The 72,089-nt window shown below is 33.7% G+C and overlaps 2 protein-coding genes across 3 annotated transcripts; both read left to right on the top strand.

The window, feature by feature from the left end:
- Positions 1-6,814: 6,814 nt before the first annotated feature.
- LOC132617196 (uncharacterized) lies at positions 6,815-14,021 on the top strand. 2 transcript variants are annotated; one of them, XM_060332149.1, is made up of 6 exons: positions 6,815-7,250; positions 9,252-9,330; positions 9,426-10,142; positions 12,040-12,291; positions 13,170-13,332; positions 13,672-14,021. In XM_060332149.1, exons 1-5 carry the CDS (start codon positions 6,881-6,883, stop codon positions 13,327-13,329), a joined length of 1,578 nt encoding a protein of 525 aa, XP_060188132.1. In that variant the 5' UTR covers positions 6,815-6,880; the 3' UTR covers positions 13,330-13,332; positions 13,672-14,021. The 2 variants fall into 2 exon arrangements, with proteins under 2 accessions (XP_060188132.1, XP_060188131.1); XM_060332148.1 differs by lacking the exon at positions 13,672-14,021 and having other exon boundaries at positions 6,817-7,250; positions 13,170-13,609.
- Positions 14,022-23,002: 8,981 nt separating this feature from the next.
- Positions 23,003-27,624, top strand: LOC132618169 (peroxidase 72-like). The gene is made up of 4 exons (XM_060333229.1): positions 23,003-23,236; positions 23,916-24,107; positions 26,175-26,340; positions 27,200-27,624. The coding sequence occupies exons 1-4, from the start codon at positions 23,003-23,005 to the stop codon at positions 27,610-27,612; spliced, it is 1,005 nt and encodes a 334-aa protein (XP_060189212.1). The 3' UTR covers positions 27,613-27,624.
- The last annotated feature ends 44,465 nt before the right edge of the window (positions 27,625-72,089 follow it).

The following is a 72,089-nucleotide window of genomic DNA, read 5'->3' on the forward strand; positions in this document are numbered from 1 at the left end:
ACCAAATCCGTCCATACAAGAAAAAATAATTAAAATATCCTTTACAGTAATTATTGAGCAGCTCTTCATTATCCAACAATTCTTTAACGAAAGCTTAAGGATTTTCAAAATATCCTTTTTCTTACCTAAACACACTCAAAAGCTTTGGGAATCGAGCCATCCATTTCCGCAAGTCATAAACATCAATACGAAGCTAACGGAATCAATAAATTTTGAATCCGGGTCTTATTTCTTCCCATGACCATCGTTTCACCATAAATAGGCAAATTTAATGCTAAAACTGATTTACTTGTCAAAATCCAACCAAACGAACTCTAAAATTAGCTCCGTCAATTACTACAGATCATAAATAATATTTCAAGTCTAACAGAATCTTTAGATAGCCAATCAGAGCATGTTTTCCCAAAATACACAATTTATTCAAATGATTGAATGCCATAATTTCCAAAGTGAACTAAATGACATCCTTTTGACTCCAAATTTTGCAAGCAAGTCAAAATAATTATTATGGGTCTTCTGAAATAGTCGACACACAAAACAAAATATTGATTCTCAAAATGACCGACCAGGCAGTTACAAATACACTGTGTTAAATACAGTCAGATACACTTGTATCCGGATGAAATACATGTCAAACTGCATTCGTATACATTCAGATACTTGTAGGGATCTAGTGGTTCAGTCAGTTGGCTATCTGAACTTTCACCTTATTGGTGAGGGTTCGAATCCCCACATTGTAATCCCTTCCCCCATTTCCCTTTCCCCTACCCCATATGTAATAAAACAAAATTATTAAAAAAAAATGTATACATTCAGATGCTTGTGTATTCAGAAATGTCTAAAGTAATTATAAATTGTGTCAATTAAAATTGAAAACACTGATATATAGATAATCCAACATACATCTGATTTTTCTTAAACAAAATACAACTAAAAGATATGATATAAAAAACAGTCACAGTCTGCAATTCAAATTCAAAATTAACAAAACACTACTAATTAACATTGATTGCTTCAACTTTGTCATAATCTATGGCTGGCCTAACTCGTCTTGGTGGCACCTCGATATTACTCATAGCATCATCATCCATCTTCCGTGCATCGTAATCCCATAAGAGTGCACCTTATCTCGTACGGAGCATCTGTGCATCAACGTGTGCTGGAATATCCTTACCAGCTCAGATGTTCAACAAATGCTGCCACTAGGGGTGTACAAAGAAAACCGACACATCGCACAAAACCGATAAATCGAATCAAACCGAGAAAACAAATCCAACTCGTGGTTTGGTTTGACTTGGTTTGGTGTTGGAAAAAAAAATCGATCATAATTGGTTTGGTTTGGTTTTAACTAAAAAAAAAGTCAAATCGGACCAAACCAACCCGACATTACATGTATATAAATTTCTAAAATATTTTATACGTAAAAGATTTACTGATAATGTAATTTATTTATATTTCTTAAGTTTTTTCATAGTTTTTACTATCTTTTAACATTTTATTTCAAGTTTGGACTTAGAATTTTGAATGTTCCAATAAGATTTATAACCCATAGATGTTAGTAACTCAAATAAAGTCAAAATCAAATCAATATTAATGCTAATAAAATTAATTCAAGCCTAAAACTAGAAATTAGAATAATGTTGGATATCTATTATTTAGTTTTGCATTATTAATTTAAATAATGAAAATACATAACTTAATTTTATTTTTTTCTTTATCATGTAATTAATACTTATTAGCCGTACTTTGTTAGCATGATTTAGTATATTTTTAGATGATGATCATTTTCATTATGCCTTATTAATTAGCAATATTTTTTTTATGCTATTTCATTATCTTTTTGTTGAATATTTTATTACAATGTCATCACTCATTTCGCATTTTTGTTATGTTCTTAAGAAACACCTAGATTATATAGTTGTATCTTATTAGGACTAAATAAATATTTGAGGTAAAATCTATATTTTGTATGAAGATTTCCGGAAAAAAAAAAACCGAAAAACCCGAGAAAACCGAAAAATCCAAAAAAACCTGAATTTTATTGGTTTGGTTTGGTTTATCGATTTAAAAACTCGACACAATTGGTTTGGTTTGGTATTTGAAAAACCTGAACCAACTTGGTCCATATACACCCCTAGCTGCCACATACACACCACAATCCCTTCAAAATATGATAGAAATATATGAATGATTCACATGTATGAAAAAAAAATGTTAAAATACAAGCAAAATACATACATGCTCCTAGGGTCTTGTTGTGGAAAATTGTGAACATAAACTACTTCAAAGTTATCATTCTGTGACATATCTATGTATGCTGGGTGTTTAAACCAATCAATGCCATGTTTGTGTGTGTAAAAGCCACTGATATGTAGGTAATGTGGCAGAAGGGTAGAAAGCATATGTATTTCAACCTTAACAACTGCATTATGGCCTACGGCTCGGTGTAAGTTGTAGATATAAAGACGCTTGTATCTAATTGAAGGATACAAAATAGTTAAATACACACATATTTAACAAACAATATTTTCATACAATTGTATCTAAAAAATCTTATCATAAAATACACAAATATATAAAATACCTATCCATGAATGAAAGTACAACCAAAATCCAATGATTTTCCTCTTTGATGTTGATAGGTATAAGCATATTGTCAACTGAATGCCATGGGACATTTGCAAGAAGCTTGTGCCCCTTCACGTAGTGACAAATGTCATCTTCTTCTTTGGCTACATTGGCTCCAATTTTCGGATTGTTATAGGCAAGATAAATTTCATCAACTTTTTGCTTGAAGAGATAGTCAACAATGGTGTATTTGTAAGTGTTCCTTCGGTCATACTTGTCTTTCTTTCACAAGTAGTAGAAAATGACGTCAATGTGCTGCAAATATTGACATACAAATAGTAAGAATAACAAAAAATACATAATCTAAACCAATAAAATACAATCTATTATATGTATATATAAGTAGGGTATATTGCATCTTGTCATTCCATAGTTGGCCATTCATTGATAACTGTTAGAATCAATTTTTGTCATCGATGATTGTGATGCCAAAATTATACGTTCCTTCATGCTAAAAAACTGTCATCTTCTTTCTGTAATGGTCTTCCTTGTTCTTGTTACAAAAAGGAGAATGCAAAATACAATCACTTAGTAGTTAAATTATACATGTATTACTTTAAGTATAATAAGATGAAAAACATACTTGTTTTCATGCCTGACCAACAGTCCCTTATGAAGCCACACACGAGATTTATCAAAAAGCTCGATATCAGGCGGCCGATAGTGGGATCTTGCTCGAATGGATTACATTTTGTAAAAAATACGCACCTGGATGATTGTCGAACTACCTGCTATATAATAAGTATATTCAAAATTAACAGTTGAATACACAATAAAAGTTAAATATATTAAAATATATTTGAATACATACCTGAAGCTGAGCCAAAATCTGTCATGAAAGGGGAGACCTGATATTTACTAGGACGTTTGGTTCGACCCACTGATGGATGCACAATGATTCGCGCTTCCGAAATTTGGCTCGAAAGCAACTCATCAGCTAAGTAAAACTGAGATAAGGGTTGCACATCCTCTCTGTGTTCGTCCGGCGTCTCTAAGACCGAATAATCGACGTGTTCCCCGCTAGTTTGTTCATGAACTGGTTCCGAAGTCATTGCTGTGCGAGGTATATCAGCTAGGACCTTTGCTATCATTACCTGAAAAAAAAAAGTCTTTCTTAAATACTTGGATATCTCACACACTATAACTTTGAAAAAAAGGCAATTAATGTACTTCAGTATTGTTCGATGGTTCATCTTGTAGTATGGCATCCAAATCCTTTTTTTTTTTCAACATCGGGCACTTTCCTGATACGTCACCAGGAAACTGAGCGACATCCTAATAATGGAATATAAATACATTAGTTATAGGTAACTGTATTTGAAAAATATAATTTTAAGTGATGTATTGTACCTCTGAGTCCTTGTGTTCTCTGAAAAGATCACCTCCTTCTTGAATCTCTTCAGTAGAAGCCTTTAATATATCTCTACTCTCATTGCCATGAGTGATTTCAATATCTGACATCTCACACTGCTTCATACCAACTCCCTTTAAAAATGTGAAATTCAACAAATTAAAAAGTCAAATACATGAATCAGTTACATAAATACACTCAAAACAAAATACACCAAAAACCATTTAACTTATAATAAAAATAAACTCAAATACACCCAATGTTAAAATTAGTTATACACCCCAATACATGAAACCAAAATTTCAAATACAACTAAATACATGAATCAGTAATACAAATCCATTCAAATACACCTAATGTTGACTCAGATATACACCCAAATACATGATACCAAAATGTTAAATACGATCAAATACATGACCTAGTAATAGAAATCCAGTCAAATACACCTAGTGTTAGATTAATTATACATGTAATTCATATGAATAAATCAGTAAATATAACAAATATACCTCTGTTGACTCTACATGACCTGTATCAGTTTGTATCCATATTGAAAACATTAGTATATGTATTCCTTTTGTTTTACCTTTTCTAAACTTTGATTCCCTTTAATAAGTTAAAAAATCTTTGCGAAGTTGTCGTCAATGACTTTGCGAAGATCCTTGAATTCGGCGAGAACCTAAAATTTCAAACAAGAAATTCAAAATAAAATAAAATTGTTATTAAACACTTATTGAGTACATAAAAAAAAAATCATAAAGTAGTAAAATCAGGCTAACATTCTTCTTAAACTCAGTAACTTCCTCCCTCAAAATTTTGATATCATCAGATTTACTGGTAGATGAGAAGTTAATAGGACCGGGGGACGGGGGGGGGGGGGGGGGGGGGGGGGGATTTGGACATGATTGTTCCTTCTCCTTTGTCGAAACAAACTAATTGGTTGCCAAAACAGGACACTTGGTCAATCGTCCACCTCTAGAAAGATTTCCAGAACGTGGAATTGGAGATGTTGTCTTCTTCACTGGCGATGGTACCGTTCGCATCTGTCTCGGCTTTTTGTGAGGTGAAGATTGTGATATACCTTGTTGTTGAGGATGTTTACCGGCAGCCAAATAGGGTGGTGTAGAACTAAAGTCAGCATATTCATCTTCTACCTGTTGTTTGGCAGGAGTAGATTGAGGGGAATAAGAACAGTTAGATGCAATCCAAGAGTCTCAACCTCGTTGATGGTTGGCACAATATTCTCATAAGTAAGACAGTCCTACAAAAGCAACATTTATAAATATGTCAGATAGTATACACAAATATAATGGAGAAATTCATGGTGTATTTGTGAATAGAATAGTACTTGTATTTGTGTATTTGACTTATGAGAGAAAATTACCTATGAGTTGTCACTCTTAAACATGCCACTCATGAATTGTTTAAAAGGTGGTTGATTTTCGATGGTTCTCCAGTTGTGAATTCTGGGAATCCAGGTTCCATTTTTTACTACCAAATTTGGGTAAACATGGAGTAACACTAATATAGCCATACTTGCATAGCAAGCGGAAAACCACGAATACAGTAAACCTTTTTCACCAATTCATCTTCTAGTGAAGACTTTTGATCAATTCATCAAAAGCTTTGTTACCCCATGTATAGTCTTTGTACCGTCTACTCTCTACCAAAGTCAAAATGAAGCCTTGGCACGCTCTTCTCACCGAAAAATATGTATGAATGAATGAAATAGAGCAACGCGATCTTTACTGCATCTTCATCTGCATCATCATCGTCTCCCCAATTCTTATCCTTGATGCATTCAACAACAACCTTTTTCACAACTTTCTTAGAACCCCCAAAATATGTATCCAAAAGTCTGCTTTTTTGACTTCTTATTGACATTAAAACAATTTCTTTACCGTAGCACTTTAACCCAGACATTATTGCAAAATCCCGAAGAGTAAATGTCAATTCGAAACCATTTATGTCAAAAACAAAAGCACCAGGAGTACTTTTCTTCAACTCTCTAACCATAAAACACCTGAAAATCTGTCATTGAATTTCACAGTGTTGCATCTGGAGGAATTTTTCAAATATGGTTTTGGAAAATAGTTCATACTGTCATTCGATATGTGTGTCCTTTAATTCATTAAATATTTCATGGTTTATATATGAAGCGTAGCATGTTGCATGACTAGGAGGATATTCAACAAAGAATTTATCATCCTGAATACAATGCAACAAAAAATCAGCCAGACAAAACACATATATGTATATAAATATTAGTAAAAAAACACCCAAAAATTAAACTAACAAATACTGGGAATCAAAAGGCCAATTACTTTGGCAAACATACAATCATCAATGCAGTAGAAACAGAGGTCAAAATTTGGTATTGTTTGGTAAGCTGAACAAGCATGAATAGTCCTATAATAAAAAAAATTGATACTGTTTTATCCCCTGTTTGATTACTAATCATAGGATAAGTTATACCAGGATTAGAAATAGTACTGGGGCTAGTTATACTTGTCAGATGGTGGAATATTAGTACTGAAATTAGTTATCTATGGATAAAATAATGAAAATGACAAAAATATCCTTGAGGTCCCTCAAACTCCTTTCTACTTAATAAGGTGGAGAATATTTTTATAAACAAACAACTTCTTCTTAAAAATTAAGCGATGAATATCATTTTTAGTACAACAAACCAAACAGTGAATAAGAAATAATACCAAGACAACTAGTCCGAGCAAACGAAACGACCCCTTATGGTGGCATTATTCCGCAATTTCTTGGGCTTGCTATGCTATTTATCCACTGGGCTTAAACAAAATCCATGCAAGCCCGGCCCAAATAATCTTAACAAAAATTCAATTTTCCCCAAATCAAACCAATCATTAAATTTCAATTTCAAAAATGTCTTCAAAAAACCCTAGCAAATGGGGATTTACATGGGAAGCTCAATCTCACATTTCAACACTCCGATTAATACTTTTCAATCCCAAATTCAAACCTTCAATTCAATGCACAAATATAAAAGTCAACTTAATTATAGAGCAATCTTTGCTAACTGTCAATTTTAATGAGACTTCGGTTCGGGTCCCGGTTCCTCGGGTTTTAATTGACCCGGAAGAACCGGTTCATTTTAGAGCATTTGATGATCATATTGAAGTTAAACTTTCACTTCTTCTTCCTGTTAATCATCCGTTAGTTGCGGGTTTGGATTTATCCGACCCGGATGATAAACCCGGTTCAGATACATGCTTTCCCTTCTCAGTGAATAATGGTCAGTCATTTTATAGCATTTTTGGTCCTTCAGTTATCGTAAATTCTAATTTTAGTCCTTCTAATATTTGACTAAACACATTTAACCTTTTGAGATGTGCACTTTTGATCCCTTTGCTTATGAATATTCACTTAAGCATGTGTTATGTAAAAAATTATATTATTATTCCATATTTGGTTTCCTTTCTCGGTTAATTATGGGCAGTTATTTTTTTATTTTATTTTTAGTTTAATGTCGGTTTTTTCTTGAATGAATTTTGTAGCATATTTAAAAGTAAAAAATATATATATGATTATGATATTTTATACTCCCTCTGTCCCAATATATGTAATACGATTCGATTTCGAGAGTCAAAAAGAAAATCTTTGACTGCAATTTATTTGTATGCCCTTTAAATATTTTAAACTTTTAATTATTGTGACTTATAGTACTTTTTATGTAGCTGCCACCAAAATAATAGCTGACAAATGTATATAAAAACTAATATAAAAAAATGTGCACTATTTGTTTAAAGTAGTGTATATTTGGGTAGCGAATGTAATTAATTTTTACCAACTGGTCAAATGTGTAACTTGCCTTTTTATATATGTGAATTTTGATGTTTAGCAGTTCTTGGTGGATAAATTGGGACACAGCTAAAAATTGACCTTTTTTCCTTGACGAAAATTTTACCATATTTAAAAGTCAGAACAACATATGATTATGATATTCTATAATCTTTATAGATTAATATAATTTTTTTATGTTGCCCCAAGGGTGTGGTAGTTTGGTGGTTAGTCATTTTTTTTTTTTTTTTTGTTTAATTTAATTTGGTTTTATATTTGTGAACTTGGATGTTTATTGGTGGTTGGTTGATACATTGGGATGCAGCCATAGGCAGACTCTTTTTTCTTAGAAGAAAATTATACCATATTTAAAAGTAAAGATTTTTTTTTTTTTTTTAAAATGTGGTGCTTATTGGTGCCAGTTTAAAAAAAAAAAATAGTAAAAAAATAGTTACCAGTTTCCAAAAAAAAGAACCAAAAAAAATAAAAATGATTGTGATATTTTGTACTCTTTATAGATTAATAGTATAATATTTTTAATTTATGTTTTATATTTGCGAATTTGGATGTTTATTGGTGCTTGGTTGATACAAGGGGATGGGGCTAAAGGCAGACTCGTTTTTCTTAAATGAAAATTCCACCATATTTGAAAGTAAAATAAAAATAAAAATATGATTATGATATTTTATACTCTCCATAGATAATTATTTAAATATTTTAATGTATTCCAAGCATACTCAGGTACAATAACAACTTATAAGCTTTTAGGTTCTTATGACTGAACTCATTATACATTTGAAATTATGGGTTCGAAATCTATTATTTATTAAATTTTTTGTTAATTTTCACATATATTTCTGTAATCCGCGTAAAAAATGCAGGGTTAATATGAACCTGTTACTTATATCGTCCATCTGCCAGTTGGATTAAGTAGTTCATAACATTTTTAATTATAAATCTTGTCAAGAATTCACTTTTGAATGTTTTCCAGGTATTTCAATAGTTAGCAAGATAAAATTGTCAAGAATTTGATCAACATAATGTGTTACTCTGTTGAATCAGTAGCAAATCCAGCTTCAAAATTCTAAAACATGTGCTAACCACTTGTGAAAAAAAAAATGTTGAGGACTCAATTAACTTGAGATACCCAGACAAAAAAGAAGGGTATAGACAGTGATATTACAATAGTTTTATTATGGTTTATTCAATTACAATAGCTTTATCATGGTTTATGTCAAACCTGTAGTATTTTTATGTATATCGTCATTGAGAGACTGCTGAAGTGTAATGCAAAAACTGCCATATCAATTTGCTCCAATTTTATGTTTTAGGCATATAAATATGATCACTGCTTAACGTACTCTGTGAATCTACCACTATTTGCATTCTGGTACTTATTGAGTTTCTTTTTCATTTATTTGATTTCCCTCTTAATAATTTCGCTTTGTTGGATTAGAAATAAAGAAATTATCTGCTATGGAGGAAGTTCATTTTTACTGCAGAAGTTGCTCGACTAAGTTAACCAAGGGTATCAGGTAGGGCTCTTCTTTTTTTCAGTTAGACAGACAATGCTCATTAGTTATTTCACTTGAATGCCATGGCATGTTTCTAAATATTTATTTTTTATCAGATTATTTAATGAGATGCCATCAGTCGACTGGCAAGATGTTGCAGATAATTGGTTTGGGACATGTTGTTGCTCGTTTGGTGGTATTAGTGAAAAGCTGGTCAGGCAATTTGCAAAGTCATATTCATGTACAACTGGTGTTTGCCTTATAACTGGTGCATCTGTTATTATATGCAAAGAGGACCTCATCGGATGTGAATTTCCTGAGCCGAAAGGGGACCAAACTTATGATTCTGAGGTGAACTCAGCCGAGATGGCAGAAAATATTGGGGTGAAACCAAGCAATGGAGTTGTTGAAAAGGTGATATATGGTGATAGCTCAACATGCATACCTTTAACGTTAAAGGATGAAGACAAAATGAAGTCATTGGCGGGAGTTTCTTCCGAGGCAAACGGTCACCTTAGTAACCACAGTAATGGCTGTTGTACTAATAATCATAGTGAAAGATTTTCAAAGGAGAAAGAACATGAAATGAATAATGAACTCTTAGATAAGCAGAAAATATTTCTTAAAGGCTGCCTTGGGGATGCTTTTATGTTGAGACATTCTAATCTTTCCAAAGATGTCAAGTGGATTGAATTTCCCTGTCCTAAATGTTCATCTCTTATTGGATCATATCCTTCCTCCACTGATAATGCACCATTGGATGATGGAGTTCGGCTATACAAATATAAGATATCTACCTGTTTGCCTGTCCAGGGATTGAATGATACATTTAGGTAAACCATCTATCATTTTCCTGCTATATTTAATTTATCTTGTAGGGCATTCTCTTATATCTTTCTTCTTAAACTCAAACTTCCTTCCAACTTGTAGTTCCTGAAACCATATGGAGCCTGTAATTAGGAAATTTAGTTATATAGATGTGTCCTTTATGTTATACGTTTCTTGACATTTTTTCCTATTAACGTCTCATGCTTAACATCTCAGGGAGTTTATGTCTTTCTTTCTTTCTTTCTTTGGAAAGCTGAAAATTAGATGGGAACAGTAACTTTTTCAATGGCGCAGTAAATGCTAAATAGTTTTCTAGTGCAATAAATTAGATGTTGGCCTGTCCGAGAGTTGAACAAGTCATTCCCTGATAGAGAGAAGTGCTTAGGATAGAGTCTATTTCCTCTATCTTTCATTTATTTCCACTACTGATGTGCTATGCATAAGGAAGATACCTACCAAAGTAAAAGATGAGCTATAGAGAGGTCATGGGGCCAGCAATGTTATGCAGGATTAAATATTGGGCCTTTAAAGCCCAAAATATCCTCAAGAATAGAAATGTTGATGTTATAGGTAAATGCATGTAGTTTACAAGATAAAAACTGATCACAATCAACGTAGGTGCAAGTAGCACATAAAAGATTGAGATTGTTTGGCCATCTTCTGCATAGACCTCCAAGTAGGGGTGGGCGTTCGGTTGTACGGTTCGGTTTTTTCAAAGTTCGGTTCGGTATTTCGGTTTCGGTTTTTTTTAAGTGGAAACCGAACACCGCACCGAATTAGTTCGGTTCGGTTCGGTTTCGGTTTTCTAATTCGGTTTTTTGGCATTGGTTAAGCAATAGTCACCCGTTACCAAATGATTCATGATCAACATATCAAGAATGTCTTTAGTACCAGCACTAGCTAGCAACAGCAGCAGCAGGCAGCAGCAGCCAGCACCAGCCACCAGCAGCAGCAGCCAGCAACTGCCGCAGCTGAAACTTGGAGGAAGAAATTGATAGACAAGGAAGTTCTTTCTCTCAGACAAATCAGAATCTTAAATTTCAGACAGTATTATTCATCTCAGTGCCTTGGGATACTTTTAAATTGATATTGATATATATTATATATTGATATAAAAAAATATTATATTAAATATTCGGTTAAACCGAAATTCCGAAACCGAACACCGAACCGAACACCGAACCGAACACCGAATTTGCTATTTAAAAAAATCGGAACCGAACCGAAACACCGAAAACCGAAAAACCGAATTCATTCGGTTCGGTTTTTCGGTTTTCGGTATTTATGCCCACCCCTACCTCCAAGTGCACCACTCTGGAGGTGTGACACTTGATTATTAAGGTGCTAAAGGGGACCAGTCAGACCCGCAAGGGTGGCTCAGTTGGTTGAGCATGGGGCTTTCATAATGGAGGTCTCAGGTTCGAAACCCCCTGCCTACAACAGCAGAGGCTTTGCCTTCTGGGTCGAGCTCGTCGCACGGGGCTTGCCTAGTGCGGATTATATCTCCTGTGTGGTTTGTGAGCTATTGCATAGGAGCTGGATTTATCTTGTGCGCACCCGAAGGGTAGCCGCTGTGGGTTCCCATGTCATCTAAAAAAAAAAAAAAATTGGGGGGGGGGGGGGGCAGTCAGATTTATGATTACACGGGTGGATACAATTTCGGAGAAGCAATGCGGACTTAACTATAGACAGAATACAATTGAGGCAAATTATCCATATTGGTGATACAATTAGTTGGGATCAAGACTTAGTTGTTTCATATTATGTCTGATGTATATCATGAGTTTTTGTTTAGTTAGAGACTTTACATTGGTGTTTTGGAACTAATTTGAAATTGAGAGACAATTGATTATTGATTGATTTTGATTTGTGATGTCTTCATAACCCTACTCTGGGGGACAGGGAATATACTTTGGAAAGGATGTTTTCACGTCAATTGCTTGAAGCTGCACAAGATGAAGTATCATTTCGGACTGTTGTCAGAGATATACACACCAAAAGTGCACTTTCACAAATTGTTCTCCTAAACCCAAACGCATGGTGCTATAGTGGATGTTGCAGGCATGACATGGAACCAGTGGCCAAGATTAATATGTACCCCATTGTCAAGTTATTGTTCTCTGCAACCATCAAGGGCATGGAACTTGAACACAGGTGATTGCTTTCTCTACTCTAGCTGGCCCTTTTCTTCTTTCTTTTGATGTCGTCTGTATGCATTTATTGGTATCTTCCCTCTATCTCTGCCTTTATGTTGGGTGGGGGAACAAAAGAGGAAGCTGGGGGGGGGGGGGGGGGGAGGAGTTAGGTGTTCAAACTTTTGGAGGACCTTACAAGATTCATATTGTCATGTGTGTCAATAGGAAAGTTGGCATGAAATACTAAGTAGGCGTTTGGCCACAGATTCCAAATATCTCAGTTTATTTGGAATTTATGTAGATGGAGTTGTGTTTGGTTATACTTTTTGTAAAGGAGATAATAGAGCACTTTATATGGAACTTATGACAATGGAGTTGTAAAACAGGTTTGGAACACTTTTCCAAATTTGGAATCCAACTCCAAGTTGAATTTGGAAATTTTTTAACCATACACTGGTTTTGAAATAAAGTGAAAAGTTATTTAGGGAAAATGTGAATAATTCTCATGGCCAAACGGGTTAAGACATACTGTTCTCGGACTCTTTAGAGATCAGAGGGTGTTGCGACTGATTTGAAAAGAAATCGTTTTTGAACACTCTCCAAGATGTTGCCCTGTTACACATAAAAGCCCAAGTGGGGCCTTAAGAAGCCGGGCTCTGCATTTTACATTAGAAATCCAACTAAAGGTTATGAAGATAAATCTTGTAGGACTTGCTGAGAATAAGACAATCATCCATAAGACTTGTTATTACTTTATCTGTTTCAACATTATCAGATGCCACATGTTCCTGTGGCCACTCTCTTCTTTTCTCTCAATTCATGCGCTTCTTACCAATTACTCCTTTTCCTATCCATTTTAAAAGTTCCTTGGCTGAGATTAAACTTTATGTTTTGCAGGAAAGTAGAAGAATGGGTGACCAAAAATCAAGCAGATGAAGTGTACATGTTGCCATCTCAAGTGACGGAACTAATTACAAATTTGGAGATGGTAAATAATATGTTGCCACCATCACATATGCTGTTGCAGGGTTTCTATATGTCATCCTTGAAGAGATAAAGGGTAAGGCGTGGCAATCTCACTCAAATGATCCTTGTGTTCATTTACTCGAAATTATCTAGAAGGAGCAACACTCTTCGTATGTACAGTTCTAATGTGGTTACAAGCATTGGCTTAAAATGCTGATATCACTAGTTGAGCATGTTAACATCTTAGCCTTACAAGTTAGCTGTAATTTTTGACAATCACACCAAATTTTACCAATTTGTGTATTGTGGTTAAAGAATTAATAGAAACCTTTTGGTTTATATGAAGTAATAATTTGCATTTTTTAAAACTATATATTTCACGCTGTTTAGACATATTTCATGATAACTTTGTATGTTTTTGTTTTGTTGGAAGCCGTATACTGAAATGCTTAGCTAAGGACAAGAGGTCTATCTTTCTTTCATGGTTCGATGTCTTCTCATAAATTTCCCAAATCAGCTTCCACAGAAGAGTTAGGATAAGGTGACATTGTTTGAGTTTAAAGCTAGTTCGTTCGTTGATATATGGTGGAGAAATAGGCAAATAGCCTATTAGTCACCAGCTCAAAAGTAATCAGCATTTAGCCACTTTGCTCTTAAACTAAACATGAAGTACCTACTTTTCTTCTTCCGCTTCGTTTCTCTGCGTACGTGTATATACACAATGCTGCCACTTCTTCTTTGACTATGTAGAAATATACTTCCTGCTGAAATTGTAACATAAGTTCAATTCCAATGATGCTGAATGTAATGATTAAATTATAATGGTAGAAGTAGCTTATGTCAAATTAAAGAGTTAGCACCATTCTAATTACAATGAGAACTATATGCTCTGATTACTCTTGATTCTCTCAAGAGGTGATGTAGATCGAATTTGAACAGTTTGGAAGCAAATACACAGAAGCAAGTACTTCTCACTCATCTAGCTTGTGGATGTTTGATTCCAAGAATTTTTCGTGGAGTTTTGAATGGTCATAGTTCAAACCCCATGAAAGAAGTACTTGATTTTAAATTGTTGTAGTTCAAAACTTCGTGAATAATTCTTGGAATTCGAATTCTAGCAAATTTTCACATTTAGATTGTGAAAGTTTGAACTCCATAAGTCGTTCATGGAGTTTGCAACTCCAGCCGATTTTCACACTTCAATTTTGAAAATTTTAACTCCATGAATCTATACTGGAGTTTGAACTCCATGAATCATTTCGTTCGTGGAGTTTGAAACTGATTTCGACGAGCTACATCAATCATTGGTTGACAGTTGACACCATATGCATCAGAAATATTTTTATTATGCAACTACTTTCAAACTTCTAAAAGTTGCAAACAGAAACTCCAGTAACCCCATTAAGTGCTAATGGCATCTTCAACACAAAAGGAAAGTCATGAAACCAACAGTTTGGAAAGACACAATTCAATTCTTCAATTCGAGTACTGGAGGGATGGTTGATCTCTTCACTCTTGAGATATAGTCGAAGCCTTTCTTTCAAGGAAATTAAACCATCTCTTGGGACCTGAGAGTTTCTTGCAGCAGAAAGCTATATAAGGTTAACATAATTGAGATGTGAATATATATATTTAACTATGGTTAAGTCTTAACAATACCTGTAATGACACATGTCATGAATTCATTTAATTTGTGTCATGAATTCGTTTGAAGGGGAGCCTTGGCGTAACTGATAAAGTTGCTGCCATGGGTTCGAGCCGTGGAAACAGCCTCTTGCAGAAATGCAAGGTAAGACTGCGTACAATAGACCTTTGTGGTCCGGCCCTTCCCCGGACCGCGTGCATAGCGAGATTTTAGTGCACCGGCTTGCCCTTTCAAACGCTGCTAGTAGTGTTTTTTTCAGTTGTGTAGCAATGGCGACAGCTTGCTATTATTTGATTCTTTCAGCAAAGTTTTTGTTCCAGAAATAAGGCACCGCCTTTTTTTCACGAAGTCAAATATATCTGCCGCAGATTTTATTCTGTCTTTTTTATGAGAGGCCAACGCCGAAAGTTATGGTTTTTGGAAGTGGGAATATCACAAGCATTTGCTATCATTAAGCTCCAAAGGTTGGCCCAAAAATTAGTAAGCTATGTATCACAAGAACAAGAATGAGCAAGTTATGTTTTTTTCATTTGGAATTTGATTATTCCGAGGGAAACCTTCACTTTAAGCACCGAAAGAAAACAAAGTAAAATATAGGGTGTGTTTGGTATGAAAAGAAATTATAGATGGGAGAATAAATAAAGACTAAGTGGAAAACAAAACTACAATTTACTTAGATTTATTGAATTCATAATGGATTCAATCAAGTTAAGTGAGATAAGCAAACTTGATTTCTTTCTTCGTTTTAGTAGAGTTCCCTAAACGACATTCCCGTAGCAATTGGGGTTATGGATTTTCAGTTTATGGAGGTAGTATGGGATCTGTAATCGGAGAGAAAATCACCCGCTTGATTGAACACGTTGCGAATCTTCTTGGAAAATAAGTGTTTTATTTATTTATTTATTGTTTAAGACGGCAATGATGCCCCAAGAATGGAGGTCGAGTATAATGATCCCTCTATACAAGAACAAGGGCGATATCCAGAGTTGCAACAACTATAGAGGTATCAAGCTGCTAAGCCATACTATGAAAGTGTGGAAAGGGTGGTGGAGATGAGGGTGAGGAGAGGAGTACCTATTTCAGAGAACCAGTTTGGATTCATGTCGGGACGCTCAACTTCAAAAGCCAGCCATCTTGTAACGAGACTGGTGGAGCAGTATAGGGAGAGGAAGAGGGACTTAGACATGATATTCATCGACCTAGAAAAGGCTTACGACAAAGTTCTAAGGGAGATCCTATGGAGATGCTTGGAGCCTAAAGGTGTACCTGTGGCGTACATTAGGGTGATCAAGGACATGTATGAGGGAGCCAAGACCAGGGTAAGGACAGTAGGAGGAGACTTAGAGCACTTCCCAGTTGTGATAGGGTTACATCAAGGATCAACTCTTAGTCCGTTTTTATTTGCCTTGGTGATGGATGGATTGATGCGACAATTCAAGGTGAGGTGCCATGGTGTATGCTTTTCGCAGATGGCATAGTCTTGATCGACGAGACTCGTAGCTGAGTTAACGCTAAGCTGGAGGGTTGGAGACAGACTCTGGAGTCTAAAGGGTTCAAGCTGAGTAGGACCAAGATAGAATACTTGGAGTGCAAGTTCAGTGGAGCACCTCAGGAGGCTGGCGTGGAAGTAAGGCTTGGTACCCAGGTCATCCAGAAGAAAAGTAGTTTCAAGTATCTTGGGTCTATTATACAAGGCAGCGAGGAGATTGACGATGATGTCACACATTGTATTGGGGCAGGGTGGATGAAATGGAGGCTCGCTTCCGGAGTGCTATGTGATAAGAAGGTGCCACCACAACTTAAGGGCAAGTTCTACAAAGTGGTGGTTAGACCAACTATGTTATATGGTGCGGAGTGTTAGCCAGTTAAGATCTCTCACGTTCAAAAAATGAAAGTTGCCGAGATGAGAATGTTGAGATGGATGTGTGGTCACACCAGGAGTGATAGGATTAGGAATGAGGCTATTCGGGACAAGGTGGGAGTGGCCTCGGTGGGAGACAATATGCGGGAAGCGAGACTGAGATGGTTTGGGCATGTGAAGAGGAGAGACACAGATACCCCAGTGCGGAGGTGTGAGAGGATGGCCATGGATGGTTTCAGAAGAGGTAGGGGCAGGCCGAAGAAGTATTGGGAAGAGGTGATTAGACAGGACATGGCGCAGTTACAGCTTACCGAGGACATGACCTTAGATAAGAAGGTATGGAGGATTCAGATTAAGGTAGAAGGCTAGTAGATAGTATCTATCCTTTCATATTAGTAGTCGCATTATCGCGATATAAGTTCTTGTGCTTTGATTTCTGCTACTATCTGTTATTTCCTGTACTTTGATTATCTTATTTTATCTGTGATAGCTACTGCCCTTTGCAAACTGCTTCATCATGGCTTAGTCGCTTTCGTTATTTTCATTTTCATATCGCTTTGAATTTCTTGGTCTTATCAGACCTATTTTTATGCTTTCTATTGAGCCGAGGGTCTGTCGGAAACAGCCGTCCTACCTTGGTAGGAGTAAGGTCTGCGTACACTCTACCCTCCCAGACCCCACGTTGTGGGATTTCATTGGGTTGTTGTTGTTGTTGTTGTTAGTATTTGGTAAGTACGTAGAGAATATTATCAAAGAACGTTTATATATAATCTAGACGAACGTTATGGGTTGGGGTGGGGGCAAGGGTGAGGACAGATTCAGGATTTGAATTCTACGGGTTCAATCTTTAATATTCTTTGAATTTTTTTTGGATTAAGATCTACTATTTGTTATACTTTTAATAACTTTTTACACATAAATTTATGTCCTGTGTCGAGAGTACTGGGTTTAGATGAACTCGGTTTATGAGCGCTGCATCTGCCACTAGGGGTGGAGTGAGGTGCAGTGGCGAAGCCAGGATCTCCGCCGAGGGGGTTTAAAATATAAAAAAGTAAACATACGAAGAAGCCTAAGGGGGTTCAACATCTACTATATATACACAAAAAATAATTTTAATCTTGTAAAAACAGTATTTTTTTCCGCCGAGGGGGTTCGAACCCTCTCGGCTCTATGTGGCTCCGCCACTGGTGAGGTGTTGTAGTGGAAAGGAGATAACTACCATGATATGTCACTTTTGAAATTTGTTTTTCCTATTCGTATCAATGAAGTGATTTCTTGATTTTAAGAAGCTTTATTTTCATAGAGAAAATATTTTCCAAAATATTTTGACCAACCAAATATGGAACAATTAAAACACAAACACACCAATAAAAATGATAATAAACGCAACTTAAATCCTGCTAAAAACTAGTACGATCAGGGAAGGATGGTTATTGATGCCAATTTGAAGATTGAGAATGCATGCCGTCTTTGATTTGTTCTTGGTCGAATTCCTCTAAGAAAGGTTGCACTACTCGGTTGAATTAATAGTAAAAATTCCCATATCTTTCACTCATTGAACGATGTGTGCCCTCTCCTCTTTTGAATATTGTTAATTGCAACCGCATGTAAATACTTATTCTCCTATAAACGAGATATGACACGTAGGGACTACATGTCTTTTGACGACAAGTTCATCTTAACCTATAACTTTCGATAAGAAGCATAGTATATATGTATTGGATATATGACAGTTACCGGTCTAATTTTCTTAAGGAAGTATCAGAGAATTTTTACTGTTTCTTTTTGGCCTTTGACTCCATGGAAATATTATAGTAAAAAAGGATCGACATATTATAGAGTTGTTCTGGTCCACGTTGAAATTCTGTCTCCTTGAAGTATCATAAAACACAAAAGGCTGTGCTTCATGTTCTCAAGATACTAGGAACATATTCCCTTTCTAGCAATAATAGCATAATGTCAATACATGCATGCATGCAGGCGATCAAGAGATATAATTAAATTATTATTTTTTTAACATGAGGAAAAATGAGAGTTAAAAGTAGAATAAAAAAATCAGACTTGTACTCTCCCTTGGGCTATAAATAGTAGCTTGGAAATAGAGCTCCATAGCTCATTAAATTGAGCAAATAGCATGAAGAAATGAGAAGAGAGGTCTTACATGAAGATTAAGAGCCCCTTTGATAGCCAAGGATGACTTGCCTGCTTCATTCTTGAGGCTAATTGCATTGTCATATATATGCCAATCAGCATTCTTGTTTGATCACCAGGCAGTCTCCTTGGCTACTCTAATTGGTTCCTCTCTTTCATGCTAGACTCTTCTCTTCTTTTTAGCTGCTATATAAGTAGGGGTGGATTCAAGATTCAAGTTTTGATTGGTTTAATTTTTATATGTTTTGTTATTGTATTTGTACCCATTACTTTTTTAAATTATGTGTTTGATTTTCTACATATATATCTAATCTTTGTGCAAAAAAATTATTGAGTTATAAACTCATGCCTTCTTAATTAGATCTGCCACTTGTTAGAAGTGGTGCTTTATTTTTATTTCCTATGTGATACGATGGACGGGGGGTCGCCAGAGAAAATGCAATAAGATAAAGGAGTTTGTTCCGCTACATAAGATTTTTGAATCAACCACGACTATCATCTGTTGTGTGTAGGTGGTGGGGGGTTGCAAATTCAAGATTTTAAATTGATAGGGGGCATAATATCTTCACTACACGATTATTCATTCGTGACCATAGGTATCTTGAACTTTATTCACTATTAAAGTTTAGTCACAAAATTTCTCATAAAATGCAAACGATGAAGATGTATTAAATTTTTTGCGTTGGTTATGATCATGTCAGCGCTTAGTCACTCAATAAGTTGTGTTAGAAAATGTAACTTGAATGTGTAAAATAATTTGACGACTCAAGTTTTAAACGAAAGACAACTAAATAATAATTAAATGAAAAATAAATAATTTAATCTACAACAAGAACGACTTGTATAATGTACTTACTTTTTCTGTTTGATCTTTTTTCTACTAACACAACTAAAAAATCTCTATTTTCCCACTGATTTTTCACTGAAAAATGTTTAGTGGCAATTCGGTGGGAAAAATCTAAATAGTAGTGTTTTCACTCAGAAAATTTAGAAAATTTCCCAGCAATTCAATGGGAACCTGTTTCCTACCATGGGTTTTCCCAGTGAGCTGGTTCAGTGAGAATGAGGTGGAAAAATCATATTTTGTAGCACAAATTTCCTATCGAATGTCGGTGGGAAAAACCTTTATTTCTAGTAGTGTAAGTTATCATGATGAATGCTAAATGTGGTGTTGAATCTTAACTGCAAAATTCTCTTATATTGCAAAAATATTTCTACCTAAGGAAAAAAAAAGAATAGGTTAGCACATTATGAAACATGTTGACTTATGAAAATAAATAATATATTTACTCGTATAAATAGTTTAAACTTTTAGATAAGACGGTTCGCATAATTCAATACATAAGGGCACAGAGTATTCAAGCTCTTTTCTCATTGTATGCAGGGAAACTCTAATGTTATCAAGTGAACAAAGCTTCAGAAGGCCAGCTTTATCAACCATATTCCATTATTCCACTCCGTTGAAGTTTTAATTGGTCTTCTGTTGGAGTCCCACTTCGGTGGATTTAAAGGGTCCTAGGTCTCCTTATATGGTCTTGCGCAATACTCCCCTCGTGAGCTAACTTTTGGAGTTGAGCTAGACCCAAAATCCATTCTTTACATGGTATAAGAGCCAGGCACACCCAATTCATTGTTTTCTATGTTGGCCCCCCGTCTTATATTATCCACGCTCCAGGTGTCCAATCCCGAGCGTGCGTGGGAGGGTATTCAGGGTCCCACATCGGTGGGTTTAAGGGTCCTTGGTCTCCTTATTTATTAGACCAAGATCCATTTCACATCTTCAGACTTTTATTACAAAATTATCATATCATTGCAATATCTCAAGGTCCAATAAGATTCAATTTTGTATTGAATGAAGTTGTTACTAATCTGTTCCTCATAGCAGCTATATTGGACATCCATTTTGGTATGATAGGAAGGTGTTGTATGATTATATTTGGAAAATACATAAAGTTGCCTAAAGTACTATTTTTTTTTTTTTTTTTTTTTTGAAAAAAATACTTAAATTTTCCGAGGATCCTAGTACTTTCTTGAATAACTTTGAATTGGTATTACCCATTTCTCTCTCGGCCAACTCCAGAATGAGTTCTAAACTTTGAAACAGATTAATTGAAACCGAGAACCTAACATCAGAATGAAGATTATTCCTCCCACAAACTTCAATAATACATTCACTTTGTCTTGAGAAGCAAATTAAATTTATTCTTGCACTTGTAACTGGTAAGTCTAATTAAATTACTAAAGGTTACCTATAAATGTTAGAATTAGATTACACACATATAAGGAAGATGTCGAGTTATATAGTTCTTAAATAAGATTTGTACTAGATGCTTAGATTATTTTTCTAGAATTGCTTCAAGTACTTGTGTTTCTTTGTAGCAACTACTCCATATTGTAACACAAGGAGTTTGGTAATAATCAAAAGAGTTGAAGGCCAAATATTGTCCTGTAATAGGTTGTCCTTGTTCTAGCAAAGAACAGTTTTAGAATAAATAAATTAAAGCTCAAGGATTATTGTTTTTGTTGCCTAAACCTTCTGCTTGTATTCTACTAGTATTATATTATTCACTAAACCTATCAGATTCACCTAATATTTCCTTTTTGGTTGTCCATTTTGCCACATTTTCTTCATTTTTGCCTCTTTTTCTGTCTTTTTGGGAGGAAAAATCCCTCTACCGCGTAGCTTTTAACTTGATAATTTTCTTACTTTAGCTTTTCTAGCCATGTGTATATTTCTAACTTTATTATGTCTAAAAGCTATAAAAGCTATATATCTTGTCTTAGTTGAACTAATATTTGCTTTTCATAATCCTAGATTATAAACTAAGTCACTTTGAATGAGCACCACATTACATTAAAAGATTTAGGTTATATACACTAACATAGTAACATTATTAAGAATAATTTTTACACAATCAAATTAAATTAATCAAATATAACGTTTCATTATTTTGTTTTTCATGTTATCAGATCAAATTTGCTATGAATATTTAACTGTTGTTGCAAATCAACTTAACACGACGATATAAAAAAAATATGTACACTGTCAAATTGCACAGAAATTGAAGTCTTAGATAAATCAGAAATGGCTAGTTTGAGAGCTTTTTGGTTTTCCTTTCTTTTATATGAATGAGTTGAACAACATCAACTCTTTTTACCCAAGAAGAGGAAAAATGAAAAAGTAAAACATAAAAAGAACAAGTTTCATGAAGGGTTCCACGCTAATATGTTTGATGCTTGTCTCTGCCCTCTTTCAACCAAAAGCAAAATGGTATGGTTGACCAAATCAACTTATATTCTCATGCTTTGTTTAATTAATGCTTTTGACTAAAAGTTGAGTTTAACTTTTATACATTGTTCAGTAGATCAGTAAAAGATAGTTACAAGATCGCAATCTGCCTAATTAGAAGTGAAGAAAGAAGCAATCTGCTTATGATAAGTTTTTATGCAACCACACAAATATTATGCCATGCGTAAGGTCAGAAGAGTCAAAAGATTTATAACCACACAAATTCTATTACTCCATTCGTCTCAATTTATGTGATACTATTTGACAAGGCATGAAGTTTAAGAATAAAAGAAAGACTTGAAATTTGTGGTCCAAGACAAGTTTTGAATAGTTGTGTGGTTGTAAATCATCTCATTAAAGGCAAAAAGAAATTATAAAGTGAAGTTGTTTCTAAATATAGAAAGGTGACCTTTTCTTTTTGAGACAAACTAAAATAAAAAGTGTGCCACATAAATTGAGATAGAGGGAGTATATGTTTTAGACCACTGATTTTAGATATCTTTATTTTTTTTCTTATACTCTGTGTTGATGCAAACTATATCACATAAACTAAAACAAAAAGTAATATAATTTGAAATTAAAATCACATAGCTGAATAAAGGGACCGGATCAATTCATCATTACTTGTAAAGCAGAACTTTTCTGCTTCACTAGGTAAAAAGTGGGTACTTACTCCTATTTATAATCCTAACTAGAAAGGTACCAACTCCATCCATTTGTCATTGAACAGTACTATATAAACTCATGAATAAGCCAAACTCTTACATATTAGAGTTTCTTCTTCTATAACAAGTCCTTATTATAGAACTTGACTCATCATGGCTAAAATATTATTGAGCTTCTTCATAGTCATATCTCTCCATGCTTTTGCACCAATATTATGTTTATCTAGCAAGACCAATTATTATGGTTACTTATATCCACAATTTTATGATTGGTCGTGCCCAAATGCAAAAGAAATAGTAAAGTCTGTTGTTGCTAAGGCCGTAGCTAGAGAAGCTCGAATGGCTGCCTCTTTGCTAAGGCTCCATTTCCACGATTGCTTTGTCAAGGTACATCATATCTCTGAGATTAATTAAAGATTAGTGTCTCTTAGAGTCTCGGTGGTACGACCGCAAATATTTTTCAGAAAATGTTGTTCAGAAAATATGTTTCACGAAAACAATTTCCATAAAAAAGGGAAAATGACTCTCTCATTTTTGGTTGGAAGTCAATTTGCTTCACAATTATCTCAACTCTTTACTTGTCATTGCATTAATTGACACTTGGACACTGTTATTAATACTTAATACTTTGACTAAACAAAATGTGATTTGCTAACATTATTATCAATATTTAATACCGACTTTTTGTTTCAATTTTTTTTTTTCCGCTCTCTAATCAAACACCCCCAAATTTCTTTATAGAAAATGTATTTGGCTAAGGTTATAACTGGTGCTTATAAGCACTTTTTCCCAATAGCTACGTGTTTGGTAAACTTCCGAAGTGCTTATAAGCTAAGTGCTTTTAAGCCAAAATCAACAAAAAATTATACGTTGGTCATCCTTAACTTATAAAACTTTTCACCTTATAACACTTTTGATTTGATCAATCTTTCAAATCTTTTTATCAACTATTTACAATAAGCTAATCCCAATGGGCTATAAGTCATTTTTCGGAAAAAGGCTTTCTCCATATATATAGTTCATATACAAAATGATGGTCACTAATTTTTTTACTATGATCATGTAGGGTTGTGATGCATCATTGCTTCTGGACAGCAGTGGAACCTTAGTAAGTGAGAAAATATCAAATCCAAACAGAAATTCAGTTCGTGGATTTGAAGTAATTGATGAGATTAAATCTGCACTTGAACAAGAATGCCCTCAATCTGTCTCTTGTGCTGATATCTTGGCACTTGCTGCAAGGGATTCTACTGTTTTAGTAAGTATAATTAACCAAAAGCCTACTAGGAAAATTGGTACATTGAGCTCATCTTACATAGTTTAGATTAAATTAAAGTTATATAAGCCGATAATGGAAAAAGAAAAACCTACTTTCAGTTTTGTAATTTGACCATTTATAGTGCGTAGGATAATTATTATTGGGAAAAGGGCCTGATTTGCCCCTCTACTTTGGTAAAAGGTTCATATTTACCCCCCGTTATACTATCAGGTCATTTATACCCCTACCGTTAGAATAGTTACAATATTTACCCCTATATTTAACCCTTATCCACTGTGGCCAATGTCGTGGGCCAGACCTGTCCACTGTGGCCAATTACATTGCCACGTAAGAGGCCATGTCAGCAACCCAATTAAATTAGTCCTAAAATTAAAAGATCAAATAATGCCTTCTTCTTCTTCACCATTAAAGTGTTGTCTTCAACATGTTCAAGAATTGATTATTAGCCCAGAATATAATCATCATAGCCCTTTTTTATTCACGTCATTTAGGTTCCCAACTCTTAAAGATGGGTCATTGGCACAAACGTCCCTATTTAGGGTTGCTCTTTAATTTTTGACCCTCAAATTCTCGCAAAAATTTCCTTAAAAAGTGGGTATTTGCGAAAAACAGCTCTAGTAGTAGCAGCAGAAGCAGAAATATACTTGCAATCTATGGCCAAACGCATATATGGTTTCCTGCAGAAACATAGAAGCAAATTTCGGGTTAAAAATGAGGTAATCGGAGAAAAAAGTTTTTTTTTTTTTGGTTTTTGTTTTTGGTTGAAGTTCATTAGCAATTTTTAGCTAAAAGTTGAGGTAATTGGAGGAAAAAAGGGATATTTAAGTTTTTGTTGAAGTACTTAAGCTCAAATATGAGTTAATAGGAGATAAAAGGGATTTTTTTTTTTTTAGTTTTTGTTGAAGTTCTTTATCAATTTTTAGCTCATAAATGAGGTAATCGGAGAAAAAAAGGGATTTTTTCAGTTTTTGTTGATGGATTTTAGCTTAAAAAAGAGGTATTTGGAGAAAAAAAAGAGGATTTTGCAGTTTTTGTTCAAGTTCTTTATCAAATTCTAGCTTAAAAATGAGGAAAAAGTGTTTTATTGATCTTGATTGATCTGAAAAATGGGCTGTGATGATGATTTGCTTTTATCTGGTGCTATAATCTGCTGCACTGCTTGAAGAAATTGCACGAATTGGACTGGTCTTTAATTTTTGCTCTTCATTTTTTTTTTTTTTTGTGCGGATTGCCCTTTAAATGCATTGGTCTTTAATTTTTTTGAAGAAACGCATATATGTTTCTGCAGGAATCAAGCAGGCATTTTAATGGCATATATGTTTCTGCAGGAATCAAGCAGGCATTTTAATGGCATTTTAATGGTGAAGAAGAAGGCATTATTTGATCTTTTAATTTTAGGATTAATTTAATTGGGTTGCTGACATGGCCTCTTACGTGGCAATGTAATTGGCCACAGTGGACAGGCCTGGCCCACGACATTGGCCACAGTGGATAAGGGTTAAATATAGGGGTAAATATTGCAACTATTCTAACAGTAGGGGTATAAATGGCCTGATAGTATAACGGGGGGTAAATATGAACCTTTTAACAAAGTAGAGGGGCAAATCAGGCCCTTTTCCCATTATTATTTTATAATTAGGATGATAAAGTACTTAGGGGTGTTCGATTGCCGGTTAGGAAGTGATATTCATGTATTAAAATCAGTATAGCTAGTTCTAAGTTTGGTAGTATTTTAGTTGCAATATATAAAATTCAATATCCCAAGTACGACGTCTGGCTACTAGCTTAAAATCCCACATAAGAATCTATGTATTATCTTATGCAGGGTGTATAGAAGATGGAACTTTATACATATTAATAACTAAATCTGCATATCTAAACCTTGCATAACTAATTAATCATTGCATAACTCTAACCAATAACCAACAGACTCCTAATGTTTATCGTGAAGATTTACCTATAATTACCTTGTTAGTGATTTGATTGTGTGTATATTATTCTTTTATATTGTCAGTACATAAAATCTAAACATGTATGTTTATACAGGCTGGCGGGCCAAGTTGGGAGGTTCCATTGGGAAGAAGAGACTCAAGAGATGCCAGTTTAAGTGGCTCCAACTATAACATTCCTGCTCCAAACAACACATTTAATACCATTCTCACAAAATTCAAGTTAAAAGGGCTTGATCTTGTTGACTTTGTAGTTTTATCTGGTAAATTTAAACCCCTACTTCCTATAATTATAATATGCTCGTTTCTTTTTAGTCTGTTCCAAAACGAATGATGCATTTTTATATAGCCACACATATGAAATATTTCTAATTTATTTTAGATCACAAGTTTCAATTTTTTTCCTATACTTAATTAAATAATATCACATAAAATGGGATGAGGGAGTCCTATTCTTTAACCACTCTTGAATCCCTTATTTTGTCACCATTCCTCACTTCTAAGATTTTTCCTAGACAATTTTTCAATTGAGTTTAACTTCTATGCACTGAAAATTTTACACTATTATATTATCCAAAAAATAAGATGTTATTTTTGCTATATCATCGAAGAGATAACTATAGTTTTTTTCAATTATATATGTAAAATGTGCATATGTACAAAATCATGAATTGGTAGTCCCAAAACATGTGCCTATTAAGGTGGAGCATACTCAACCTTTTCAAGATTATAGGACTTCTTGTTAAGCTCCCAAAGAAAAAGGCAGGATTGGGTTCTGTGAAAGAACCTAGGGGACATCAAAATGATAAATCTTAAGAAGTTGTCGATCATAAGTGAATGTATTTTAGCTTATTGTAACACATCACCTATCTCATTCTTTTTAAATTACGTATTTAACTTTCTATGGACTCTTAACTCCAAGTCTCCAATTATCTTGTAGGTTACTAGATCGCGTAAAAAGAATTCTATACTAGTAGTGCCTAGAAGTTAAATTCGGTTAAAATATATTGTTTATGAAAGAAAAAAATTATTACATTGTCAGTGGATATAAGTTAAATCCTAGTTGACTTTTATGCAAATTAGTTAAGACTCTTGTTAATACTAGAAGAATATTCTCTGCAGGGAGCCACACAATTGGAAATGCAAGATGTACCAGCTTCAGACAGAGACTCTACAATCAATCAGGGAACAGTTTACCAGATTATACACTGGACCAATCATATGCTGCACAATTACGCACTATGTGCCCAAAATCTGGTGGTGACCAAAACTTATTTTTCTTGGATTTTGTCTCTCCAACAAAATTTGATAACAACTACTTCAAGAACTTGTTGGCTTCGAGGAGCTTGTTGAATTCAGACCAAGTTCTTGTGACAAAGAATCAAGCATCATTAGAATTGGTGAAATTATATGCTGAAAACAATGAGATTTTCTTCGAGCAGTTCGCGAAGTCTATGGTTAAGATGGGAAATATCTCACCTTTAACTGGATACAGAGGCGAGATTAGAAAGAACTGCAGGAACATGAACTTTTAAAGATATGACAACTTTCAATAGCAACAAAAGAAATTTATTATTGTGCCTCTATTTGATGTATTTATTCCTTTTAGTGGTCAGTTTGTATTCATTCTCACCTATCAAGTTCATCTTGGGTTGCCCTCGTCATAGTGTGCTAAATTTTAATGATGATTTCATGATTTACACCATGCTGTTTTCTCATGTCCATAATTATATCCTTTGGTGCGTATATTATTTTTGGATCAATGTACTTATTCATTATAATAATACCAAAAACCTTGATAGTTGCTTGACGTAGGAAATCATTCCTATCTTTCGATGAGCATGCGTGTTCATCATAGAAATCCTACTCTCGAACAAACGCGACTCATTGAGATTTGAAGACTTGAAGTGTATACACTTTATATACAAATTTTTACTTATTACATACATGTACTTTGTTAGAAACATAACATGAACTTTATACAGAACTTATACAGATTTTATACAAACAGTTTATATATAGATTTTATACACGGTTTATCATAATTTTATTTAGAATTTATTTAGAATTGATGTGAAACGAGAAAATAAGAACAAGATAAAAATTGAAAGATAGAAATTAAAGAAAGGTCGACGTAATTTCTAGACCCAATTAAATTCAAACAATTAAAAGATGTAATGATGAACTAACCAAAACAACACTTAATAAGGAAATTAAGAGCACATGATCTATTAGAATCCTCAAGAAGGTTGTAACCTTACTTGCTAATCTTAGGACAAAATCTTGAAATTCAACAAACGGGTTTCAAGCTCTCACAAGAGGCATAATTCATCACATGTCGAAAACTAGTTATGAAACTCTAATATTCTACTAAGGGCTAAAAGTAGTAAACAAGACTCAATTGACCTTCATTAAAGTAAGACTCAATTGACCTTCATTAAAGTTACAAGCAAATTAAAATAGTAGAACACTTAAATATATTAAATATATTCAAGTCTTCCATGTTGGAGCCTTCCAAAGGTTCCATCTTCATCCACGAATTTATTGGATTGGTTTATTAATACTGTTCGTTCTTTTTTACTCTGTGCTTCCATAAAGCTTCCAATGCTTGAAGGTCCTTAGCTTGGCTCCTTGTGAAAGGCTTCCTTGAACTAGTATCACTTTGATCTACATCAAGATTTATATATAACTTATCAGAATCACAATATATACACAATTTAAATATAGATTTTATACATGTTTTTTTTAAAACTGAGAAGGACTATATACAATTTTTTTACATTATTCATATATAAAATTATGCAGAATTTGTTATACCCTATTTTAACCTGAGTCAAAATAGTTTATAACATTCCGGGTAATTCCGGGGTTAATTAAAGTGAGGGAGTCGCCACCTAATTATTTATGGTGAATTAGGGCACCTAAGGTTAATTAAAGTAATTATCTAAAGTTGATTTTATTTTAAAGTCTACGAAACCAAAAAGATTCTAGGTACGGGTTCAACTAATCTAGAGGGAAGATATTAGGCATCCTCTAAATTCCATTAATAATGGTTAACTGACCGGACTCAAATTTAATTAGGCTAAGTGTAAGTATAATATTATAGAAAAGAAAATAGCTTTGTAAGTATTGCTAAAGTTATAGATAGATATATAAGAATGCTATTTAAAATAGGACTTGTAGGAAATATCAATATACACAAAAGAGTTTAGTTATAATAAACTAAAAGAAACGGGATGTATAACGTTTATATGTATTTGGAGAAAATAAATTATGCCGATTAATAAATTAGAACAGTCGTTTGTAAGATTAATATTAATAAACTTTTTAAAGGGTTTTATAGAAAAAGTATTAGTTCAATATAAACTATGTTATAGAAAAAGTACTAGTTCAATATAAACTATGTAAAGGTTGTTTCAACAAATACGTGATTCAAATGTTGGAAAGGAATTAAAGTGGAACAGTTATCCATGGGAACTAGTTTGCCTTTTATTTCTCAAAAATAAGTTAACGTTAGTGTAAAATTAGTAACGTTTTAAATTTCTAAGATAGTAAGAGTGAATCTTGATTCTCAAAATATGTGTCATGCTATTTTAAAATATCCATTATTCTAAAAAAATAAATTGTATAGATACTATAAATAATTTAACATAAAAGGGAATGAAACCTATAAATTAATTGTTAGTTTCTCTTTTAAATTAACTACCCATTACACTAAACTAAACCCACTAATTCATTAAAGTTCATCTAAGCTAAGAAAGACAGCGTAAAATAAATGTTAGGTAAGCAAACAGTTGTACAAAGATAGAGTAATGGAAATATATGGGTTTGGCCCATTCAATATGCTGCCCTATATTCTGCCATTTGGGCCTCGGCCCATAGCATTTCCTTTACTGCAGGCTGCGGATTGGGATGACTCGAGAAGAATTTCATTGGGCTTTTAGCCCAACACCGAATGCGGGGATGACGAGTCCCTCGGACTCGTATGCGATGGTCATGCATAAAAAAATGAAGAAAAGGATTAGTACATGATCAATGAATAAAACTAAACATACATAAGGTAAACTCAAAAGAAGGACCGATTAATAATTCATATACGTACTATGTATATCTAGTATATTCCATATTCATAGGGAACATAGAAGCAATCTGTTAACTACTTAATAACCTTTAATTAATCAGTGAACTGCTTATAGTTAATATATTAACGATTTCCAAGCTAATAGTAAGAAAAGAGATTAAACAAGTGCAGCAGTCTTGGATTTATTTAAGAAGATAGAGCCTTGTAAACAAAGCATGCAAGCAGGTTTGGCAGTATGTGAATGCGTTGGATTCAAATCATAGTAAAGGAACAGTGTCGTATGCATTTACTCCATTTACCCAAGTCTACAGAACACACCAAGAGACAGAGAATGATGCAAAGAGAGAAGAAAGAAAGGCCTATAGGATTTTGACGCAAACGAAAAAGGCAGTCTTATAGAATGATGCATAATTTTTCTTGACAGGTCACACATGTCATGAAGGTGTGACAAACATAGCATCCAAGAAAACAAAGCACGGAGCAACAAGATTAGAATTAACAGGAAATGGTTCGAACAATATGAAGCAAGAAGAGATAAGTCGTGACCTAAGGGAACCAGATTTCAGATCTGGGGGCAGTGTAATGCAAGCAGTGCGAGATCAACATTTTGGGTCATGATAAACATTTCATTCACAACTATAAAGAAGGCATAAATGGACAATAATTCACAAGCATATTTTAGGCTAAGGTGACATTTGGACATGGGAATGCGAAGGCAAGCATGAGGCAGTGACAAACATGGTAAGTGGAGATGTCTGATATCCTTTTCAGCAAACAGAAACAGTATCCAGGGAGTACTAACTTATTTAAACAGATAAGTGATCTCAGAAGACATTAAAAACTAAATTAACAGTAGGTCGCACAAGACTGTAAGCTCACGGGAACACTAACAACAACCTGACCACATTCATAAGTATAGCCTAATAGTCCCCCCGACACAGGATGCTAAAACAAAAACCATAGTAGGATCGTGCGATCAAATCAATTAATCTAAATGAGCCCTATACTACTCAACATATAAAGACCAAAACACAGACAAGAGGAAGCACTAGAATGACCAGCAGGAGTCAAATTTTACAAGACCAGACCATCATTTATGCCTTTTAAAAGCTGTTTGAGTCAACTAGAACCTTTATCGTCATGAAGAACACAATACTCTGAGCAACAAAGGCAGAGAAGTACAACGATAGACTAACACAAGACTACACTGTTCAGAACTCAGATCAAAACAAAATTAACAGCCCAGCAACATCAATCAACCCTTAGACTTAAGACATACTGATCGAAACAAACAAGACAAAGCACTTATAATAGCTCATACAGGTTAAGCTATCCGACTCAAATCCGCGCCCTAACGTAATAAAAACTACTGATTACTCTAAGCACCGAATGAAACGGACTAAAACAAATTAAACAAGAAAAGCTAACAAACAGACTAATCCATAAATCAAACAAGAAAACTAATAAAAGCAATAAAATGATAAGGAAATACCTTTCCTAGGTGCAGTGAACAGGGGCGTCGGGTCTCGAATCTACTCTATCGTATTGACAGATCCGAACTTTGAGCCCAGTCAATTCGACTGAAAATGTTGAGGGCTTTTATGAACTAAAGTCTGTATTTTTTCTTTAGACGAATCGGGTAAAACACTGGAAAAAAAAATGAGAACCCAGATTTTTTTCTCTTTTCTTTTTTTCTTTTTCTGGCTGAGGGCTTAAAGCCCCCATTTTATAGTAGACGAAAATTAGGGTTCCTTCACTCGTTTTTGGGCGGGGTTTGAACTTGAATTCCATTTGAAAATCACAAATCGAATCCTTAAAGCTGCTCTTTTTTCAAAAATTTCAGAAGTTGTTTTGGCCATTTGCGTTTGATCAGATCATTGAAGACAAGAAGGGAAAGTGTTTGCACAAAAATGGGGTGTCAAAATCTGTGATGTTGAAAGAGAGACTGAACTTTGCTAAAATGGAAGGGAGGAAGAAGAAGACAAGGGGTGCGTCTGGAGGGCCACTCAAAAATGGAAAAACGACAGCTCCATTTCGGGTCAAGGTGTTGGCAATTTCATGAAAAAGGAAATGGGGAAGGCAGATGAGGAAGAGAGATTAAGGGGTTGCGGCGTGTGTTAGGGATTAGGTTTAGTGTTGAATCAAAAATGAAGAAGACGGGTCGAGTCGGACGAAACGGGTCGGTTGTGGTTGGGTAATGTGTTGGGCTGGTCTGAAATGGGGAGTTAATTGGGCTCAGTTGGTCCGAAAATTTAGGGGTAATGGGCTGATTATTTGGGCCATTTATTTGGCTGAAATTCTTCCTCCATATAAATTCCATTGGGCTTCTAACTTAATGACTAGTACAATGCACTATGTAAAGGCAATTAGTAATTGATATGTGGAAAGTTAGGATTTAATAAAGTATAATTAATTTAACGAGTACAAAATCCAAAAAATGAAACGATGACGAACTATTAAAATTTGCGATAAAGTAATACTAGTAATGTTGATAGTAGAATAGTGAAAATGAAAGTAATGATATTAATAGTAGTAAAATGAAAATAGTAGTGAAAATAAAATATTTAGATTGTTAATAAATTCAGAAATCCAAGGAAATAAATTGGAATTAAAGAGGGACAAAATTAGGTGTCTACAGAATTTATACATGAACCTTTTCAAGAATATATACAAAAACATTTCATACTGTTTATATACAATTTTATTGAATCTATACAAACATACATTAATCAACATATATTGCAAATCATCACCTGGTTGCACTAGACTTGCTACCCTAAATTGCAACTGTTTCAAAACTGCATAGTGCTTCATAGCATCAAGTATTTTAATTTCTTATCCTTGTAAACCTGCCCTTCCGCAACAAATTGGTACTTAGGATCGCTTATTATTCCACTTCCTTCACATTCAAATACCTGAATATCTTCACTTGGAGCCATGTCAATTAGTTGAATTATATTTTTGGTGTGGTGAACTTTGTATATCTCGGCTCCCCTGAACTTCAAGCAATCTGACTTCGTCGTTGTGATTGAATTAGATTGCATCCATCACTTTCTCTTTCAATTTGATACTTATTGGATATACTTTCTGATTTGCTTGTGCTCCTTCTTTTAGATGTAAATACGCACACACATGTTGTTATGAATAATCATTGGTGAATCTCCATTCAAATACCTCATTCTTAGTTTGTTTGCTAAAAGCTCGAATCCGTGTGTACTTTTTAAATATGTATTTTGTTTTTGTTAGTTGAAGAAGATTTTGTATCGAATCAATGAGAATTTCAGTGGTGTATGTGAAACAAAACGATAAATTTGATAGTGTATCAAAATTGTTGGAGATGCAACTTCAATGAGATAGTGATCGGGGAACAAACTGGAGAAAATTGGTTAAGATGATTGCCTATGTTGGATATTAAGACCACACGATATACGTTATAAGCGTGATTCCCACTCGTATAATTATTGTACAATCTCGACTGAAATTTTTCCTAACCGCGGTTGTATAATTTGTGACAAGTGTGTGTATATATATATATATGCGTTGTGCATGGGCCTAACATATTAGGAAATGTTATGCATCTTGAAGCATATTATAGGAACCGCATAATTTATCAAATATTATGCAACTTGAAGCACATTACGCCCAGTCCATAATTCAACATTTAGTCCCCAGGTTGGAAATGAGCCTTTCCATTCCAGAAATAGCATAGCAGGAAAAGTCATGCAGTACAACACACAGCAGCTAAACCATTTAATATGGTTCAGAATAACCCCCCTCCCCACACCCCTAATCCCCCCTCCCCCCTAAAAAAAAAAGAGAGAGAATATAGTAGTAATTCTTTTTTTTTTTTTTTTTCTGGATAGCGATCTGAAATCTAAAGAGACCATCCAAACCTTGTATCATATTCTAATCTAAGTTTCAAACATCTTGACCTAAAGAAACACATGATAAGAAATACTCATTCTTCTCCAACAACTTATCATTTTGTAGTCATTTGATTCTTTCTCCAGCGGAGAAACAGAACAACCAAGTTTCTTGTCTGCAAAGAAAGTATATGATTTGTCACACACACCAAAGAGTAAGACTTAGTACATCAAAATTGTAGAACTGGAAATTAAGAATATACAGTTGTCATCAGTTTAAGTAGAACAAACATCATTTAAACAGTGCTTGATCTTCCGATTGAAGCTTTGTTTACCTAATGGACAAAGGAGCCGTACATCTCACATTTTTAGAACTTCAATAGGTATGTTTTCCTGTAAGAGAACGTGATTCAGGTGTATACCATTTGTAGTAAAGAGGGAATGTCTATGGGAGAGCAAGCCAAAACAGAATTCTGGCAGTTTATCAAATACATTATGCTTTTAATGAAAGCTATAACACAGTACACTTCACCATATATAGAAAATATATCTTCAAAAATGAAAGTGATGAACAACCTAGTGAAGATTAGTCATTATCTCAGTTTGCTCTGCTTGTGTTTACTCCCACTTACTATTAGCTATTCAAATTATGTATTAGTTATTACAGAGGAAGAAGCAACTATGAAAACTTTGAAAAGTCAGGAAAATGGATCAAAAGGAACATAAAAAGAAAATCATTGAAATTGGAACAACTTTAAGTACCGTCGACGTATTTGGTCATTAATTAAACTCACACTAATTCATCTTCTTCTTATTAATGCAGTAATCGCTATTAGCCTATGACTCTGAAAAAGCCTCTCAAAGTTCCAGGTAATTGTTACGATCCAAATCTGACACTTAGGCCGCAACAGCGCACCTGACGAACTTCTACTCATGAGGCGAACCCTCTAAGCTAAGCATGCGAATAATGAAAAGATAAAGAAGAATAATTCTCAAGGTCTACTAATATAGTGAAGTGCGGAAGCGAAATACAAATACTAAGTCTGCCCATAAACCCCATAATCTGTCAAAGTCATGCAACTACTAGTCTGAATACAAAAGTACAAGACGAAGCTCGGAATACTACTAAGTCAGTTAAAGAAGAAGAGGCCGGCATGATCTAATGGTAGCTCACCACGATTGGACTGGACTGAAGAAAGCTGAAATAATTAGGTATCGGCTATCTGGTCACCGTTAACCACACCTGCACACATACAAACATCAACAAACATGAGTCCAAAAGACCCAGTAAGATCATCGACACACTCGCAGCTTACCCTGGGGCAAGTCTTGAAAATCCCCGGTAATGCATAAAAGCAATTAAACAGTACAGGTATATTAAATATATACAAACACTGAAGCTGAAATCATGAAGCATAAACAAGCAACACATGAAATACACTTAATCTAAATCTATGCTCAAGGGAATGGTACATATTTGTCCATGGCTTACCCCGTCTTTCGGAGTGGGGATTATTTATACACAATCTTACCCGGGTCACTTTTAATTTTTGCATCTACCTCCTATCGAACCCAATGGGGCCTGTCAGAGTATGCTCCTCCAAAGATATGATATAAGTGGAACAAACATCTAATCAATACCAATTCAAAACTTTACATGTATAACAAGTATCTATTTAAGCGCAATTACGCTAAAGGACTCATACAGTCATTTCTTTAGACACTTGAAAATAATCTAATTTAGATCATGCTTGTCCATTCACACGAACTAAATGGTTTAAATGCATACATACAACACAAACCATGTACTTTTTATGAAAAATAAGTAAAATAAGAGTTTAAGCCTCACTTGCCTTATAAGCAGTACGGAAACCTCTCTCGAAACGCCAATATCTCTTCAAACTATATTCGATAGCCTCAATCTATTCAAAACATAAATAACGGATCCAAATTAGTCAAGAGAAACTAATCCCATAATTTTAGGACACCTCAGATTCAAAGTCTAATGATTGTCATGCTATTAGTCGACGAATCCCTTTAATCACTCACATATTCAAAAACGCACTGCTTTAAAAATGCTTTCTCGGCACACTACGGTGGAGATTCTGACTCGTTAATCTTCATGTACCAACCCATGAGTTATAATTTATAAAACTAGTCCAACCAAATTTGCAGAAGCCCCAAACGAATTCTGTGTGCAAATCAAAATAGAACTGTAATCTTGAAAAGTTGTCCATTATAAAAATAATATTGCTATTCCCAATTCCTATTAAACACAATCACTTAACCCATAATCATTATGTCCCCCAAAAGATAAATTCTTTGCATTATGACATAAACAGTTAACTGTACTCTTATCCTAATTCAATGATGAAACATAGCTATAGAATAAATTTAGTATAATACGTGAACATGGTAGTTGGAAATTCTACTCCTCCTCACTCTCAGTTAACGTTGCCAAATCCCCTCCTGATGTTACAATGTCTCCTGCTCAATATCAGAAATTTTCTAATCCCTAATAACCTCTTGAGACGTGGCCTGCAATTTGGGGGGACTCGGCCCACTCCTTCCCTTTAAAAATAATATTGCGCAATTTGCAAGACTGTCCTTCACCGGGGGTAGGGGGGGGGGGGGGGTTTAATGTTTTTCCTTCAAATTGCTGGTCTTTAATTTTTAGCTTTTGCCTAAAATATTTGAGGTTTTGGGTTCGAATTTTGGCTTAATCATAAAAATAAAAAAAAATTGCAAGACAAAGCTTTGCAAAAACTCTGCCTTATGTAACAGACTTTGCCTTAAGGCATAACTATATAAGACAAACTTTTAGTTATGCTTTTTGCAGAAAGTCTGCCGCATACAAAGCCTTGCTTTGCGTTTTTTTTTTTTATTGATCTTTAAGCGAAAGAAAAAATTAAAGACCAGTAATTTGAGGGAAAAAAATTAAAGACCACCCCAAAAGAAGGACAATCCACGCAAAAAAATGAATAATATTTAAGTCCTTAATTATTCAAGGGAAATTTGCAGGATTGCCGTTCGCTGGGGGTGGTCTTTAAATTTTTCCCCTCAAATTGGTGGTCTTTAATTTTTGCCCTCTGCTTTTGCAAATTCTGCCTTGCATGGATAGATTTGCAAAATTCTGCCTTAAGGCAAAATTTGCAAAAGCAGAGGACAAAAATTAAAGACCACCAATTTGAGGGGCAAAACTTAAAGACCATCAATTTGAAGGACCAAAATTAAAGACCACCCCAAATGAACAGCAATCAGGGCAAAAAAAAAAAAAATTATTCAATCCATGTAATGTTATATTGGCCAATTATCCACTAATTAACTGACTATCTCAAAGTACTAGACGGCCTATGCTCGTGCTGCGCATGGGCCCAACACTTTAGATTATAGTATATTTATGTGTATGTAGTTGTTTTTGAATAGTGATAATATATATATATATATATATATATATATATATATATATTATGTTCAAAACACGATTAGTATAACATTGTAGTTTGTGCTCCGTATCTAAAATTTTATTATATTAATGTTTGCTATGAACACAAAATCGGCAAATTTATTAATATTTTTTAAAAGAGAAGACTTGTTTAAAAGGAAACTATTTTCTTCTCTTTGAGATAAAACAATAGCAATATTTAAGCATCAGTTGATACTTTCAATTTTAATTCGATTAATTTAAAGGTATAAAATACTTATTATTTTTTATCAAATTTTGATTTGGACAATTCTAATTCAAATTATTAAATTAATTTTACATGTTTAAAACGAAACAAAGTAGAAATTGATTTTTTATTTAAACGAAGAAATACTATTTTTTAATTTTTAGTAAATATTCTCGGTTTAGCTCATTTTACTTATCATGTTGTCTTTTGCATGGTTTTTTAAGAAAACGTCGATTAGAATTATAATTTGACTAATTTACCTTATTCATTATTTGATCTGCATTTGATATATATTTTTTTACGACATTAATTTCTTTTCACATTTATTAGAGTAAGAATAAAAATAAAAAAGTAATTAAATTCTATCGTATTTTAAAATATAAATATTTTAAGTATATTTATTTTAGTAAACATAACAAATAAATGACATGGCGGAATAGCAAATACAACAGTTTAATATCTAGATTAGATCTCAGGCTAATATAAAAAAAAAATTGTATGGTTTGACTACTTAACCTTTTGAAGAAAAGCAATTTAATGGATTGACACGCACGTGGTAATGAATTCATCATTATTGACTTAATGAGATACATTGGAAATTACATGAATATTGTTTGATTTTTTAATAGGGGGTGCACTTTTTTTTTTTTTGGACATTATTAATTTGCACTATTTTTATGCATTACTACTATATAGAAAGGTGGGTTTGGGCACTTTTTGGTACTATGTTCAAAACACGATTAATATAACATTGTAGTTTGTACTCCGTATCTAAAACTTTATTATATTAGTGTTTACTACGAATACAAAGTCTGCACTTTTTTTTTGACATTATTTTTTTTTAATATGGGGTTCACTTTTTTTTTTTTATATTACTTGATTTTGTTAATATGGGGTCCACTTTTCCCATAAGTTTGGAGACGGTGAGTTCCATTTTTTTTATTGCTCGGTGTTATTTAGTATGGGGCTCACCCCCCCCCCCCCCCCCATTTTTTTTTAAGGGACAACGAACGACGAAGCATGGGTCTAAACCCATGCTTTATATAGTTTTTTTTTATATTGCTTGGTGTTATTTAGTATGGGGCCCACCATTTTGGACATTATTAGTTTGCACTATCTATATATATATATACTATGTTCAAAACACGATTAATATAATATTATAGTTCGTGCTCCGTATCTAAAACTTTATTATATTAGTGTTTGCTATGATACAAAGTCTGCACTTTTTTTTTTGACATTGTTTGTTTTTTTAATATGGATTCACTTTTTTTTTTATATTGCTTGATTTTGTCAATATGGGATACTATGTTCAAAACACGATTAATATAACATTTTAGTTTGTGCTCCGTATCTAAAACTTTATTATATTAGTGTTTGCTACGAATATAAAGTCTGCACTCTTTTTTTTTACATTGTTTGTTTTTTTAATATGGGATTCACTTTTTTTTTATATTGCTTGATTTTGTTAATATGGAGTCCACCTTTTTTTTTCCCGTGAGTTTGGAGATGATGGGTTCCACTTTATTTACTTTTTTTTTAAAATATTGATTGGCGTTTTTTTTTTTTAATATTGGTTGGTGTTTAATATGGGGACCACACTTTTTTTTTAAATGCTTAATTGGTTGGTGTTTTTTTGAATTTTTTAATATTGGTTGGTGTTTAATATGGGGACCACACTTTTTTTTAAAGTATTTTAAGTATGTTGCTGTACAATAATTTCATTTGCTCCCACTAATGGGTTGATACGCATGTGACAATAAATCCATCATTATTGATTTAATTGTTTGATTTTCTAAGCACTTTTGTATTTTAAATATGTTGTTGTATAATAATTCCATTTGCTCCCTCTAATGGGTTGATACGCATGTGACAATGAATCCATCAGGCTATATGGGCCCACAATTGTTTTTTTTTTTCAAAAATTAGAAAATGGATATATATATAAGTATTTTAAGTATGTTGCCGTACAATAATTTCATTTGCTGTCACTAATGAGTTGATACGCATGTGGCAATGTATCCATCAGGCTATATGGGCCCACAATTGTTTTTTTTTCAAAAATTGGAAAATGGATATATATATATATATAAGTATTTTAAGTATGTTGCCGTACAATAATTTCATTTGCTGCCACTAATGGGTTGATACGCATGTGGCAATAAATTCATCATTATTGATTTAATTGTTTAATTTTCTAAGCATTTTTGTATTTTAAGTATGTTGTCGTACAATAATTTCATTTGCTCCCTCTAATGGGTTGATACGCATGTGGCAATGAATCCATCATTATTGATTTAATTGTTTGATTTTCTAAACACTTTTTTTTTAACATTGTTTGTTTTTTTAATATGGGATTTACTTTTTTTTTTAATATTGCTTGATTTTGTTAATATGGGATCCACTTTTTTTTTCCCGTGAGTTTGGATGTGGTGGGTTCCACTTTTTTTTTTTTTTTACTGGTTGGTGTTTAATATGGAGCCCACAATTTTTTTTAAAATATTAGTAGTTGTTTAAAATATGTGGGCCACATTTTTTTTTAAAATATTAGTAGTTGTTTAAAATATGTGGGCCCATAATTTTTTTAAAAAATATTATTAGTTGTTTAAAATATGTGGGCTCACAATTTTTTTTTTTGGGCTCACAAACGGACGACGAAAAACGGACTGACCAAAAAGTGCCTAAACCCACCTTTCTATATAGTACTAGATGGCGTATGCCCGTGCTGCGCACGGTCCCAACACTTTAGATTATAGTGTATCTATGTGTATGTAGTTGTGTTTAGGTAGTGATAATATATGTATATTTTATATTGCTAATAAACATACATAGGTTTGCGATGTTTTTATGCACATATACTATGTTCAAAATACGATTAATATAACATTGTAGTTTGTGCTCCGTATCCAAAACTTTATAATATTAGTGTTTGCTACGAATATAAAGTTTGCAAAAATTTATTAATATTTTTTAAAAGAGAAAACTTGTTTAAAAGGAAACTATTTCCCTCTCTTTGGGACAAAACAATAGCAATATTTAAGTATCAGTTGATACTTTGAATTTTAATTCGATTATTTTAAAGGTGTAAAATATTCTATTGTTAGTGTATGTAGATTGGACCTAAACAATATTTATTATTTTTTATCAAATTTTGATTTGGATAATTCTAATTCAAATTATTAAATTAATTTTACATGTTTAAAACGAAACAAAATAGAAATTTGATTTTCTATTTAAATGAAGAACTACTATTTTTTATTTTTTAGTGAATATTCTTGGTTTAGCTCATTTTACTTGTCATGTTGTCTTTTGCACGTTTTTTTAAGAAAACGTTAATTAGAATTATAATTCGACTAATTTACCATATTTATTAGTTGATATCCATTTAATATTATTTTTTCTTTTACGACATTAATATATTTTTACATTTATTAGAGTAAGAATAAAAATGAAAAATTAATTAAATTCTATCTTATTTTAAAATATAAATATTTTAAGTATATTTATTTTCGTAAACATAACAAATAAATGACATGGCGGAATATTAAATACAACAGTTAAATATCTAGATTAGATCTCAAGCTAATATAAGAAAAGAAAGGAAATTGTATGGTTTGACTACTTAACCTTTTGAAGAAAAGCAATAATATGGGGTCTACGTTTTTTGCTGTACAATAATTTCATTTGCTCCCACTAATGAGTTGATATGCATGTGACAATGAATTCATCATTATTGACTTAATTGGGATACTTTGGGAATTACATGAATATTGTTTAATTTTTTAATATGGAGTGCCCTTTTTTTTTTTTACATTGCTTGTTTTTTTAATATGGGGTGGACTTTTATTTTTTATTTTTTTATATTGCTTTATTTTTTTTAATATGGGGTCCACTTGTTTTTTTTATATACATGAGCTTGGAGGTGGTGGGGTTCACTTTTTTTTTTTTTTTTTTTTTTAGACAAAACCACTTTGGATTATATAGTGTATCTATGTATATGTCATTGTATACAATTGTAAAGATTTATATATTGGGTAGTGATAACATATATATTTTATATTGCTAATAAACATACCGAAATTTACACTGTCGATGCATATATATGGATGAACATTAATACATATACACAAATATTATTTGTTTATTAAGTGGAATTATGTGAGCATGATAAAATAGTGAAAAGTAAAAGGAGTGTAAAAGTGACACATGGCAAAAACATAATTAATACCTGCTACTTGAAATGACATCATCTGTTGTGATGCAATTTTTATGAGCAGGGGCAAAATTGAAAAAGTACGAATATATATAATACTAAGCTATAGTGGGATTCTACTTTTAACTAATGAAAATGGCAAGTGCTTTGACCAAATTGCCCTTGGTTGATGATCCACTTCTTCAACTCATGCTTTTATATAGTTTAGTTTTAAAAAGGGGAATTTGTCTATTACAAATTAAAAACTGAAAAAATGGAAGAAATTGCACGAATTGTCCTTCAAATGGGCTGGTATTTAATTTTTGCCTTTAGCAATTAATTTTAGGAATAATTTCAATAATATATAATCCAACATAAAATATTATATCCACGTAGTTATATTTTTAATTTACATCTGTATAACCAACTTCTTTTACAATAGTGTTTATACACACGATATACAACATTATACACTTACTGTACAGAATGTGTCGATCTTATATAAAAGTGTAATAATGTATAAAAGGGTTATTTTGGGTAATATTAAAAATATGAGTCATTTCAGGTAAATATTTTTCCCAAATAGACATAGGCTGTTATTTTTGCTAAACTTAATGCGTAGCTGCCATAAGTTTTTAATGGTGCGGAACATAACTTGTGAAATACTATGATGCAGAAATATAAATTTATACCCACAATTTTTATTTATTTATTTATTTATTTTTAGGGACAAAAATTAAACAACACAAAATAAGGGCATAAGTGACAATGAGCCTAAAAAATAGGGAGAAAGTTTTGATAGGACCCATAACACACATGTGGATTCTCACCTTATTTTTTCTTTTTTACATGAAGGGCTGAACACGAAAAACAGAAAAACCGAACCAAACCGATAACCAAACCAAACCGGAAAAAAAAAACCCGACATTTATTTGGTTTGGTTTTTAAATTTAAAAACCGACTATATTTGGTTTGGTTTTGGTTTCAAGTCTAAAAAAACCAAAAAAATCCGAACCAAACCGACTTTATATATACATATTTTAAAAATTAAATTTGTATATATATGTGTGTGTATTTTAATTTTTTTATGAAAAAATTACAATTTATATTGGGTTTTTATACTCTTGATCTTGGGCCATGCTTTTGAATTAAACTATATTGGGTCAAAATATTTTGATGGACTTCTAATGAAATGAGCCCATCTTGCACGGTTGGACCCAAAGTAAAAGTAAACAAAATGTGGACTTCATATGCAGAGCCACTCACAATTACAAATTTACAATTTACTTATTTCACATTTGTATTCTCCAAAAATCCTAACTCAAGAGTCAAGAGGTGTCCATGGAAGCAGTATCTCCCAGCAATGATCATGTAATTTCATCTCTTAAGCACCTTTGTTATCTTTTCGAGTATATTGTTCTTTGTATTGTTAGTTTCTTTTTTTTCTTCTTCAATGGGTGATTTAGAAATTAATTTTCTGGTGCATGAGAAAAGATTATGCCATTTTCGAAGCTTGGTACAGTGAAGCAGTCCATTTTGGGACGATGAAACACTATGGTTTGCAAAGAGTTTTGATTTTCTATTTTCTTTCAATTTGTTAAAAAGAAGAACCAAACGGGGGAACCAAATAAGAATAATTAACAACAAAATAAATGGAAGGCGGGGGGATGGGAAAAAAAAATAGGGAGCGAAATTTCTAGTTTTTTCTATCATCATTTTTTTTTAAAATTTTTCTTCACCTGTGATTCCATCTTTCGTCTTTTTCGCAGATGGAACCAAAAGCTTCAGAAGCAGAGGCGAAAGATCCTTCAGAAGTAGAGATAATTTCTCGACCAGAAGGTAACAAAAGGCGAGTTGCTGATTCAAGTATTCCCTCTCCTCCAAAAATGCACAAAAGAACAACACTGGCTGAAACTGATCTTGGCATTGAAACGGGAAGGGAAACATCTCAAATTTGGAAATACTTTTCCAAATGTATTGATAAAGATGGTAAGCGAAAGGCCTCGTGCAATTATTGTGCTAAAAAAATTGCTTCTGATAGTAGGACAAATGGGACAACTACATTATGGAATCATTTGAATAATACTTGTAAAAAGTCCCCTTTTAGATTCATTGACAAGAAGCAAGGGAGAATCAGGTCTTACTCTATTGAAGGAGGGGGACAAGGAGGTAATAGTGGTACTGGTAAGATAGAAAAAGTCGTGTTTAATATCAACGAAGTGTGAAAGGCTATTGCTGAATTTGTTATAATTGATGAACAACCATTTAGAGTCGTCGAAGGGGAAGGTTTTAAGAGATTGATGTCACTTATTTTGCCTAATTTTGTTTTGCCCTCTCGTATGACTGTTGCTAGACATTGTTTGAGAATTTATCACGAGGAAAAAGAAAAGCTAAAAAAGCTTATTAAGAACCAACATATATGTCTCACTAGCGATACATGGACATCGCTTCAAAACCTAACCTGTATGGTTATAACTGCCCATTGGATTGATGATAATTGGAACTTGCAAAAGAAAATTCTTAACTTTTTTCAAGTTCCAGATCATAAGGGTGAGACAATTGCAAAGGCGATCGAGGCTTGTTTGATAGATTGGGAGGTTGACACTCCATTCACCGTGACCCTAGATAATGATGCTGCAATTAGACACTTGAAGGTGAGGATTGATGACTGGAAAGGTATCATCTTGAACAATGACTTTCTACATGTAAGATGTAATGCTCACATTCTGAATTTAATTGTAAAGGAAGGGTTAAGTGATCATAATGAGTCCATTTCTCAGGTCAGGAATGTTGTGAAGTATGTTAAGTCCTCTCCTGCCAGATTTGCTTCATTTAAGTTGTTTGTTGAAAGGGTTAAAATAGATAGTCATGGTCTTTTGAGTTTAGATGTCGAAACTAGGTGGAACTCAACATATATGATGTTGAGTGCAGCTATTAAGTTTGAAAAGGCCTTTTCAAGAATGTTTGTTGATGATCACAAGTACCAAAAGCATTGTCTTGAAATGACTGGGAGCAGAGGGCATCCAAGTGGGGATGATTGGAAGAAGGTAAAAGGTTTTACAAAGTTTCTCGACATTTTCTATCAGATTACTTTGAATTTTCGGGAACTTTGTATGTTACTTCAAATTCTTTCTTCCATGAGCTTTTTAATCTTCTTGGTTTTATGAAAAAAAATTCTCATGGTGATGATTTGGTGTTGATTGATATGGCTGATAAGATGCAAGTCAAGTTTGATAAATATTGGGGCGATTTTGATAATATAAATATTTTATTATTTGCCGCTGTTGTATTGGATCCCCGGTACAAGATGAGGTATGTGAAGTTCATTTTTGCCAATGCTTATGGTAGTTTGGTGGGAAATTTGAGATCGGAGAAAGTGATGAATACTTTAACTCGTTTGTATCAACATTACCAAGATTCTTCTTCTAAGACTTCTGATATTAATTTGGGAGGTCAATTTAACATGTTGACTGAAAGTGATAGTGGCGAGATATGTCAATCACAATGGGAAAAATATTTGCAAGAGGAAGATAATGTTGGAAATAAGAATGATCTTGAGAGGTACTTAATAGATGATATGGAGTTAACCAAAGATTTGAATATCATGGCTTGGTGGAAAGATGCAAGCAAAAGGTATCCAATTGTTTCTAGGATTGCGAGAGATGTTCTTGCAATTCCTATTTCTACTGTTGCTTCTGAATCGGCTTTTAGCACCGGAGGACAGATTCTTGATTCATATCGAAGTTCTTTGTCCCCAAAAACTGTAGAAGCTTTAATTTGCACTCAACAATGGCTCAGGTCAACTCCAAAAGAATACAACATTGAAGATATTCTAGAGGAAATTCAAAAACTTGAAATAGTTGAAAAAGGTAATTTTATACCTTTAACTCTTTGTGAATATGTTTAAGTTTCTGAATTCATTTAATGTTAATATTTCAATTCTTTTCTTTCAGAATATCCCGATGATGTTTTGAGCATTGATTAGCTCAAATGATGGAAGCAACTTCTACTATATTCTTGTTGCTTGAAGTTCCGGATGAATTTTGTTTTAATTTGCTATGTGAAAGAGTGTTTTACAGGACCCTATTATGATTTTGTTATTGTAATACAACTCTTTTTAAAGTTGGATGATGAAAATGACATTACTATTTTCTGTTTACGTTGAGCCCTCTATTTAAAGTTGATTCATGCGTTGAGCCATGTTTTATTTTCTGTTTATTCATATGTATGGTGTAAAGACTCATAAACTTTAGTAGATTTTTCGAGCAGCTTCATAATCCTAAGCTTGCCTGAAATTATGAACAAAATGGAAACTGATTGAAAAGAATTCTCTTTCTCCATTTAGCATATCTGAATTGCAGCAAGACCTTCCATCAATATTTCATGAATCTAGCTATTGTTAAGATTTATTATTCTACATAAAAGAAGAACAGAACAAGAGCCATGTTTTTTTTGCTGTATAAGATTTATTATTCTTTTGTTGTATAAGCTTTATAAACTGACTCTTTATAAGCAAAAGAGTATGATTGCTGAAGCCATAAGATACTATGGACTATGGTACTGAACATCTTGCTATATGAGGAATGGCTTTAACAATTTCAACTTTTGTTTTGTGCTAGCTCTACTGTTCTTGGCAATACTACCCATTGCTAAGAATAAGTATGCTCCTGAGTTTAGTTTTAGGAGTGACTATTCTTGGCAGTACTATTTCAAATAAGTTTAAATTCAAATAGTGACTACAATGTGTTTTAAAAACCGACAAAAACGGAAAAAACCGATAAAAACCGACAAAAACCGAATAGTAAAAACCGATATAGTTTGGTTTGGTTTGGTTTGACAATTTTAATAACCGACTCAATTGGTTTGGTTATTTTTTAAATAAAAACCGATCCAAACCGAACCGTGAGCACCCCTAGTAGGAAGTGGATCTCCTAATTTTTCACGTGGATCTCACCTTAATTTTTTTTATTTGTACTATTATAGAAAAGTGGGTCCCAATTTATTTTTTTATATTTTTTTTACTATTATACAAGAGTGGGCCCCACCTTAATTATTTTTAAGATCGTTTATATTTTGTCTTCTTGATGTTATTCCTCATTATTGGTGTGAGACGTATGTGTCTAAACTTATAAGTTTTAAATGTTTTGCTTTTGTGACTTCTTTAGCAGTTTTTGTGTTCAATTTAAATCGCTATTTCTTTTTTCCCGAACTTCTCTTCTTTACATTTTCTTTAAGCGTATCTTTACCATTTTCTGAACTTATTATCATTATTTAAATATCTTATTTTTTCTGTTACAATTGTCTTCAACTTCTTACGTGGACCCCACCTTAATTTTTTCCTAGCAGTTATCTCCTATTTATTCATGTGGATCCCACCTTTTGCAATTATCTTAATTCTCCACGTGAACCCCACCTTAATTTGTTTTTTTTATCTCTACTATTATAAAAGATTGGGACCCACCTTATTTTTTTAAAACATTTTTTCTACTATTAATTTTTTTTTAAAGATTGGGGTCCATCTTCTTTTTTTTTTGTGTGGGGGGAGGACTGACGACCAAAATTTACTACTGTATAGAAACTCATGTTTCTATATAGTAGTAATATATATACACACACTATTAATACTTTCAAGAAAATAAATAAATATAAGCATATGATGTGACAATATTCCATAGTTACCCGCTCTGATATGAAACCCGTTAAAATTAGTAAGTTATAATTGAGGGAATAACTCTACAATCCACTTGAGAATAAAAATATTGGGTCGTCACAGTAATGTTCTGCCTCATTCAATCGGTTAGAGTTAGACCACTTAAAACATTAAAAAAAGGCATTAACAAATTTCAGCACCTTTTTTAGCATATGCAACCAAAGTTTGGCAAGAAACAACCTAGAAAACATTAATTAAAAGAAGAAAAGACATTTAACTTTACCCCTGTTTGGATGGTGGTTTTTCGTGGTTCATTAATGTATGACTTTCTATGAAATCATGTTTGTTTCCATTGTTCTTAATATTATATGGTATGATGTTGTAAACCCGTAGTTCATTCTATGGTTATATAACCATGAAAAGTCCTAATTTTTTAAACCACAAATTTGATGGGTTTTCCATGGCTACGTATTTCCTTTCTCCATTATGCCCCACCCTCCACCATCCACCCCACCCCTACCCTAACATTCACCCTCACCCACCCCCACGCCAACTACCCCACTCCTCTACCACCCACCCCAACCACCACCCACTATCCCTCACCACCGCCCAACCCCACCCCACAACAACCCACCCCCACCTTCATCCCACACCACCCACCCCTCCACCACCCCTGCTCACTGCCCCTCACCACCACCCAACCCCACTCCCACAACCACTCACCCCTACCCTACCACCTACTACCCCCACTCTCATCCCACAACCACCCACCTCACACCACCCACCCTCCACCACCCCCACCCACTAGCTACTTATTTTTTAAAGTCCCTACTTTATTTTTTACATGAGTTTTATTAATATATAGAAATTAATTTCTAATTAAGAGTTAAGGGTATTTTAGTAAACTTACAAGTTATTATACAGTACCATACAGTCAAACCAAACAATACAAATGTTATTAAACCACAACAAACGATACAGTCTATCCAAACATTATGTTCATTAATACAGTACAATACAATATAACATCATACTATACTATACCATACTATACATTAATGAACCACGGGAAACAACCATCCAAACGGAGGGTTAGCAAAATGGGAAATACCCAGTTGAAGAATCGTCCTAATTTTGGCAGGAAACTTAAATTTTTGTACCCACTTTATGAAAATCTTTTGGTGCTCAAACACAGAGTTGTCAGTAAGCAAAATCTTCCACCCAAATTGAAAACACAACAAAGAAACACTCTTCAAATTAAAAGAGAAAATAACAAATACCCCCAAAAAATTACTACTTATTAGAAGCACGAGTTTGGGGCACTTTTGTCGTCCGTTGATGGGCCCCATAAAAAACAATTATGGGATATATATTAAACAACAACAAATGTAAAAATAAATAAATTATGGGTCCCATATATATTAAACAACAACTAATATTAAAAAAATAGTGCAAATTAATAATGTCAAAAAAAGTGCACCTCATATTTAAAAATCAAACAATATTCATGTAATTTTCAAAGTATCTCATTAAGTCAATAATGATGGATTCATTGCCACGTGCGTATTCGTAGCAAACACTAATATAATAAAGTTTTAAATACGGAGCACAAATTACAATGTTATATTAGTAGTAATATATATATAGTGCAAATTAATAATGTCAAAAAAAGTGCACCTCATATTTAAAAATCAAACAATATTCATGTAATTTTCAAAGTATCTCATTAAGTCAATAATGATGGATTCATTGCCACGTGTGTATTCGTAGCAAACACTAATATAATAAAGTTTTAAATACGGAGCACAAACTACAATGTTATATTAGTAGTAATATATATATATATATGCATAAAAATAGTGCAAATTAATAATGTCCAAAAAAAAGTGCACCCCGTATTAAAAAATCAAACAATATTCATGTAATTTCCAAAGTATCTCATTAAGTCAATAATGATGGATTCATTGCCACGTGCGTTTGCTACGTGAATCCCATATTAAAAAAAGTGAATTCCATATTTAAAAAATAAACAATGTCAAAAAAAAAAAAGTGCAAACTTTATATTCATAGCAAACACTAATATAATAAAGTTTTAGATGCGGAGCATAAATTGCAATGTTATATCAATCATGTTTTGAACATAGTATATATTATATGCATAAAAATAGTGCAAAGTAATAATGTCCAAAAGGGTGGGCCCCTTACTAAACAACACCAACCAATATAAAAAAATAAAAAAAAAATTATATAAAGCATGGGTTTAGACCCATGCTTCGTCGTCCGTTGTCCCTTAAAAAAAAGGGTGGGCCCCATACTAAATAACACCGAACAATAAAAAAAAAAGGAAGAAAAAAAAGTGGAACTCACCATCTCCGAACTCATGGAAAAAAAAAGTGCACCCTATATTATCAAAATCAAGCAATATCAAAAAAAAAAAAAAAGTGAACCCCATATTAAAAAAAATATAATGTTAAAAAAAAAAGTGCTGGCTTTGTATTCGTAGCAAACACTAATATAATAAAGTTTTAGATATGGAGCACAAACTACAATGTTATATTAATCGTATTTTGAACATAATATATGTATATATATTATATGCATAAAAATAGTACAAACTAATAATATCCAACAAAAAAAAGGGTGCACCCCATAAAGGGTGGACCACATACTAAACAACATCAAGCAATATAATAAAAAAAAAAATTGAAACCCACCATCTTCAAATTCATTGTAAAAAAAAGTGGACTCATATTAACAAAATCAAGCAATATAAAAAAAAGTATTTCTTCGTTTAAATAGAAAATAAATTTCTACTTTGTTTCATTTTAAACATGTAAAATTAATTTAATAATTTGAATTAGAATTATCCAAATCAAAATTTGGTAAAAAGGAAAATAGTTTCCTTTTAAACAAGTTTTCTCTTTTAAAAAATATTAATAAATTTGCCGATTTTATATTCGTAGCAAACATTAATATAATAAAATTTTAAATACGGAGCACAAACTACAATGTTATATTAATCGTGTTTTAAACATAATATATATATATATATATAATCATTATTCAAAGACAACTACATATATATAGATACACTATAATATGAGGTGTTGGGCCCGTGCGCAGCACGGGCATTGGCCATCTAGTGGCAGTGAGAAGTGAAGAGTTTTATATGTTTGGTCAAACTCTGAGATAGAACTTGAATTGAATTTCGAAACCCTCTAATTTCGAGCCCTAAGCTAAATTCTTAAAATTCCCTATGAAATTGAGGTATGAAGACGTGGCAAGTTTCCTGTAAAAACAACAGGGACAATAAATCTGATGTGGGAGCCACTGAGAATGCACAGCGTGGAGCAGGACGATACCAAGCTGCTCAAGTTAGTGGCTTCTATATAAGAGAAATCCAGCCCGTCTTAATTCAAACCATCAATTTGCCACCCGTAGATGTGATTGGCATCAGACCTAGCTAACCCGCCAAGTGAATCATGATTAGTTTTCTAAATACTATATAACACGTTCAAGTTAAAGAGACAAATAACACTCCCTCCGTGTAACAATAATTGTATTTTTACCTTTTCATTTTAATTTAAGATAAGCGGCGTTTCACGAAATCAAGAAGGCATTAATTTTTTTTCTTCCAATTTTACCCTTATTTAAGTAATTGGAGTTTTACATAACCAAGAAACCATTAGAGAGCTACTTTTTTTTTTTAAAGGCAATTGATTAAGGCTAAGTTAGTAAAAACCATTTCTTACTGGCTAGAAGCGAGTAGCTTTTTTAAGGAGTGTGCCCAAACTAAAAACACCACTTATTATGAAATGAAGGGAGTAATACTGAAAAAGAATACATGTAATTTATTAAGTTGGTTTGAGGATAAATGCATCCCAGAATAATAATATGTCTAAAAACGATTAATTTATATATATTGGTCGTGTAAAGAGTTATTAACTATTAATCATTAAAGATAACCATGACTAACTAGTCTATAACAATTAGAATAAATAATCTGAAGAGCAAGATAGTTTTACTTTCCACAAAAGGTAAAGTACACTAGAGTATATGAGAGGTTAAACTCTTTAAACTAATTTTATTAGCTCGCTTGAGAAGCTCATTAAGGTCTACCTTTAATATGGTTAAAAGACATATTTTCGTTTTAGTTGAACTATTATTTGCTTTTCGTAATCGTAAAGCAAGCCGGTATTGGAGTTCTTTACTTCTTGTGACATAGTGGAAGATGGTTGGAAGGCTCAACCAATTGGGAGCCCTGGGTCTCCAATATACATATGGTTTCCTTATACAAGAAGGACTCTAAAATATCCTCTATCACGCTCCCTCAATCTGTAGGGGTGGATGCACAGACAGACTGCTTTTAAGAAACAAGAATTGAATTGTCGACAATGACTTTGTAAAAATGTCTGCGAGTTGAAGCTGAGTAGGTATATAACAAAAAAACTAGATCACCATGGGAGACACGTTCTCAGACAATGTGATAATCAACCTTGATGTGCTTACTGCGGTCATGGAGAATTGGATTGGCTGCAATATAAGTAGTAGAGATTTTGTCACACAGGACCTTCACAGGTTGATGAATAGTCACACCTTATTCATTTAAAAAATATAGAATCCATAATGTCTCAGTGATCGTGTAAGCAACAACATGATAATCAGCTTCAGTAGAGGATTTTCAGATTGTTGGTTGGTTCTTAGAATGCCAAGAAACCAGAATTTGACCTAGGAAGAATGCAAAATCAGTAGTGGACCGAGAAGTGTCAAGACACCCGGCCCAATCAGCATCTGAATAATCCACCACCATAGAAAGATCCTTCGCTCGCTTCAACACAAGATCATGATCTGCAGTACCCTGTAGACACCCAAAAATACGTTGTACAACAAGAAGGTAAGAAATTCGAGGGGGCATGCATCAATTGAGAGACAAAATTCACTGCATAAGATATATCAGGCCTAGTCATAGTCAAGTACTGCAATGCTCCGATCATACTGCGATATTCATAAGGATCAGATAATAGTTCCCTATCCATTAGTGACAATGAGGTCCTGGATGATAAGGGTGTGCAGACATGTTTAAATTTAAGGATATTAAGTTTTGTGAACAAGTCCTGAACATATCTAGTCTGAGAAAGAAACATAGACTTTGAAGACCGCACAACCTGTACCCCTAGAAAATAATGAAGGCCACCAAGATCCTTCATTGAAAACTGATGGGAAAGAAGAGAAATAACGTGGTGGAGTAAAGAAGAAAAGCTCCTAGTGAAAATATCATCCACATAAAGGAGTAAAATAAGAATATCAGTAGAAGAACGATAAATGAACATCAAAAAATCAGTCCGACTACAAATAAAGCCCAAAGATAATAAAAAACAACTAAATTTCTTAAACCAAGCCCGAAGAGCCTGTTTCAACCCATATAAAGATTTATCTAATTTATACACGTGATTATGATAGACGGGATGAATAAAACCTGGAGGTTGAGTCATATAAACATCTCAGCTAAATTACCATGCAAAACTGCCTAATGACCTAATCATTTGTAATGGAAAGAGACAAAATAATATGAATAGTATAAGGCTTTATTGCGAGGCTAAAGGTAACATGAAAATCCAGTCGTGCCAGTTGCCCAAAACCCCGTCAACCAATCGAGCTTTATTATGATCAACTAAACTATTAGAATGATATTTTACTCAATAAACCCACTTACAAGAGAGAAAATTCATGTGAGGTTGATAAGGTACTAAATGCCAAGTCTTATTTTGAACAAGCGCATTAAATTCCTCTGCTATGAAAATTTTCCAACATTTAAATTTAATAGCTTGTGCATATGTCGTTGGTTCATAACTTGAATTTATTGTAGTATGCAAGGACAAAATAACAAGAGGACAAAATAACAAGAGGCTTAAACACTCCATATTTCAACCTAGTTTGCATGGTATGGCTGATAATTGGACGTCGGACTTGGACATGAGACTCAGATGAGATGGAGGTGAATCAGGAATGTGTAGTGAACTAGACATAGAAGAATCACAATTAAGTACTGGCAAAGAAGCTGATGGTGGCATGGACTTATTTAGACTCAGGAGATCAGACGACTCAGTGAGTGAAGGTGGGGTAGACACTTCTTCCAAAGGCACAAAGGAAGGGCTAGGGTGAAGCTTAGGAGTGCATGGTGAGCTGGTAGAAGAGGATACTGGTGTGGAACTGGATGAAGGCATGGGAGGATCTAAAGAGATGGATGAAGTGACTACTAATTGGAAGGGAAAATGTTGTGATGAAGATGAGGAATATGAAACCGAGGAGGGATAAGTAAAAATGTCCTCATGAAAAAGAATGTGCCTACTAACATATACCAGACCACTAACAGGATCAAGACACCAATATCCTTTATAATTTGGAGCATAACCAATAAAAATACACCGTTTTGAACAAGGTTCAAGTTTGTGGGATTGAGTTAGAAGAGCTAAAAAACATTCACACCCAAAAACTTTTAAAAATGAATAATCAGGAGATTAATATCTCGAACAGGGTTTTATTGTTCAAAAGAGGAGTGGGGAAACAATTTATTATATAAGTAGCAGCATAAGAGGCATCTACCCAAAATTGTCCTGGCATATTTGATTCCAAAAGAAAAGTGCGTGCCATTTCAATTACATGACGATGTTTTCTTTTAGCAACCCTGTTTTGTTATGGAGTATGGGGGCATGATTTTTGAAAATAAATCCCACTTTTAAGGAAGTGATCCTTCAAAGATGCATTATTAAATTCTTTTCCACCATCACTTTGAATTTTTTTAATTTTCCTCTCAAAAAGATTTCAACCAACTTTTGAAAAGCACAGAAACTATTTGACACATCAGATTTGTACTTCGTAGGATAAATCCATGTATACCTAGTGCAATCATCCACAAAACAAACGTAATAACGATAGTACAAATTTGAAACAATAGTAGATTGCCAAACATCCAAGTGTATTAAATATAATGGTGTAGTTAAACAATACTCCGCATCATTAAAAGAAAGTCGATGAGCTTTACCCAACTTACTAGAGGTACATTTATTTGAAAACTTTGATGTAGTACTAATTAACTGACCTTCACGCAAAGATTCTAAAATCCTAGACCCACAATGTCATGATGCCAAATATCACCAGAAGCTTGAAATGAGGCAATAGCAACATGATTGTTTGGTGGAGGAATGGTGTAAACGTCCAAATCACTGGATCCCAGAAGTAGTATCTTGCCCATGTCCTTATCCTTTGTATGCACATAAGAATCATCAAAATCAACAGTGCCATTATTATCAGTACACGGTCATTTAACTGATAATAAATTATATTGCAATTTTGAAATATGTAAGAGATTTTAAGAACCAACGGATTAGCAGAGGTTTTTAATTGTGCTTGTCCAACTTGAGAAATAGGCAATTTACTACCATCACCAACAATCGCACTAGTTGCACCTTTGTAAGGAAGCTTATTGATTAACATAACTTCAGATGGGGCCATGTGGTAGGATGCTGCAGAATTGGGATACCATATAGCTTCATTATCCTCGCCGGACTGAATGGAAGCAAGTGCAGTAGGAGCAGAGGGCTGTGAAGCTGAGTTGGCCAAGGCAGGAAAATAACTAGTACAAAAAGAAGATGAATGCCCTGGGTTAAAGCATAATTGGAAAACAACTATAGGTGGAAAGGACATGTTAGCATTGATATTTGGGAAAATATTGGGATTTATAGCAGCATGAGTAGAAAAACCAATACAAGAATTATAACTAGGGGGTATACCTAATGATGTTGATGCTTGTCCTTGATAAGATGCTTGCGATGAGCCGTGAAAATTTTGAACCGTATGATGATTACAATTTCTACGGCCAGCATTCTATCCACTCCCTCGTCCACCGTAGTTAACATGACCACGCCCCCGCTACCTTTCCAATTGCCACGACCAACACACCAGTCGCCAGAATTGTTGGTGGCACTATTATTTCTATTTTTGTCGCTAGAGCCTCCGGGATTGGATTTTGTGGAGGAGTTATAATTTATGGTGGTAGCTAATGTTTGATGCGTAATAGAGGCATATGAATCAGTGCGAGCAAGGAGTTGCTCATACATAATTTACTTTGTTCGAAAAAATCATCAAAGTTAATTGAACCTCTAAAATATGTAGCAGCTGTAACAAATTTATCAATTTATCATCCAAGCCTTCAAACACATATTCAATCACTTGTTGTTCCGTTAGTGGAGAATTAGTCATAATTAAGTACATGTTTAATTATGCTTAAATTTTATAAATCGTTTACCATGTGATTAATTGTGGCTGCAATTGAAATAATCAATTGTTAGTTAATTACGACCATGATTGAAATAGCCAATTTCATGGTTTAAATCAATCAAGGCCATTTGTGAAAAAATAAGCTGCAAATTGGTTAATGATACTAAGTATGACTCTAATTGAAATAGCCATTTCGTGGTCTAAGTTTAATTAAGGCCATAATTGCAAATCTGTGACTTATTGCATAACTAGCCACGCCTTTATTTGAGTTGATTGACTAATTAATCAATTACGACTAAAGAGTTGATTAACTGGTTTTAAATTACTATTATTTACTTAAGTTTTCATGCGTGTATATACAACATATACCCAGATATACATGAGTATACATGTATACCGTGTGTATGTAGGTATATTGGCCCCTTTTCCTTTTTAGTGTTCAACCGAGTCCAGTCCAATAAGGCCAGACCTGGACTAACCCTTCTCATATATAACAACAGCAACAAAAACAGACCTTAAAGGTCTCATTTGTTTCAAACGCTGAAGAGGAGGGGCAAACCCTAGCCGCCACCACTCTCTGTTCTCTCTCTTCGATGTCATATGATAGAAATGGCAAAATTGCGATCCCTCAACGCATGGTGTTGACTTGACATGGCTGAGAATGACAAGAGCATTTATTGCTCTGCCATTTCTTAACCAAATCCGCCATATTCAAACCCAAACAAGGTATTAACCTCTTTTTTCTCTTACCTTTCTGCTTTACAACGGTCTCAAACACTGAAAATCTTTAATTGTTTTGTTTGCATGCGATTTGAATATCGAGTTCTCATTGGTTCATGAGGAACCAGAAGGATTGACTCGATTCTGGGTTAATTCTGACCCTTGATATGTTTGTGCGAGTAAATCGTGACCTTTGAATGTTGGAACAAAGGCTTAGTCTCAAAGTTTTGTGAAAGTTCCACATCGAGTTGGGTTAGGGTTTCTCAAAATTTTGGGCTCTATATAAAGAACCCCCAATACACTTTGGATAGACCTGAACGCCGAATATTGATAAGTTGGTATTTTACCAACTTATTTCTTCTTTAATCTTAGATTGTTGCTATGTTTTGATTGAAAAAATAGTGCATTTAATGTCGTTTACTTCCATTTTATAGGTTTATGTGATTTAGAAGTGATCGGAAGAAACCAAGTCAAAAAGAGGCCAAATTGGACAAAAACTGCACAGTTTTGCAAAACTGTCAAAAGTGGACAGTTTTGCAAAAACGGGACAGAACTGCAAAAAACGGGCAGAACTGCAAAAACTGAAATTTGGGGCATATTTTGTCATTTTTGGAACTTGAAAAAATGAGGTAATTACAAAAGAAAGAGAAGGGAGCAATTTTATTCATCTTTTGCCATTTTGCAAGCTTGGAGGCTAGGGTTCATCTACACCACACTTTGGGGTTGAAGATTTGAAGATTTGGTTGAGCATTTCTTAAACCTTTAATTCATTTCTTCAATCTCTTGTTTTGTATTGTATATCTAAGTGTGTAGTATTTCATTTCAATACTTGAATCTTGTTTATGAAAATATTCTTGATTAAAGTTTGGATTGAATCTCTTGTTATGCTTATGTATTGAATGATTTTTATTTCTAATGAAGTGGGTTTATTGTTTTTCTATTAACTCTTCATGCTTAAATATCTCCTAATGGTTGCAAACATTATTTGTGCCTAAGCACTTTTACTTTGCTTGAGAAAGAAAGTGAAAGTTAGGAAAAGAGTTTGATAGCAAGGATTTGGGTCATTAAACCCATCTAATAACTTGAGCTAGAGATAGGATAGTTAACTTGAGGTTGAATTGATTGTGTTTAACATCACACTCTAAGGCTTGAGAAAGCTTAGAGTGAAATTCATTGATTTGGTTGAGAAACTTTCAATGAGATTTTAGAAATCATTATCTATTAACATAGACCCGCTCTTAGTTGTAATATCATAAAATATATTGGATCGTTACTTGAGTGTAATTTCCTTTGTATCCATGCTTGTGGCCATTGATCAATTTACTTGCTTTCTAGGTTAGTTTATATATTTTCGCATTAGTCATAAATTTCTCAAAAACCCAAAATATCATTTATCGTTTGGCAGAGCTTAGTTAGTAAAAATTCCTTACTTTCTTAATCGCCTAGCACATTGTTCCCTGTGGGATCGACCCCGACTCATAGTTGGGTAAATATATTGCATACGACCGTGTACACTTTCTCTTTGAGGAGTGTATTTGGACGCTATCAAAAATGGCGCCGCTGCCGGGGAACAATTTGGCGTATTTGAGTTAGTTTGGGATTTAAGCTAACTTGCTTTGGTTCAAACTTTCATTGCTTTAAAAAAAAAAAAAAAAAAAACTGACCAGTTTTGCAGAATTGCAAAACTGTCCAGTTCTGAAAAACTGTCCAGTTTTTGCTTCTGCAGAAACTGTCCAGTTCTGAAAAACTGACCAGTTTTGCAGAATTGCAAAACTGTCCAGTTCTGAAAAACTGTCCAGTTTTTGCTTCTGCAGAAACTGTCCAGTTCTGAAAAACTGTCCAGTTTTTTATTTTTTTGCAAAAACTGTTCAGTTTAAAAAAAAAATGGCATCATATAATGATAATTGGTCGGATGGTAGTTATGCATACTTTGATGACCCTTGTCTTTATTGCGGAGGACCACACTCATGGCAAAATTGTTTGAATTCTTCCGGGGGCGGGTTGTGCGCACAATCCCAAACCTATGAGTGGAGTATATGTGATAGATGTGGTGGTCAAAATGGTCATTGGGATAATTGTGATTATTTGTCCTTCCCTTCCCCGAACCCCCACTATGACTATTCTAGTTGTGATTTTGATGATAGTAGGGATAAGGAAATGGAAGAAGCCTCAAATGCTCAAAATGAGAGGATAATGCTCATGTTAGAGACCATCCTTGAAAAAGTTGAAAAACAGGACTTAGCGGTTAAGGACTTGAGGCAACCACTTGATGACTTGAGGCAAGCAATTAATTGCAATGACAAAGCTATTCACATCTTGGAGGATCAAATGAAATTATTGGTTCAGATTCATAATGCTCAACAACTTGAGGATGTTGAAAGTAGGCAAGAAAGTGACCAAAACATGAATGTCTCCAAGAGTGAATTTCTACAAGCTTTGAATGACTCTCAACTTGAAGAAAGCCTTGACAAAGTGGAAATAGTGAGCCAAGATTGGCTTATGTCTCAAGCTCAACAACTTAGAGCCTATGGGGATCATCGAGAAGACATTTCGAGGATGGTGGAAGAATTTGTAAAAATTCATGTTGAGCAAAGGCAAGAGTTGAAGGAACTTGAAATTGCTATCCGTGACTTGAAAGCCGAATTGAATGCAAAAGTTGAGGTATGCAATACTCAACATCAAATAGTCATGGATAGTAGTTTTAAGTTAGTTTCCAATGAAAAAGTGGTCAACATTGATTTTCAAGAGCTAATGATAAATTGCCAACCGACCAATCCAAATATAATGCAAGATGCCGAAATTGAAGAAATGATACTAGAGTTGCATAAAAAAGTTCATATAATGGTTTTTGAAGACTCTAGTTCATTTTTGGGTGAGGATGTCAAAAATGAAGTGAATTTGAAAATGGAGCGCCTTAGACCACATTCCAACCATTTTTCAACATTGTGCTTGGTTGATGATATGGAAGTTGAACTAACCGAGCCTATGGAGAATTGTGAAAATGAAGAAGAAAGCGTTTTCATTTTGAAGTTTGCTATGCCAAGAAGACAAAATGGCATGCCTCACTTAAGGGCCAAGAAGTGCAAAATGCGATACCCGAAAGTTGGCCTCGTTTTTCTGCCACCGCCCCATGAGCGCCATCATGATCTTGATTCAAAGTTGGGGCGCAAATTCATATCTTCCAAATGGAAGGAAAAGTGGTAAAGGTAACCGTCGTGCCGCGACGTTAAATCAAGCGCTTGGTGGGAGGTAACCCATCGTTTTAAAAGTTTTAAATCGTTTTTGAAATTTTATTTTTTAGAATAGTTTAGTTTATGGTTTTTGACTAATCTACAAAGTTTCAGAATTTTTGGAGTTGTTTTGAGCATGTTGGATATCCGGACAGCCCCTAAAATCAGTTAAAAAAAAAAAAAAAAAAAAAAAAAAAATCTGGTGGCATAACCTGCGAAACGTAGGTAATACCTGCGAAACGCAGGTCATACCTGCGAAATCGCAGGTCTGGTCGCATAGTGTGACAGAGAAAAAAAAAAAAAAAAAAAAAAAAAAAAAAAAAAATCTTTCGCAGGTCGTACCTGCGACTCGCAGGTCATACCTGCGAAATCGCAGGACGGGTCGCAGGTCGTGCCAGTGAGCAAAAAAAAAAAAAAAAAAAAAAAAAAAAATTCTCTTTCCTTACTGTTTTATGTTTTGTCTGATTATGTGCAGTGAGGACACTACATTGTTTGTAGTTGGGGGTGACATGTGATAGCTAGCACATTATATTTTGGTTATGCTTTATTTGTAACCTTGTCGGGCTTGTTTTGTGACTGTCGTTGTGGCTGTGGATAGACGTTGTTACAAATGGAACTTGCTCAAATTTCTGAAAATGTCGTTCTTTTGGCATGTTGTGGATTAGTCACTTTACTTAATTTATTTTCATTCTTAGTTAGGTAGTTTAGGAGTAAAAATGGTATTGGGATGTGATTTTTTTTGCCTCTTGACTAACTTTTGGCTTACTTGGTACCAACATATTTAAATCTTGGCATATGAATTTTTGAATTTTTGAAAAAGAAAAAAATGATTGAAGTAAGGGTTCTTGTTGTGACTTTTAGATTCAATTTTTGGCTCTTACTTTCACTAATTAGTCTCTTTTGGCTATGAGTGACTTTTTGAGTTCATTTGTTTCAATTTGTTCTTGGATACATATTCTACTTGAGTTTTCATGTGCCATGTGTGATGAGGTTTATTTGTGAGTTCTGTTGCATTATTTGTGGTCTAGAACTTGCCCGGAATGAGTTTCAAGGTGAAATCCTAGACTACACTTGGTTTGAAAAATGATGTTAGGCCTTCATTGAACCGCTTTTGTGCCTTAAATATCCTACCCTTGCATATTCTCCCTAGTCAACCCCTTTTGAGCCTTTAACCTTTTCTTTGGCAACCATGTTACAAACTTTAACCTTTTGTTCTTCATTGATCCATCTTTTGGTACCCTACCTCCTTAAGTGCGTTGAAAGTGCAAATATAGGCTAAAAGCCTAAGTTTGGGGGTGATGGTTGGAAAAAGTTGTTATGTGGGAGTTACTTTTAAGGCGAAGAGGTAAAAAAAAAAAAAAAAAAAAAAAAAAAAAAAAAAAAAGGAATTGAAGAAAGAATAAAGAGTTGTGAATAATGGGAAGACTAAGTGGTGCAATGAAAAATAAAAAAAAAAAAAAAAGGGTGGAAAAATTTCAAAGGAAGTGTACTTTGATTGTTGAAAATTGTAGTGCTTAGGGAGGTTTTTGAGTCACCATTTCCAAATTATATCCCTACCTTAACCAAAAGCCTACATTACAACCCTTTAAGTCCTAATTGATTTTGAACCAAGTGTGTCTATATTAGCGGAGAAATACATGAAGGGCAAGCTTATGGTACTACTTGTGCAATTGAACATCTTTGTGAGAGAAGAGAGTTAATTCTTTCCATTTGATATCCCATTTGTGTTTCAAATTGCATTTTTTTGTGAGTTTGGGATTCTCTCTTGATTGTGAGGGCACATGAGAATTTATGTTGTGAATTTGTTCCATTTTCCAATTAAGATGAATGAACAAAAGAAAATTGTTTTGTGATAATGAGGCAAATTTTGAAGCTTTAGTGTCATGACGTGATTGCTACTTTGATTAACTTGGTGTTTGAGCACTTGAAATGAAAATTTAGTTTTTGAGAAGAAGTTGGTGATTCATATGTTTTGGATTAATTGTTGGTACCAATCAAAGTCATGTGTTTGTGCTTAAAGTAGACCTTTTTGACTTGGTATGATGTTGGTGCACTTTTGAATGGAGTCCTTTGAAGGAAATTATAATTTGATTTGCTTGAGGACAAGCAATAGTTTAAGTTTGGGGGTTTGATAAGTTGGTATTTTACCAACTTATTTCTTCTTTAATCTTAGATTGTTGCTATGTTTTGATTGAAAAAATAGTGCATTTAATGTCGTTTACTTCCATTTTATAGGTTTATGTGATTTAGAAGTGATCGGAAGAAACCAAGTCAAAAAGAGGCCAAATTGGACAAAAACTGCACAGTTTTGCAAAACTGTCAAAAGTGGACAGTTTTGCAAAAACGGGACAGAACTGCAAAAAACGGGCAGAACTGCAAAAACTGAAATTTGGGGCATATTTTGTCATTTTTGGAACTTGAAAAAATGAGGTAATTACAAAAGAAAGAGAAGGGAGCAATTTTATTCATCTTTTGCCATTTTGCAAGCTTGGAGGCTAGGGTTCATCTACACCACACTTTGGGGTTGAAGATTTGAAGATTTGGTTGAGCATTTCTTAAACCTTTAATTCATTTCTTCAATCTCTTGTTTTGTATTGTATATCTAAGTGTGTAGTATTTCATTTCAATACTTGAATCTTGTTTATGAAAATATTCTTGATTAAAGTTTGGATTGAATCTCTTGTTATGCTTATGTATTGAATGATTTTTATTTCTAATGAAGTGGGTTTATTGTTTTTCTATTAACTCTTCATGCTTAAATATCTCCTAATGGTTGCAAACATTATTTGTGCCTAAGCACTTTTACTTTGCTTGAGAAAGAAAGTGAAAGTTAGGAAAAGAGTTTGATAGCAAGGATTTGGGTCATTAAACCCATCTAATAACTTGAGCTAGAGATAGGATAGTTAACTTGAGGTTGAATTGATTGTGTTTAACATCACACTCTAAGGCTTGAGAAAGCTTAGAGTGAAATTCATTGATTTGGTTGAGAAACTTTCAATGAGATTTTAGAAATCATTATCTATTAACATAGACCCGCTCTTAGTTGTAATATCATAAAATATATTGGATCGTTACTTGAGTGTAATTTCCTTTGTATCCATGCTTGTGGCCATTGATCAATTTACTTGCTTTCTAGGTTAGTTTATATATTTTCGCATTAGTCATAAATTTCTCAAAAACCCAAAATATCATTTATCGTTTGGCAGAGCTTAGTTAGTAAAAATTCCTTACTTTCTTAATCGCCTAGCACATTGTTCCCTGTGGGATCGACCCCGACTCATAGTTGGGTAAATATATTGCATACGACCGTGTACACTTTCTCTTTGAGGAGTGTATTTGGACGTTATCAAATATACGACATATTCACAAAAAAAAAACTTGAAATACTTAAGTTTTTGGAAATTTTGCTTTGAACTTTAACTGTTCGAGTTAAGTTAAAATTTTTAAATATTTTATTTATTCTTGTGTGGGTTTGGCTTGAGCATTCGGGTTTGAGGAAGCAAAAATCTTCCCAGTTCGAGTCTCGACAAGCGGCCACACTTAAAAAAGGTAAATCCCCTTGCCTTATGTTATTTTTAGTAATTGTTTGAGTGCTTTAAACTGTTTATGTGATTTGTTGCTTAGTTGTATTTTAGTTTTTAGTTATTTTGGTTGTATTAAGTGTCATACTCCATTTTAACCAGGTTGAAACGAGTACAACATATTGGAGATTCCTATTTTTGCTTGTTTTAAAGAGTCGCCACCTAATTGATTTTTACGGTGAATTAGGACACCTAATTATTAACTAAGGTAAAGTTAAAACTAAACCTCTGTTAATAGTCTGCTTAACCAGTGTGATACTAGGTAAGGGTTCTATATTATCCTAAAGGGAAGGGGTTAGGCATCCTTTAGGATCCGTTAACTCACGGTTATCCGACTAAGCTTAGGTTAATTAATCAATGTTGGATATAGTATTTAAATTTTAAGAAAATAGCTTGTACAAATAATATTTGTAACAATTTATGCGAAAGAGGATTTTAAAATGTCATAAAAAAAAGACTTCAAATAATAATGTTGTAAAAAAATGGATCTAGGAATTTGCATGAGAGGGATTTTAGAATGCTATTTGAAATAGAAGTTTACAAACGTTGCTAAGATTCTTAAAATAAAATGCTAATAAAAACTATAGAAAAGGATATAATAATTTGTATAAAAAAAGTGTTGTTTAGAATGAAATTTGTAGAAAATATAGTAATTCGCGTAAAAAAAGAAACTACAAATGCCATATAAAAAATAACTTATAAATGTCGCAAAGAAAATGATGCTAATTAAAATAAAAAAAAACTCGCATGAAATATATAAGCAGAAGGAAAACGCGGGTTTGCGTAATGCTTTAAACAAATATTTGAAACAAACTAAACGATGATGTATTGATTGACTTTGCGTTTTGGAAGTTCAAAATGTTCTTTAATTCCTATTTGCATGTTAATGACGTTTCGAAATTCCCAAGATAACAAAACGTGAATCCTTTGACTCAAAAATATGAAATTATGCCATTTGCGAATCAGTTATTCTAAATAAGATAAATATTACATGCTTATAAATAGTTTTGACATAAAGAGAAAAAACAGACTTATGGGATTGATCGTTAGTCTTTTTATCTAACTACCCCTTACTAAACTATCTCTACTAATCCTCAATAGTCCAACTAAGCTAAGGAAGAGCAGAAAATATGAAAGCGTTAGTCAAATAATACATACAAGTTAAAGGCATAAAATAAAGCGAAGGCATAAATAAAATTAAGTGGGCTCGGCCCATTTTGAGATTGCTGTTTGCTGTTGGGCTTTGGCCCAGAAGAGTCTCTTTGGATCTGGGCCACTGCTGGGCTTCGGCCCAGCGAATTTTTTTTATCACTGGACTGCTGCTGCTGCTGTCTGGGCTTCGGCCCAGAATCATTTATATATCTGATGGGGGTTGACTCGATAAGAGGATTTTGTTGGGCTTTTAGCCCAACATCAAACGCGGAAGGAGACGAGTCCCTCGGACTCGTAGGCGGTGGTCATGCATAAAAAGGAAAAAAAAAAAATAGAGAGATTAGAGCATAATCTGATGAATATGATCAACACATAAAGCATGCATTCAAACAGATCACATGTATACAGTATGCGATTGAGTATAACTTATGTATACATATTATCAAATACATATACTTGCAATATGAAGACACCAAGATCAAACAGGCAGGAACCTAACAGGCCTCACAGAGAAGACAAGGAGGAATAGAAGAAGTTGCGAAGAAGTTACACAAGCACTAGAGAAGTTAACGAAGCTGCCAAACCAAACAAAACAAATTTCATATTCAACGTTTCTGCCATAAGGGACTACCATATATATCTATAAAATTTACCTTATAAGAAAGGAATAAGGACTGCCACAAACAACTTAAGGAAATATAATTGGCATATTATAACGATTCAGTACAAAACTCAGCGAAATACAAAAGGTCCAGGAGATAATCAAAGGGTAGAAAATGAGTCTCATAAATGATAAGAGTAATTTTCCTCTACAACAGTAAAACAACTCCCAAAAAAAGGTGTAAACAGCCAAGATTTTGAAGTGATCACAACAACCAAGTAACAGCTAAAACATGCAGCAAACATCCTTAGCTAGGTGACCAGATTGCAGTAGTTTTTAACCGAGAAAAACCAGCAGCAATTAGGCTAAAAAAAAAAATATATAGATAGCAGTATTTAACCTTAAGAAATCAAAAAATACTGCAACAGTTGCTACTACATGCAACAAGAAACAATAGTAAAGTAAAGTCCAGTGTAGCAAGAAACTTCTCATGGCAATATCCAGTGCAGTATATATATTTTTTGGTTTTAAAACAGCAGCTAATTTCATTGGGACTTTAGTTTTCTAAACGGATGAAAATATAGGCCTCATGTATTCTGCCAGTCTTTGTCGTATATACGATATACCTAGTATGTACACAACACGATGTGTATATCAGATGTATATCAAGTGTATACCCTCTTCTTATCTTCATAACCCATTCCATGTATATATATATATATATATGAATATCAAGACAGTGCCAGATTAAGGGTGACAAGCAACTTTGAAGCAGTATAGGTTAGGCCAGCATTAGGTTGTAGATTAACTCATATTTGGGATATTATGATTTCTATTTGAGGCCTATACATGCTATATCGACATTCAATACATCGAGTGTGCAGATTCTCAATTCTAAGTTAAGCAAAACATGGGACAAAATCTTTCAGCTACCACCAGGATGACTTCTTATATTAACCTCTCTAGTAGGAAAAAATAGTAAAAGCATGGATAGATGGAAGATACCAAGAAAAGAGACTGTTAACACACTCAATGCCACATTGAGACAAATACCAAAGGAAAGGATTCATGCCAGAGCTATGAACATGTATTCCAAGCCACATTTTCAGTTGTTTACCAAGAAAACACATAGGCAGTGTACTCACATAAATGGAGAAGAGGAAGGGATTGTATGAGTCCAAAATTCCAATTTTTGTACTTAAAATCCCGAGGGGAGGATTTCTTTTAACTGAACACTATAGTTAAACAGGATGGACCAAACTAAACCCAGAAAACAAGAGTTTAAGCAACTATAGACTAAGCATGATAGAGTTGATCTTATATGAGGTAAAGAAACCAAAATTCACATTAGGCATACTGAACAGAGGCAGTAAATCAAACATTTTTTTTTCACTGAATAGGACAAAGCTGATCAAACAAGGAACATAAGATCAGATGTTATAAATACAGGATAGAATTAAATTAAACCAGGAAAGGAAAACAAAACATGATAGTAGCCAAGCTTAAACATGAAACAAGAAGTTAAATACCATAACTAACATATTGAACTAAACAAGCATCACATACCACAACTAATAGGGTAAGACTAGCTAAACAAGGAAAGGAAATCAAACACTATGTTGATAGTATTAACTAAACAGGAAACAAGAATTTGAGTGCTATAACTAACAGTATACGACTATCTAGACAAGGAACAACACTTAAATACCATAACAAAACAATAGGAAAGCCAAACAATGCAGAAACAAAAAAAGCTACAAAAAATATACAGAAAAATAATAAAAGAGGACAGGGTATTACATACTAATATTGATACTATTTCAAAACAACTCAGAATACAACAAAGAGAGGAATCACCCTATTCCCAGATTTGAGACTAATTTTAAGCCATATTCAGTTACATTAAACAGGAAACCAAACCAGAAACAGACAATTAAACAACTAACATAAAACTCTAGGCTAACACTAACTAGCTACATTAAACATGGAACTAAATCACAAACAGGAATTGGAACACACACAAACAAAAATAAAACAAGAAAAATAAATAAAAGGGAATGAAGATTACCTTTTTTTGGAGGCAGCGAACAAAGTGCGAAGCCTCAGATCTACGCTCGGACACCGCCAAAATAGAACTCGCATGCACTCGGATCAAACAAAACCAAGAGAAGAGAACAAAAAAATATTTTTTTATTTTTTGGAGGGATTAAGAGAGATTAAACACTGCTAAATGGAACTCGTTTTTTTTTTTTTAGGGATTTTTCGACTGAAAAACTTCGATTTTTTTTTCAAGTGAAAGGGGTTTCTGAATCGACTGGAAATCAAACAAATCGATTTCGTTCTTCTTTTTTTCAGAGGATTTTTGGTCCGTTTCTGTTTGTTTTCTCCTCCTGTCGTCCCCCTTTTTTTCAACTCTGATTCTCCTCCTTTTATAGGTTTTTGCTTGCTTTTGTTTTTTTTCATTTTGTGCTTGAAAAAGGGAAGGAGGAGCGGGAGAGAGAGAAGAGTGGGGGACAATGGTGAGTGGGGAGGCGGAGAAGAAGGAGGAAAAGGGGGAAGTGGGAGCGCGGCGGAGGAGATGAGGGGAAAAGAGAGGGAAAGGGATGGAGGCGGCGATGTGGAGTGAAAGGAATGAAGGGGAAACCCTAAAAGGGGTTCCCCTTATTTGGCTGAAAATGGATCGGACCCGGTCCATTTGTGGACCGGGTCAAATTTTAGACTGGGTATTAAAAGGATGGACTAGTGAATTAAAACATGGATTGATCTAAAAATTGAGATAAAAAATATGGGCCAGCCCAAAAAATATTTAGGAGTCAATTGGACTTTGATTTGGGGTCCGGTAAGTGGAAATACGGACTGAGTGCAAGAAATAGTTTGACTTCTAAATTTGAATAAGAGACTCATTTTGATTAACGATGCACTAAAGGTGCCAGAATATCACCTAATACGGAAATATGTAACTATAAAAGATCCGGATAATAAAATTATATGATGTTGCAATGACCGTGCAATAATATTTAATAACAAACAAACGCTATCATTTAAATGTGCGAAATAAATGCGATGTGCATGCGGAAGTTGATAGAACGTTGAGAAATGCAAATTCCGATAATACTAAATAATAGCAGCAAGTAAATAGTGATAGTAATACTGCTAATAATAATAACAATAATGACAATGGTAATAATGATAATGCTGATGATAATGGTGATGAAAAAATAATAATAGTAGATAACAAATATTGATAATTAATAACAAAAATAATAATAAGAACAATGATAATAATTGATAATAATAAAGATGATAATAATAATAATAATAATAATAATAATAATAATAATAATAATTATAGTAATGATAATAATAATAATAGTTGTAACAGAATAATAAAACGCCGTTATTGATAAGAGACTAATAACTATAGTAAACATAATATATATTATTTTTTTTTTTTTGAAATATTAGAAGCGCAAATATGCATTTCGGAGGAGAGGCGGGACAAAATTGGGTGTCAACATTAAGCATGGTTAGTCCTTTTTTAGTTTAGTTCTGTGATTATTTTAGCTTTATAGGCAAGTTTAGATTAACCCTGTGCTTTAAGTTTACTTTTTTTTGCTTGTATGTCATTGGATTAATCATATGTTAGTTTATATTAGGTGACATGTTAATCATGTTTGTGTGCATTACCCTTTTTTCTATGATTAGTTAGCCTAAACAAGTTTATGTAGGTTTTGTTATGATTTAGCCATGTGTAGTTTGGGTCTACAACTGCTTAATTATGTTATATAGGATCAAGTTTTTTTAGTTATGTTATAGGTTATCCTACAACCTGCCTAATCAGACCTTCACATGCTTAGTTTTTAGCTAACATGGTTGTTTAAGTCATTATTGTTCTGTATGCTTGGTTCTGGATCATGTTAGTAAGTTTATGGTTTCATGTTTCAAGTATTATGACTTGGGCTCAGATTTGGTGTGCTTTAATTGCTATGAGTCTGCTCTAGGTTAGCATGACTCTTGAAAGTTCATTGGCACTTGCTTTTGCAGTTTTAATTGGTTTCAGGCACCTATGACTTGTTTAAATGAAGTTAGTATGATTTAACCTGTTATTAGTATAGACCATGGGTCTTGTTTGATATTGGAGTTTCTTGGGAGTGTTAGGTTAGTTCTGTTAGTTGGATCATAGGTGTATATTGACTCATAACTTGTGAAAGCATGTTAGTCTGGACCTCAATGATGTAGAGGATTTTGCTTAGTCTAGTCTAGTTTGCACATATCACTCTAAATTGGTCTTTTGTAGTTAAGTTTGTATGGTGAATCACCTACAAATCCGTGGAACATTTGATTAAAACCCACTACCTAATATTATTTTGTTCATCTAATATTTAATGTGATACATCATGTTGCACTAATGCCTTTGTTTTGTTGAGTGGTTCTCTCTGTGTAGTATCACTTGCTGGTTTGAGTCTGTTCTAAGTCTATAAATACTTCCCTTAACTCTGATTAACATTGTCCTATTAGTGACATAACTGGTTCTGTGTTTGAAAAGGGCAATAATGAGTTTAAAGACCTGCACACAGAGGTTGTAGCTTTAAAACTTGTTTGTTTAACCCTTAGGACAGTTAATGTGACATGATCCAAGTTTGTGAGTACGTGTCCTTGTTTAAAAATGATGCTATGTTGTACTTGTAAAAACTTGCCTACTTATCCAGTTAATCACTTATGGAAGCATGTCTACTCTGCTTATTTGTGATCATATAAGGTTGTCATTAAGAATAAACCATCTAATGTGCATACCCATGTGTTAGAATGGCTGAAATATCCTATCTCACGGTCCTACCTGTCTACATTCAGTTAATTTGGTCAAATATTTATGCCCTCATGACTAAATGCTTGCGTAATACTCCTTTTGGGAACTTGTTAGTATCTATCTAAGCATGATTATCACCCAACTTGAGTAAAGTAAGGTCTGGTGTGGCATATGTTTAATATGGATGTTGAAATTAAAACAACTTGATAAGAGTCCATGTATGCTGCATGTTAAACCCCTCTTTGAAGTTTTAAAATGACATGAAGTGCCTTAATCTTTTAAGTAGTGCACTGATGGTTTATTTGGCTTTTGATTCCTGCCTACATATATAACATGTTGTACTTTCTCCTCTTCCCCTTTTGGTGTTGTTTTCATGCTTTGTTAATATAGTCTTTGAATGACAAATATGAGCAAATGTGCTTCCCTTTTAATCTGAATGTTGATTTCTATTTGATTATACTAGAAGTGTACCTAAATATTGTCACGCTTCGGAAAATGTCGCGTAACTAAGGCTGCAGACGACTTAATGTGAGCTCAAGGAAGAGCAAATACTACAAGTATAAAGGATGGAATTCGACTGTATTAGCATGAGGATAGCATGAGTATGATATTTGGAATACGTACAATATGATTGGAATGATACGTTAGAAGATATATAGCCCTCGTAACCGTAAGCCGAGGTGGGGCCCACATGTTGGGATTTTATAAAAGGCATAGGACAAGTTATATTAATAGTACATGGGAAGTTGATAAATTCTCAAGAAGGACCCTTGAGCCAAATCCAAGTGTAAACCCTCAAAAAATATGTTTTTAAGTTACGTTTTCGGGTGATCTGACTTCGGGAGGCCATAACCCCATCATTATTTGGAAATTTGGGAAAACCCATAAAATGAAAGTTGTAGATAATTGAAATATCTTTCCATCCATAAGTCGTGGGCCTGCATGTAACATAGGGATAAAAAGTTATGGACGTTTTAAGGTAGAAATGTCAAGCTGGGCAGTGGGCTCGGCCCAACCCGATTCCAAGTCGGGTCAGGCCCACTTCCCTTGCTTTTTAAGGGAAATTTTCACCCTTATCTGACTCATTTTCATACCAAAAGATCCAGAATATTTTAGAGAGAGGGAAGAGAGCCCTTAGAGAGAGAAACCAAGTTTTGATCAAGTTCGAGGTTCCGAATTCCGAGGCTCGTGAAGAGTAAAGTGTAGTACAAGTTGTTGCCGTCTTTTTAAGCTAAAAGTTGAACTTGGGGGATGTTGGTTTCATGGTGGCTGCTCATATAAGGTATGTTTAAGATTTTAATGATGTTCTTACCCTTATCATTGATAGATTTGACGGGTTAGAATAGAGAAAATGATATTGAAAGTTCGGTTATAATTTTTTGATATCAAATGACTTGGGGGCTGTTTTGGTATGATTAAATTTATAGGATTAGTTGGATATTGATATAAAATAGTTGTTGATATTGTTGTTGATGTTGTTGATAAGTTGTTGTTCTTGAATTTGGGAGAATAAAGTGTATGAAGATATCGTATACAAAGCGTATACTGAGCTGTTTTGGTGTATATCTTTGGGAGTTGATGCTTTGAGTTTAAAGAGGCTTATATGAGATGGTTGTTGTTGTTTTTGGTTGCTGATTGCGTTGTTAAATTGAATTGGAATTAGAGGGAAACGAAGATTTCAGGTAAAATGCTGCCCGAATTTACGGAAGTTAATTACGAGCTTAGAGAAGTATATGAACCTCTTTCAAGTTGTCTATGGTTTCCTTTAACTTGATTGTATATTGGCCAGTGTTTGGAAGCATAAGTTAAGCTAATCACGTAAGCGACAAGGTATGTAAGGCAAACATTTCTTCCTTTGGCATGATTCTTGTTGCTATTCATTCTATATGTACTCTATATGATTCCATTCTTAGACGAGTAAGGTCTAAATGTTTCTTGTGATGGCTTATTGATATTGTAATCCTATTCTGTTCCGAAGGGAACACCCATAAGGTGCCAAGTTGAGTTGTGTATATGGTTTTACTAACGATTTTGAGGAGATTAGTTTTATACTAAAGGAAACATAAAATTTGATTTTCAAAACCACTCCGAAGGGGGTGCGAGATTTTACTACTTTATTTCATTTACGATTTATGTTTACATTCCATAGTATCATCCCTTTGTATTGATATGATTATTTATTCTTTG

Source organism: Lycium barbarum, chromosome 11 (genome assembly GCF_019175385.1).
Source record: "Lycium barbarum isolate Lr01 chromosome 11, ASM1917538v2, whole genome shotgun sequence".
NCBI lineage: Eukaryota > Viridiplantae > Streptophyta > Magnoliopsida > Solanales > Solanaceae > Lycium > Lycium barbarum.

What these genes read in the sequence shown, in the direction of transcription:
- LOC132617196 (XM_060332149.1), top strand. Translation starts at nt 6,881, where the DNA reads ATGTCTTCAAAAAACCCTAGCAAATGGGGATTTACATGGGAAGCTCAA. An exon ending in AAGTTAACCAAGGGTATCAG is followed by an intron (nt 9,331 to 9,425) that starts GTAGGGCTCTTC and finishes ATTTTTTATCAG; the next exon opens with ATTATTTAATGAGATGCCAT. An exon ending in GGATTGAATGATACATTTAG is followed by an intron (nt 10,143 to 12,039) that starts GTAAACCATCTA and finishes TCTGGGGGACAG; the next exon opens with GGAATATACTTTGGAAAGGA.
- LOC132618169 (XM_060333229.1), top strand. Translation starts at nt 23,003, where the DNA reads ATGGCTAAAATATTATTGAGCTTCTTCATAGTCATATCTCTCCATGCT. An exon ending in TCCACGATTGCTTTGTCAAG is followed by an intron (nt 23,237 to 23,915) that starts GTACATCATATC and finishes ATGATCATGTAG; the next exon opens with GGTTGTGATGCATCATTGCT. An exon ending in TGACTTTGTAGTTTTATCTG is followed by an intron (nt 26,341 to 27,199) that starts GTAAATTTAAAC and finishes TATTCTCTGCAG; the next exon opens with GGAGCCACACAATTGGAAAT.